At 37.6% G+C, this 72089-nt stretch overlaps 1 long non-coding RNA gene and 1 pseudogene across 1 annotated transcript; one reads left to right on the top strand and one right to left on the bottom strand.

Annotated features, from left to right (window-relative positions):
• Positions 1-39096: 39096 nt before the first annotated feature.
• Positions 39097-39449, top strand: LOC100931431 (annotated as a pseudogene).
• A 16585-nt stretch (positions 39450-56034) lies between these two features.
• Positions 56035-61518, bottom strand: LOC116419959. The gene is made up of 3 exons (XR_004230284.1): positions 61312-61518; positions 57397-57520; positions 56035-56266 (listed from the first exon to the last, which is right to left on the bottom strand). It is a non-coding gene; the product is annotated as an uncharacterized LOC116419959 (long non-coding RNA).
• Between the last annotated feature and the right edge of the window lie 10571 nt (positions 61519-72089).

Below are 72089 nucleotides of genomic sequence, written 5' to 3'. Positions count from 1 at the left end.
TGAATCCCTTAGAAGTAGTCATTGGGTGTGTTGAGGTTATATCTATCCTTCTTCTTGTTCCTGCACCCAGGCAGTTCAACAAAAGATCCAAGGCTTAAATCTCACTGATTGAGTCAGAGTAAATATAAGGAGCAATTATTTCTGCTTTGTTCAGAAAACCAGAGGATCTTCCCCCCAAGACAGATTTATTTAACTAGGTAAGAGAGACCATTCTTTGCCTCAATTTCTACCTAGTCTTAATTAATCACTGATTGGATCTTGTCTCAATCAAACTGACATCTGTTAAAGAGCTTAGCTGAAAAAGGCCAAGTTTCCCACTGCATCCAGGTTCACCTCCATTTGTCCTGATCCATAGGAAGGGAAAGTGAGATAGATACCCTTGCACAACCCTCCCTCACTTAAATCCAATTCACTTGCATGTCATGGTGTCATCTCCCTGATGATGAGAAGGGACAAATAACAACAATCTAGGCAGCTAAGTGGTGTCATGGTGCACAGTGTACTGGTCCTGGAGTCAGGAAATCCTAAGTCAAATACAGCCTAAGACATTAGCTGTGTGACCCTAGTGGAGTCACTTCATCCTGTTTGCCTCAGTTTCCTCATCTGTAAATAGGGATAATGGCAATCTCTACTTTGAAAAGTCATTATGAGGGTCAAATTAATAATGTTTGCAAAGCAATTAGCACAATGCCTAGTAGGGGCCATATAGATGCTTATTGTAGAAATGCTCAGATTCGTCACTGGGGGAAGTTGAGTCTTGAGAGTCCTTGCCGACCATCAATAACTGGGAGTGAAAGTGAGTGAGGGGCTGGATATCCCCTCTCCCCTTAGCCCCCAAGCATAAATGTATTTCCCTCCTCCCACAGTCTGGTCTTGAGCCATTCTAGATAATAAAGAACCTCTCCTCACCCCAAAACCATGTCACTGGATAAGGTCTAGGGGGTACTTGGCACCTCCTCCACCCCAGGTAATAAGGGGACTTTCTTCAGGTCTTACTGTTAATGATTTTTGCATAAATGGCTTTTTATATTTAATTTGACTTCGTTGCCTTTCTTCCTCAAGCCAGCAGGCTCAGTTTACAAACTTGTAAGCCATCTTGTGCTGCTGCCCTACTGCCCAGTCAAAGGCACACAGTAATAAGCATCAATCCTTTCACCCCTAGCCCCTTTCCCTCTGCCCAGGTGCTGCAAATCACAGATCCCACCTTCAGCCCCCCAAAGTTTGAAATTCATGGAAGCCTCATTTCAGGTTATAAACCCTTTTTTTCTAGAATAAGGGAGGGAAAGAGACCTCCCTTCTTACACCACAGTGTTCCCTTCCCCCCATCAAAAATGCTCGGAGACAGTCATGATGCTGATGCAAAGGTTTTGCAACACAGTCTTACCAGAGTGGTCTGCATACGTAGCCATCCAGAGGCTACCACATGCCTTTTCTTCTGTAAAGACTTTAGGAGTTTTAATTCTGTTTTGTACTCATCCTGTGGAACCTCCACCTCTTTTCTGTGGGAGACACTCTTAATTTAACAAATAAGAATATTTTTAAATCCTGAGAAAAAGAAAAGAAATGCTTATTATCATCAGACACTTACTAGCTGTGTGATTCTAGGCAAATCACTTCACCCTGTTTGCCTCTGTTTTTTCCATCTGTAAAAGTGATAGGATGCAGCTTCAAGGAGAAATACAGCAATAATCCTGAGGCCCCCAGACCTTAGGAGTGCTATTATTTGAACACACTGTCAATGATTCTAAAGTCTCTGGGCTTTAGGAATATTATAGTATAATCCTAGAAACTTTGATTTCTGCAAGATAACAGTCTTTTGGTCAATGATATCAGAGTTTCTGAGACAAATATTGAGATGCATATAAGATCACTCCTCAGTTCTACCTTTGGGCCATAAAATTAGCTTATCAGTGACATGAAGAATCTGATCTCTCTATCTTTTCCTATAAATTTGTCTTCTTGCTCCTGATTCTTGGCTAAATCCTTTTGGAACTTAGCCCATTTCAATTGGCATTACAGTTACAATAAACTTTGCCCCTTGACTTGGAGATGAATTCAAGCCTGGAAATTCTTTTGAGACATCTCACAACACACCAATCTGTGACTCCAACCTTTTGGGGTCTCCTTTTGAACCTCGACAAAAGGAGCAACAGAAGGAAATGGTACACCACTCCAGTGTCGTTGCCAAAAAAAACTCCAAATGGAGTCACCAAGAGTCAGATGTGACTTAAAATGACTGAATGACAACAACAAATGCTTACTCTCATCCCCCTTCTTTGCCTGAATAATTTGATAGATCTTATTTAGTGCTTTAAGAAGCTTTAAGAAATCATCTGGTTTGGTACCTTGCCTTTAGTTAAATATAAAAGCCATTGCCCACTCCCACCACTCCCTGCATTTTACAGAGGAAGGCTGCATGATGTAGTAAATAGCACACTGGATTGGGATTCAGGAGGGCTGAGTTTAGTGGCTGGCTCAGACCCTGAATAGCCATGTGATCAATCAGTAAATATTAGTTCGGGGCCTGCTGTGTTCCAGACTCTGTACTAAGTGCTGAGGATAGAAAAAGAGACAGAAAAAAATCCCTGGTCTCAAGAAGCTTACAGTTTTATGGGAGCAAGTCACCCAGTTCCTCTGAGTCTCAAGACACTCATTGTCTTCTAGCTAGAATGGACTTCAAAAATCATTTAGTTCATGACTGGCCCAAGGTCACATAACACATAACAGAAGAATTAATAGGGTCCCACGGCTGGCAATGGCAGACTCTCAGAGTCTGCCATTCTAGATCAGAGTCTGCTGTCTTCTAGATCAGGGCTTCTTAAACTTTTTCTACTCATAACCCCTTTTTGTGCAGGAAATTTTTACCCTGTCCCAGCTATATAAGTATATAAAATAGGTATACAAGCCAAACATTTACTGATAATAAATTATAAAGAAATTTATTTTAAAACAATGGGGTGTGTGTGTGTGTGTATCTATCTATCTAAATAATTTTTATTAAAGATGTAAGCAAATTTGCCTAATAATGAGATGAATGTGCTTAATTATTTTTATATAAAGAATTAAATCTTGATGGAATATTTAATACTGCTTACTGTTGCTTGATTTTTTGCAACCCCTTCCCCTCTTCATATACATTCAGTTATGTGAGATCATATGGAGTTGTGACCCACAGTTTAAGAAGTTTTGATCTAGGTCAACTCCCTCATTTCACAGGTGGGGAAAGGGAGGTCCTGGGAAGTTAAGTACTTACAAATATTCCCAGAAATAATCACTGTCTGATCTGGACTTTGGATCTAGATCCTCTGATTGTACAATCAGTACATAACATTGTTACTCATCTATACAATAAGGGATAAGAAAACTTGCATCATCAATTGCATCTTCCCGGTGTTTTTGCTCTGCAAAGCTCTTTCAACTAAAATAAAACTTCCCCCCAAAACCTACCAAAAACAAACAAAATGACAAAAACAAAACTCATGCATCCTCAGGATAATTTAATATACTACTTAATTTTTACAAATATCTTCTACTTAAATTGTTAACTTTTTTTTTTTTTAGCATGATTCCTTTGGGCCATTATCCCAAAACCTCAAATGGAAACCACTGATCTACCTACTGGGATGGTTGATAACAGTGATCCTGAGCAAGTCAATTTGAGAGAGCCTCAATTACCTCATCTGTAAAATGGGAATAAAAATACTTGTTCAGTCTGCCTGTGAGGAAATCCTAAAATTCTCTGTAAATGTGAGCAGGGATTATTACAGATGAGGTCCCAGAGGGAAAGAACAATTGAGCAGTTTGTCCTAGATCACCCAGCTAGGGATGGAATAGGGACTGGGGGAGACACAGCCAGGGGTGGGCGCTGGATTGCTTCCTGGCCAAAGGCACTATTGCTTCCTGTTGGAGAAGATTTGAGAAGCAATCACAGAAAGCAGGGGTTAAATGGAAAACACAGGTCTCTCCTGTGATGTTGGAAATTTCACAAGTTCCACTCAGGCGGGCTTCAAACAGCATTAGACACAAAGTTTAAAAAAGGCTGCCCCCAGGCTAGGATCTGCAGGAGCCGGATATACCTGCCAGGGAATACCGAACAAGGGCTTCCGCCCCAAGACAAATCATTGGCTTACTCGGACAAAGTGGATGAAGAACAAGCTTTTTCCCCAGTGCAGGGCACTGGGTTTTTCCCCTTGCTTTGCAAATTTTCATACACACACATATTTTTTTTCCACTAGTGGGACTTTTTATGCCTAATCAATACCTGGTAGGGTGGCTATTGCATTATTTAATGACTACCTTTCTGGAAATGCAAAATATCACCACCCTCATTGTCATTACATCTCCATAAACTATATGCCTTCTGACTGAGAGATCAATCTTTTTTCTTTTTTTCTCTAAGACTATGGCAGCTGAAAGAAACCCAGGCTGAGAATCAGGAGACCCAGGCTCAAAATTCTGGCCCCACCATTTCCTAGATATATGACAGATAACTCATCATTGTCTCTGAGCCTCAGTTTCCCCCTCTAGAAGATAGAATTTGCATTAAAATTAGGCTTTGCACCACTAAGCTCCCAAAGCTGAGAAGATAAGAAGAGAATCAATTTATAGGATTATAGATTTAGAGATGCTCAACATCTGATCCAACTTCCTCATTTTATAGGTGAGCAAACTCAAGATCAGAGAGATTAAGTGATTTATTCATGGGTCAAGGGAAGTAATGAGGATTGGTCTGGGCATTTCAAACTACATCTTCTTGATTCCAAGTCTAGGGTTTTATCCATTATACCACACTGCTCCTCAAATCAATTCAGGTCAATTTAGTTTAACAAACATGAAAGGCAGCCTAGTGTGATAGAAAGACCCAAGTCAAGGTAACAAGTATTTATTAATTACTTACTATGTGCCAAGCCCCTTGCTTAATGCAGGGAATTCAAAGAAAGACAAAATCATGATCTCTTTCTTTAAGGCACTTTTGGTCTAATGTGGGGCAAGGTGTACTAATATGCAAGATATATTCAAAATAAATGGAAGATAATCGCAGAGGGAAGGCAGTTGAATTTGAAATTTGAAAACCTGGATTCCAGTCCCGGTCTCTGCTGCTTATGTGCTGTTTGATATTAGGCAAATAGTTCATCTTTTTAGAATTCAGTTTCTCTGCTGTGAAAATGCAGGGGTTGGACCTGATCCTAAGTTCCCACCCAGGACTAAATCCTCTAGTGTTTAGGGAGCTACTATGCATAGATAATTGTGCTAGACTAGGGAAAAGTAGAGAGTTTAGATGTAGTGGACTCATTCTCAATGAGCCAATATTATGTGTAAAGCACTCTATAAATGGAGTTGTGACAGTGATAATGATGATGATATGATGTTGGTGGTAGTAGTTAAGCTGTGTTGTAACTCTATGTGTGAGCTGGTTCCTTAAGCCTGGATGGTCACTATTTTATTTGCTTTGTGGTGGATGTGTCCTTAAATTATAACTGGATTAATGGTAAAAATAAGACATGACATTTATGTCATTCTTTACATACTTCACCTCATTTGAACTACACAATAACCTGGTAAAAAGTAGGTCCTTCATGTATAATTATTCCTATTTTATACATGAGGAAACAGTAGTCTCCCACAGCTATGAGAGCTAGCAAATTTCATGTTCATTTTTAAATCTTGAGTCACAATGTCTTTCAACTCACTCTTCACTTAGTCTTGCTTTGGCTTCTACTTTGGATTTTCAGATGATCTAACCAATTTTTTTCTTCTGTGTGTGTGTGTGTGTGTGAGAGAGAGAGAGAGAGAGAGAGAGAGTTCATAGTGTGTACACCTATCCATGATCTCCTTACCTTCCTTCTTTTGAAAAATTTATTTAATTTATTTTTTATTATTAAAGCTTTTTATTTTCAAAATACATGCATGGATTATTTTTCAACATTGATCCTTGCATAGCCTTGTGTTCAAAATTTACCCCTCCTTTCCCCAACCCCCTCCCCTCAATAGCAAGTAATCCAATATATGATTAACCTTCCTTTTTGCTGCTTCAGGTTATGCTTCTCTCCAAACTGCAGACTCTCAGAGTTGGAAAAGATCTCAGGCCATTTTTTGGACTCATACTTGTACAAGAACCCCCTTGGCAACCTAGCTGGCAAATGGTCATCCATTCTACCTTTGCTTGGAAGCCTTCAATGAGGGGAGCTCACCACCTCCTGAAATAGCCCATTCCATTTCCCTGAAACAAAATCTAAATTTGCCCTTGCAGTCCCACTTAATAGTTCCCCATTAAAGTCAATGAGTTTCATTCTTCCTCATGACAGCCCTACAAAAATCTGAAGAAGTTTATGTTCCATCCTCCCTATTTTCAGCTTTCTCTTCCCCAAGTTAAATACCCCCAGTTCCTTTAATAAAATCTCAAGTAAATGAACTCAAGTCCCTTTGTTATCCCAGAAATCCGAATATTGTCCAATTAATCACCGCCAATGAATATGTTGGCCAGAACTATACACAGATGTGGTCTGAGCAGGTCAGAACACATATAAAGGGTTTATTGCCTCCTAATAACTGGAAGTTATAACTTTGTGAGATTTAAAAAGTTTGAGAGACTAGTTTCTGGGTAATTTAATTATTTTATTACTAAGACTTGCATTTTTATTAATAAAAGGAAATCAGTAACACTTTTGAATTTCAAAGACCAAATGGTAAGTTCATGGTTTATATGCCTTTGGGACAGTCAGTGCTCCTGAGAGAGGCAATCAGCTCTGATTGGTTAACAATTAATAAGAAAAGGAATATTCTAGTGAGGGATGGGGCCATATTTCAAGGAAGGTCTTGAGGTACCTGACTTGGATCATCACATAAGCCTTGGTCAAAGAGACTTATGCATTTCTATTTTACCTGTCTGACAAAAGGGAGAATCCACATATACTTGTCTGAGCAAATACAATGAGCAGGAGTGCCCCCATTAACTTAAACTTAGACTTTCTCTTTCTGTCTGATTAAATCTTGTTTTGGATAAGTCTATTTCTAAGATTTCCCACACTGGTTGATTTCTGGATGAGAAAGCAGCAAGTAGAAGGAGAAAAGTTGGTGAATTAGTGATTAACAAATAATCATTTCTCTAAGATCTGGGGGCCTGATATTACGCTTTTGGTTCACATTAAGTTGGCAGTCTACTAAACTCTAAGACTGTCTAGCCATGATTACCCCTTGTTTTCATGAAGATGACTTTTTGTACACCAGTGTAATACTTTACTTTTATAATTTCCTCCTTTGTAATGCAGCCCAATGCTCTAACATCTGAAGATCTTCTTGTGTCTTAACTCTATCATCTATATTCTAAACCTCCTAATATTTGTGTCATCTGTGAATAAAGCATGGAAGTAATGCAAGGGTATGCTGGAGCAACTCATACCAGTTTCAGAGAGCTGATTGTTAAATGTTGTTCAATGTGAACATTTACACTTCAGAAATCAGCAAATGCTACAAATTAGGGTTCAATTTATTGTTTTGTTGATTTCTAGAAAAGTGAGGGAGAAATTATCAATAACACAGACAAAATTTAAAAGTATATTGTGGACACAATACTCTCTCATTTACCTACTCTGGTAAATCTGGTTGTTAAATATTTATTACTATACCATAGCACCTATGTCTTTATTCAAGTCATTAATAAAAATATTAAGTAGCATAAGACCAAACAGATCTCTGGGACATTCCTCTGTTGACTTTTTGTCATATTTGACATTAAACCATTAATAACTTTTCTCTGAGTCTGGCCATCCAACCAGTTTTGAATCAGTCTAATTAAATTATCATCTCATTCACATATTTCTCTTTACCACCCCCAAATTGCTATGCTTTATCAAAAAACTTTGCTAACATCCAAGTAAACCATATCTGTAGCATTTTCCTCATTTATGAGTTTACAGATCCTATTAAAAAAAAAGAAATGAGTTTGGTCTGGCATGACCTGCTCGTGAGGAAGCCTGGATGGCTCTTTTTAATTAGTGCTTTCCTTTCTAAATGTTTGCTATCTCTTTAACAACTCATTCTAGAATTTTCCCATCTTGCCTATAATTTGCAGTTTCTGCTCTTTTCTTATTATTGTTTCTTTTTAAATGGATATTTGTTCTTTTCCAATTTTGCAGTGCCACTCCTGTTTTCTTCTGAACTTTGAGAATCATCATTGATTTTATTGTATAAGAAAGTCCTATTTTTTTTTTTTTTTTTTTTTTTACCACTACAGATCAGAACTTTCTTGACAACTCATAGTCTTACAGGGAATTAGATGGTGCACAGGCTTCAAATCCTGCCTCAGGCACTTGTTTACCTGTGTGACTTTGAGAAAAGCATTTATTCTCTTTCAGGCTTCATTGTAAATTGGGGGTAATTAGGGATAACCCAACAGGGCTCTTGTGAGGGTCTAATAAAAAAGTACACAAAACATTTTGCAAACCTGAAAGCTTTGTGTAAATTCTAGCTATACTACTATTACTATTACTTTATTATATTATTATTACTATAGAGTTGCTTTTTCCACTAGTTCCCCATGAAGGCTAATTTTCTCCCTCTAAGATTCAGTTCCCTGGAGTTGTAGAATGCACTATATAGCATATAAGGTTTTTTCCAACTTTGACCTTCTGTATTGCCACTTATCAACTGAATAACTCTTCAGGTCTCAGTTTACCCATGTATAAATGAGGGTACACTGGGTGAATTCTAAGGTTTCTTCAAGTATTTTTTGTTATGAATCCATGAACTTCAAAGTTCCATTGACACCTCCCCCAAACCATGAAGGATTCTTTCCTCATTTTCTGTAGTCTCAATCTAGTTTCCCAGACCAAAAAGGGCAGGAAGCAAATGACTTCCACTGTCCCCCATCATTATTTTCCTCCTGTGATAATACCTGAACAAAGGCCTTAGCCAGTGTCATAATATGACATATGTTTTCCTGTAGGCACTCAGCTTAATGTCCTATTCCTCAAGTCCAGAAAGACTGAGCCAGCTCCTGGCTAGAGTAACAGGGCCATTGTCCCCAGGGTTGGTCTGAGCTTTGCTAGCCGGGAGACTTAAGTCCATGTGAATGGGCCATTCATTTGTCTGTGGCAAAGAGGACAGGACATCCATAGTAGTCCCTGGGGTCCCATTCATTAAGGACTGAGGAGAAAGCAAGGTAAGCATTGTTTCACTTAATGCAAATCGACAGGACCCAGGAGGGGAATTAATATGTCCTACAGAGCTGGAAAGGTTATGTCAGGACTTTGGGAAAGATGGGAGGGCAGTGAGTCACCACTGAGATGAAAGGCCTGGGCAGGGAAAGGGGAGGGAAAATGGAGCAGAGCCAGCTTAAGCTTTTTCTAATATCCTGGCAATCAATCAGTCAGCCAATCAATCACATAGTTGTGGATCAAGAGGGACTTTCAAATTCCTGTGTCAGATCCTTGGTGATTGAGATACGAAAAGAGGGACAGGATGCTGGTCTTGAGTATAAGAATGAGGGAGTGTTTTTCTGAACCTGAGAGTTCATAGTTCACCTGTGCAAATTCTGATTTTTGAGATGATGAGAACTCTGGGCAATTGCACTTTATCATTTTCCTGTGTTTAGGAAAGGAAGATGTCTTTATTAATGGGTAGAGTAGGCGGCTTGTGGTGCAGTCCACCAGAACTCTGGATCTGGAGGCAGGAAGATCTGAATTTAAATTCTGCCTCAGATTTACTCACTTAGCTGTGAGACACCCCCGCAAGTCACATAATCTCTATCTGCTATTAAAAATAATAACACCTGGTTATCAGGATTCTTATGAAGATAAAATGAGATAATGTTTGTAAAGCCCTTTGGCAGGCCTAAAAATGATATATAACTCTTCATCCTCCTCTTCCTCCTCTCACTACTACTAATATACTACTATTACTATTACTACTACTACTATTACTACTTAACTACTACTACAACAACTACTACTATTACTATTTAACTATAACTACTATTACTATTAATGCTACTCAACTACTACATTAATTACTACTACTACCACCACCACCAGTGCTATATGACTACTACTACAACAACTACTGCTGCTCCTCTTTCTCTTCCCACCACCATCATTACCATCACCACTATGATTATTATTACTACAACTACTATTATTACTACTTAACTACTACTACAATTACTACTACTATTTAACTACTACTACAACTACAACTAGTGCTATTACTATTTAACTACAACTACTATTACTTCTAGTACTACTTAACTACTACAACAATAACTACTACTACCACCACCATCACCATCATCACCACTACTACTACTATGATTACTATACTACTACTACTATACTACTGATACTACTACTCTACTACTACTACTACTAGTACACTACTACTACTTTTTCTGCTACTACTACTACCCTTTACTATTATTAAGTCAGCTCTGAAATGAATTTGAATCCTGGTTTTACTATTTGTCATAGCTGAAATATTCCTGACATACCTGTGCCTTATTTCTTTTAAAAGTCCTTTTAACTGTCATTTTTTATGAAGACTTTTTGAAGATCTATCCTGAAATCAACCCCCTCTCTTCCAGTTACCAGTGCCTTATCTCCCTCCCCAATTTTTACTTTGAATTTATTTTGAACATATTTTCTGTGAATTTATTTATATCTTTCTCTCATAGAATGCATCTCTTTGAAGACAGGGACTGCTTCATATGTGTTTCCCAGAAGCTAGCAGAGTCCATGGCAAATAGGCACTTAAATGCTTGTTGATTCATATTGTCAGGATTTAGTTTTTCTTGAAAACATGAAGACCTTGGATTAGATGATGTGCCTTCTGGTCCTAAATTCTGTGGTTATTGAAAAGTAATGTAGATGGAGTCCCTACAACCTGTTAAAGGCTTTCTGATTGGTTGAGAACAAGTCTAGCTCAATCCAGAGGATCCAGGTGAGATCACCTAATTTAGTGGAAACAAGAATTTTGAGGACTCTTGTTCCCAGAGGAAACCCATATAGACATCTCTAGACGAGGGAGATATAGGTAGGTGGAATAATTTAGAAGGATCATCCAGTCTAGGATTGGATCACTAAGAATGTTTAAAATTACTTTACCTTTGTGAGCTATACCCTAAAACTACTGGGTTTAAAACTTATTGTTTAGGAGCAGTTTGGGTCTAGGAGAAAGTGCAGGAGCACAGCTGTTACAATTTTATAATGTACTTATTGCTCTATCTTCTTTATCGACTTTGTGCTAGAGGAAGAAACACTATATATGTCATCTATTCATACCTATCTAATCCCTTGAGTGACTACCCCATTACACTATAATATACTTCGTCCCTAAGGGGTTTCCAGTATGTGGGGACTTGAGAGCTAATTTGATTGGGTCAAATGGCACTAACCACACCTCTTAAACAACTGATTGAGTCAAGCACAGGGGAGGCAGAGCTAGGGAACAGAAGATGTCCCCTTTCTGAGAATCATTGAAGACTTGGCTCTACAGGAGCTTCCTGTAGTTCCTTCTGGAATAGGGGAGAATACCCTACAGCAGAGGGAGTTGTTTGTCTTGAAGAGAATCATTACATCAAGGAAGGTGATACTACAACATGCAAGTAAACTGAATTTTAGTGAGGGAGGGCTCCTGCTTCACTTTCTCCTCCAGAGCCATCTGGGTCCAGCCACCAGACAGAGATCAGGATGACTGGAGACGGCCTGGATGCAGTGGGAAACCATGACCTTTTTAAGCTAAGGTCTTCAACAGGTCTCAGTTTGACTGAGGCAACACCTATTCAGTGGTTAAGACTAGGTAGCAATTGAGGCTACCTCAATTTTTAATCTGTAAAAAAAATCCAAGCAAATAAATCACTTAATTTGGGAGGGGAAGGCCTTCAGAGTTTCTGGCCAACGAGAAATGATTGTTATTTATAATCAATCTGAGTCTATTAGGACCCACACAATGATCAAATGGGGCTTGGCCCTTGATGAATGGGGACAACTTCCCAGAATCTGTTCTTCTTCTTCTTCTTCTTTTTTTTTTTTGCCAAGTAGGAACAAGATATGCAGTCTACAGGTTAACAAAATTATATACTTTGATATAAAGTGATTAATTTCAAGAATAAGAGATTGTGAAAGCTGGAGACATCAGGAAGAACTCTGAGCAAGAGGCAATCTCTGAGTTGCCTTTAGAAGGAAAGCTAAACAAGTGAGTAAGCTGAGGGTAAGGACTACCTTACCAGTAGGAGAGACAGCCTGTAAAGCATGGCTTTGTGTGCACAGTGTACAGTGGGATGCTGAGGATGGAGTACAGTTATTGGGCCAATTTCTCTTCGGACAAAGAATGCATCGAGCAAAGCAATATGAAATAAGACTGGCGGAGTCCTCGTGAGCCAGATTGCTGAGTTAGGGGGATGGGGAGAGGAGGGTCTTTAAATTGCAGGCTAAGGACTTTGTATTTTATCCTTGGGGCAATAGGGAGCCAATTAAGTTTTTTGAGTAGGGGAGTAACATGAACAGGTCTATGTTTTTTGAATACCAATTGGGCAGTTATGTGGGGGATAGATTGTAGAGAAGGGTGGAAGGAAGGAAAGCAATTAGGGGGCTCTGGCAATAGTCCAGGTGAGGAGTAATGAAGGCCTTGAAATAGCGGAGAGTCCTTTTAAGTGGAACAGATACAACAGATGTTAAAGAAGTAAATCGACTAATTTTCCAAATTATTAGAAGGGGAAACAGGGCTAGGGATGAGTCAGAGTTGTCTCCCTTCATTTTACAAATGAGGAAATTGAAGCACAGGGAGACAAGTGATTTCTCCAAGGCTGTTGTTGTTCAGTCTCATTCCAGACTCTTTTTTCCTTCATTCTTCAGTCCATTTTACAGATAAGGTAAACAGGGTTAAGTGACACAGTCGGTGAGTATGTGAGGCTGCATTTGAACTCAGGAAGACTGACTCCAGGCTTAGTGCTCTAGGCACTATGGCGTCACCTAGCTGAATTGAATTACTTGGGAGTAGAGTATAGGGGAAGAGAAGAGAAGAGATCTCTGGGAGAATGTTGACCTTAAGAAGATGAAGAGCCAGAAGTGTTGGATTGAAAGATTTTCCAGGAGAGTGAGATATAACTCTGAAGCCAGGGGACAGGAGGGAAATGCCCGAGAACAAGGATAAATGTTCATAAGGGAATGTCAAAAGTTGCAGGAAATTTAAGGAAGATGAGGAATGAAAAGAACTGACCTTCTCTTGGCTCCTCCCACAACACTCTCCCAATGGCATCCCCTATCTCAGGAATACAGGAATCTCTCATAGAATCCTTTTCCCTTAAGAAGCAGTTCAGAAAAATAAGATGGGACAGCTAGATGGTATATAGGCTCTCAAGTCAGGAGGACCTGAGTTCAAATCTGAGCTCAGACAATTAATACTTACTAGCTATAGTCATTTAACCCCAAATGCCTTGGAAAGAAGGAAAGGAAAGAAGGAAGGAAGAAAGGAAGGAGGGAAGGAGGGAAGGAAGGGAAAGAAGGGAAGGAAGGGAAGGAAGAAAAAAGAGAAAAGGAAGGAAGAAAGAGAGAGAGAGGAAGGAAGAGAGAGAGGGAGGGAGGGAGAGAGGAAGGGAGGAAGAAAGAGAGGGAGGGAGGAAGAAAGAGAGAGGGAGGGAGAAGGAAAGAAGAGAGAAAGAAAAAAAGAGAAAGAGAGGAAGAGAGGAAGGGAAAGAGGGAGAGAGAGGGAAAGAAGGAAAGAAGAGAGAAAGAAGAAAGAAAGGGAAGAAAGGAAGGAAAGAAAGAAGGAAGAAAAAAGGAAAGAAGGAAGGAAAGTAGGAGGAAAGGAGGAAAGAAAGAAAGAAAAAAAAGAAAAGAAAAGAAATAATGCAGTTCAGGGATGCATGATGCCCTCCCTCCCCAGCTACATTGTATTTAACTTTGTATGTATTTATATTTATTAAATTTTTATTTGTGTTCCAAATGCTTATATATGTCCTTGTTTTTCCCAGAGAAGCAGGAATTATTTCGTTTTATGTATTTGCATCCTGGTACTTGTCAACACTTAATAAATATTGATTGATTGATTGCATAGAGTGTGGAAGGCAAAATTCAGATTGAGGATTGAAGAGACAGCAGTGATGGAGATGAGGCATCGCATTAAGAGAGACTTTTTCCAGACACTTAACAATGGCAGGAAGAGAGTGAAAGGAAAGGTTTAACTTAAGGATCTTAAAAAACTATATGGCTACTGCTGTTCCAGTTAACTTGAATATTTTTTGATATAATAAGGTCAAGGAAAGAAAGAACAAAAGGCAGAAATGGGCAAGACAAAGCAAGGTGGCGATGGACAGGGACGGCACCATCCCTGCTTGAAGAGTTGCTCCCCTCCACACACTCACTTAGCTCCTAGCAGGTCACAAGGTATATGTCAAACCCTCACTCAATAAAGCCCATAACTGACTGGACAAATATCTAGCCGTAAGTTCAAAGAAGTAAAGAATCCAAAGAAAAGACTTGAGCCATGAATCATTAATCATGGGCCTCACATGAACTGAATAAAAAAGAGGCTGAGTTTCCATAGAATCAGAAAATCTTAGCTCAGCAAGGGCCTGAGAGGGCTTTAACCTAATCCAACTTCCTCATTTTAGAATGAAGGAAAGTAAAACTCAAAAAGAAATGCCCAAAGTCACATAGCAAATTAATAACTAAGCCCACATTAGGACTCTGGTTTTAGTTCCTTATTCCACTGGCATCGAGCTGATCTGTCAGAGATGTTGGGGAAATGAGGTTTTCCAACAATCAGGTCCAATCCAATCCAATCTGGTCCAACACATTTATTAAATACTCACTGTATATTAGTGGCCATGGTAGATATTGTACATACAAAGACAAGATGAAAACCAGCCCGACTTCAAGGAGATTATATTTTACAGTGTTTGGGGGAATAGAGTTAATTAAATGACAAATTATGTACCCATTTATTAGTTACTTCATGTGTGCAAAATTGGGTAGGATACAAAATGTTGTATAAGATGTAATCCCTACATCCTTTGATGGAACTCTGTCTAATGGAGGAATGAGAAACCAACATAAAAACCTTTTAAGAGTTGGCTGACAATTCCAATAGACTTGTGATGGAAAGAGCCATCAACAGCCAGAGAGAGAACTGTGGAGACTGAATGTGAATCAAAGCATAGTGTTTTCACCTTTTGTTGTTGTTGTTATTTCCTTGTTGTTGTTGTTTTTCTCTTGTGTTTTCTCTCCCTTTTGATCTAATTTTTCTTGTGCAAAGTGATGAATATGGAAATATGTTTAAAAGAACTGCATATGTTTAACCTATATTGGATTGCTTGCTATCTAGAGGAGGGGAGGAGAAAGGAAGGGAGGAGAAAAATTTGGAATACAAGGTTTTGCAAAGGTAAATGTTGAAAACGATTTTTGCATGTATTTAGGAAAATAAAAAGCTATTTAAAAACAGTTTTGGCTGAGTGGCAAAAAATATTACAAGTACTAGGTTTTAATCCTGGCTCTATTATGTGACCTTAGAGAAGTAATTGCTTCTCTCTGGGTCAGTTCCTTTATTTGTAAGATGAGAGCAACTACATTTTTAAAGTTCTTTGTGGTTCTAAATTCTATGATCTTAAAATTCACAATATTATATAATAAGCGTCTGAAATAATGCTCTGTGATGTCCAAGTGAGAAGGTTGTCACTGCATTGTTTGTAGCAGGCTTCTGGGAGAAAGTGACTTTGGAATTAAACCAAAAATAGGAAAGATACATAAAAGTTATATAAATGACCTTTTCTGGACTGTGAACTTGACAATTACCAGCAAAGGCTGGTGGATTATCTATATTTCATCAGATCTGGAACAAATCTTGTTTGAGTTTCTTTTGGGCATTATTTCCTTTTTTGCTCAGTTAGGTCCTCTGTTGATAACAGCTTTTCTAGTCCTGTTTTCTAGGTTAGTTTTTTTTCCCTGATAAAATATCTTACATTTTCTTCTATTTTTAATTTTATTTAAAAACATTTTCCCCAGTGATGTTTAAAATCATTTTTATATTTATTTTTAACTTTGAGTTCCAGATTCTCTCCCTTATCTCCACTTCCAAGATCCATTAAGAAAACATGTGATCTAGAAAAATAGTAACAAAGTTCATCTGGAAGAACAAAAGGTCAAGAATTTCAAGGGAATTAATGAAAAAAAAAAAGTAAATGAAGATAGTATAGCTGTGCCAGACTTAAAACTATGTTCCAAATTTGTTGCTGAGGCAATTGGGGTTAAGTGACTTGCCCAGGGTCACACAACTAGGAATTATTAGGTGTCTGCGGTCACATTTGAACTCAGCTCCTCCTGACTTCAGGACCAGCACTCTATCCACTGTTCATATGTTTTGAAAATTAAAAAGTTTTAATAAAAAATAAAATAAAAAAAATAATAACTTATGAGAAATTAGTTTCTAGGATAATATATGTATTATTGGCTTCCAAATGTTTCTAATGGGAAATTCAGATTTTGAGTAATTAGACAGGGTTTAGGTAAAGAAAGCAACATCAAGTGGTGTGTAAAAACTGAAATTCTCTGAAGTTTTAGATGAATTATGGGTTCCTAATTTCATGTCCTTCTTACAGCTGTACTATTAATAGGTTCAGAACCATAAAGCTTGTGCTGGTTTTCATTATATGAACTAGTTGTTGAATACCAAATTTAAAAAACTGTACTAAATTCTATTTAATCTTGTTACTTGCAGTTTTTAGCCAAATTTTGTAGGAATTTCTACAAGTCACTTAAGAACCAAGGAAACAGAGCCCCATTCTAAGCTGAGCTGAGAATCAGGCTTATGCTAGGATGTCCAAGAGAAGGTACTTCCAGATACCAGATGATTACATGGAATACCTGGGACTCAAGACAAAATGGGCTGATTAAATGGACATTGAGAGGCGGTTACTAGAATACCAGGAACTTGATGTTATTTAATTTTGTTGATCATCGTTGTACTGATTTGGCTTTTTATTTCATAGTATTTATGTTTGCTGAGTTTTCTTGGTTATCTTTGTGACAAGGAAACCTCAAAATTAGTCTTCTGTGAGCACACTAAATAACCTGTGATCTGACAATGTATTTATGGGGTCTAACAGCATTTTTCTCCATAAGACGCATCATCATTATTATTCTTAGGCTTTGTATTGCATATTAAGCTATGATAGAGGATGCTTCCAATGGTCTTTTTTGTAGTAGTTAATATTAATAGTGAGCAAGAGCATATTAAAACACTTTATAAATCTGGCTAATTGAGAAGTGATCTATGGAGGGAATAAGTTGGCTCTTCTTCCCTAGATCAAAGTGGGGAACTGAGAGAATTGTGTGAACCAAACTGACTCTATCTTATAAAATTGACCCCATTTTGAGTTTTAAGTTTAATTTTCCTATGAATTTCACCTGCTAGATAATTGTGGGAATTGATGACATTCTGTTTTACATTTAGGAAAAGTCCTAACATCTGTTCACTTTCCTCACTTCCATTTCCCTAAATTTGTTCATTCCTCTCCCAATTTGTAAAGTCACCAATCTTTCTTCCAATTAAAAATCATATTTCCCAATCTTGTATCCTAGTTTGTATCCCCTTAATTGTTTGCTTTTAATGCATAAAAATCTGTTCCTCCCTGCATTCAGGGTCCACTGCCAAGTGAGCAGGTCTGTTCCTGATTTATTACGCAATTGGTATGCATTGCTTAGTAAATTGATATGTCTGGAAGCTTAAATCTTTGTTTCCTCAGTTATTTCAGATCACTCATTATACTACTTATTCCATTCTTTTTTTTTTTTTTTTGTATATCTTCAGTCCAGAAGAGAATCATACTCAAAAATCCTTATTTAATGAGATTCATTCTATGAGCCTTAATAATGATAATGATCTAAGAGGTTACATATGTCATCTACTCAGTTAAGAATGTAAATAATTTAACTTTGTTTAGTCCTTTATGATTTCTCACTCATGTTTACCTTTTTGTGATTCTCTTGGCTCTTGTGTTTGTATGTCACTTTTTTCTACTCAGCTTTGGTCTTTTCATCAGGAATACTTGGAAGTTCTCTATTTCTTTAAAGATTCATTCTACTCCTCTCCTTCCCTTGTAGGGGACTCTGTTTTGTTGAATAGGTTATCTTGATTGTAAGCCTAGAAGCTTTGCCTTCTGGAATATTATATTCCAAACCCTTTACTTCTTTTTCATGATTGCTGCTAATTCTTGTGTAATTCTGACTGTGACTTTATGGTATTTTAATTATTTCTTTCTGATTGTCTGCAATATTTTTCTCTTGACTTGGGAATTTTGGATTTTGTTTATAATAATCTTGGGCATTTTCATTTTAAGGTTTCCTTTCAGGAAATAATCAATGGATTTTTTCAATTCCTACTTTGTTTTCTGGTTTTAAGATAATTGGACAGTTTTTTTGTGTGATTTTTTAAAAACATAGAATGGTGAGGCTTTTTTTTTGCTCCTGCATTTCAGATGGTCCAATGATTATTACATTAACTGTCCTTGACCTTACAGGTCCATTGTTTTTTCCTAAGATAAAATTCACATTTTCCTTTTTCAGTCATTTGACTGTCTTTTATAATTCTTGATATCTGATGGGATCATTAGCTTCCATTGGCCAATTCTAATTTTCATGGAATTAATTTCTTTAGTAAAGTTTTGAAGGCTTTTCCCCTAAGATGTTAATTTTCTTTTTACATCTTTCTTCCCTATCTCTTGCCTCTTCTCCTTCTTTCCTCTACTATTCTCAATTTGTTTTTTTTTAAGTGGTTTAGCTCTACTTTAACTCCTGCTTTAACTCTTCTAGGAATTCTTGTTGAACTTGTGTTTAAGCTTCATTTTTTCTTTGAGATTTTGCCTTTTGAGCTTTTGAGTCATTCTCCATTTCTGTGTTTTGTTATGATCCTGGGTTACATTAATAACTATTTTTTTGTTTGCTTCTTCTTCCAGCTTACTTCTTGACTTAGGACTTTGCATTAGTGCTGGACTCGGCATAGAGATCTGGGGAAAGGAATGGTTGACTTGAATTTTTGTTCTTCTTTCCTTCTATTTTTTATTCTCAGCTTGGGGTTGGGATGGGTCCTTTCAGTGTCTCCAAAGTAGTGTGCTCTCAGGGAGGGAGGAAGTCTGTCAACTGCCCTCCTGATCTGAGTTCTACAAGTTTCTGATCCAGATTTGGAACTATCATATTGTTTCTGGTTTGGAGTTTCAGCAGACTGCTATTTAATTTAGCTACGATTAGTTGGATGGAATGCAGCTTATCTTTTGTCTTGAATGTGGCAATTTCCTCCTGGAATCAGAGCCACAGAGCTACCATTTATTTGCTGCCGGTTTTTGTTCCATGTTTAGTACCCAATGAGGACCAACACTTACAACTGTTCCACTTCACCCTGGATTTGGGACCTGAAACAGTGTAATGGGTGACACAGCTGTAAGATAGCTCCCATTCCTACATTTCTCAGGGATTCCCTAGGATCTCATTCTGCCCTGATTCCCTGCCTTGGCTCCCTCTTCCCCATTCTGTGGGTGATTTTGCTCAGATCCCTTCTCCAGTGTCTATAGACCTTTTATCCCTCTCCCTAAACTGACTTAGGGCTAGAAAAATGAAGCACTGTGTCTTTTTCTTGATGTCTGATTAGAATTCAGTCTGCTATTTTCCAAGGAAGTGTGTATATGGGGAAGAGAGGAAGCTGAGTTAGACTTTAATATTTCTTTCAATTCCACCATGTTGGCTCTGTCCATTTTCCCACCCTTTCAAGCCCATCCCTCATGCTATTTCCTCTAGGAAACCAAGCTGACATTCCTTGTAGGCAGTAAATTTTCCTTTCTCAAAGGTCTCATACAACTTTGTTGGTACCTACCTTATAAAAACACATTAATGTAAAAATGTGTGTTTTTGTATGTCTCCACTAGAATGTGATCTTATTGTCTCTCTGTAAAAAGGAATCATTCGATAAATGTTTAACATTGAACCCTAAGGTTGTGACCTAGAGCAAGCCCTTTTATTTCCCTGGATCTTAGCTTTCTTATCTGCATAATGTGTAGATAGAGATGATCTTGAGGTCCCTAACATCTTGTTTGAAATCCTATAAGCCCATGATCTAGATTCTAATCCTAACTTTATTAGCTATGTGACATTAGGTAAGTCATCTTAGCTAAGACCTGGTTCCCCTACGTGGAACTACTATCACTTACTACTTCTAAAACATTGGGAAAATAATTTAGCTTTTCTGGGCATCCATTTTCTTGAGTATAAAAAGAACATTTGGATTAAATTTTCCCATTGGTTGGATGGATGGCCGAATGAAAACTATTTATTAAAAGCTTCCTGTGTACTAGGTTCTGTGTTAAGCTCTGGGGATACAAATAAAGAGATAAGTTACCCCCTATCTTCAAGATAGCATATGTAGGGAAGCAATGACTAAGCAAAGAAATTTTGCTTTGGAGAATTCTAGCAATGCAAAGTTGTCCCATATAGCAGTTGATTGACCCTAAGAAAAAATGATAGTTTTGATTGAATTAATGAACTGTGGGACTGTAGGTGAAAATACACATATATTGGGTAGGAAAGATGACACTTGAGTTGATCTAAGACTGACTATAAATGGTAAGAAAGCATGTTAGTGTTCAGTCAGTCACTAATCACCCCATGGCAGGAATTCCAAAGTCAAGTGGATTAACTATGCCTGGAAGGTGTGATTCTGAGCTTCAGGTTGGAGAGTAGGTCTGGGGAAGGAGAAGCAGGGCATGTGACAAGATAGCCTAGTGGATGACTTCCCCAGATGTAAAGTCCTAATGTGGAACTGGCCTATGAGGGAATCTCTAAGATACTTCTAGTTTTCAACTTGTCGTCTCATCTGTGTCCTTCTGAGTTTACAGAGCTTTCCTGAGGATCAAATGCGATAACAGATGCAATGGTTTTGTAATTGTTAAATTGCTGTACAAATGTAAAATTATATAATCATTATTATTGAGGATCATTATTATAGTTAATAATCGAGCCTCCAATTCTCGGCGACATTAACTATCCAATTATAGAAAGCCCACAAGCTGCTGGCTATTAAAAGAATTTCTTATGGACTTCTACTTCTTTTCTGGAGGTCAAAGAACCTGACCCGTTCAGATGTGGCCTTTGGGGTGGGCTGCCTAACTTAGTGCTCTGTTTTCTCTCCCCTTCAGGTAAAGAAACTTCTAAGGTTTACTGGCAATCAGGGTCTGCCTGCCGTGCTCCCAGTTTCCCCTGGATCAGAGGATCCAGCAATAAAGCCATAACCAGGGTGAGATAAGCAGGGTGTTGCCACAGGGTACCAAAATTTAGAATGTATTTACAACATGCTTACCTTTTTAACAGGTAGAAACAAGTGAATTTATAACCTATAATGGACAAAAATAATTGAGGAAAAAAAAGGTATGGTCTCCCACTGCATCTGGGGCCATCTCCAGTCATCCCTATCTGTATCTTGCCACCGAGACCCAGATGGTTCAGAAAGTGAGGCTGGTGACTTTGCAGAGCCTTTTCTCATTTAAATCCAATTCACTTGCAAGTCATGACATCACTTTCCAGATGTCAAGTCTCTTCTTTGAGAAGGAAAAACATACAACAAGAATAATTAGTTAAAATTAGAAACTATGATATGGTATATTTCTGCCCTCTGTAATTCACTTTCCAGGTTAATTCTGCCCCAGCTTGCAATCTCTTTAACTACATCTTGAAAATGTCATGGGATCTCCATCTTTCCTTCAAGGAACAATGTTCAAGTGTCTCTCTTCGGACATTGCTGGATCTAGAGGTCTTTCTTTGAACTTTTCTCTCTACTATCTCTCCTCTTTCTTCCACTGTTCCTTGTCTAGGGGATTGAAATGCCCCAGATGCCCAATGCTTGCCCCAGATGTCACAGTGACTAGCTCTGGCTCTCTCTCACCATAGAAACCCTGTGAATAAACAGAAGACTTTTCTTAAAGTGGGGGTAAGAGGTATAAAGGGGGAGACTAGTTCTGCTCCTTTCCATGGATGGCTTTTTGTTATACATCTGATTTTATAGAGAAAATACAACTGGCGCTGCCATTATGTTTAAAAAAAATCAAGACATTCAGTTATGAAACATAGAACATATAATTAACTTTATTGAGCAGAACAAAGCATTTTATAAAAACTCACTCAGACTGAATTAATATAAGGATACTTAGCATAATGTGTATAGTTTAAATTGCCACCTACTAATCATGGAGCAGTTGAGTGGTAAAGTTGTTAGACTTTCAATTTGCAAACAAGGAGAAGGCAGAAAAGGCCTCTTTTTCCTTTTCAGTGATTAGGTGGAGTGGATGCATGTCTGCAGGCCAAATTGGATCAATCCAGCAACAGCATTGATCCCTACTAGTATGGTAGAAAGCACTCACTGAATGGAGAGGCAGTAGACTCCTATGTCAGCTTCTCCTCAGTCTTGGAGTTTCATCATCGCTAAAATGAGAACAGTGTTACTTGTGATACTTTCTCCATGGGGTTGTTGTGAGGCAAGCCCTTTGTCATCTTACAGAGCATTTTTGATGGTAGCTAGGGTTATCATCTAGCGTTTTGAAACACTGCTCCTGAGAGAAGAGAAAATCCCATGTAAAAATCCCATGAAAGTGAACATAAAGCTTTATAAACTTGCAAGAAAACTATAAGTCTGCCCATGTTTGGATTTGGTGTCCCCAGCCTCTCCTTTACCCACATTTACCTTCTTTCAGTTTCTTTTTCTTCTCCTATTTAAGTTTTGTATTTTCAGATTTGTCTCTCTAATTTTCTTTTCTTTTTCTTTTTTTTCCTTAATGATATTTTAATTTTACAAATACATTTTAAAAATAATTTTCAGCATTCATTTTGTCTGAGTTTGTGTTCCAGATTTCTTCTCTCCCCCCCTCCAAGATAGCAAGCAATCTCATATGAGTTACATATGTGTAATCCTTTTAAACTTATTTCATATTTATCGTGTTGTGCAAGAAAAATCAGGCCAAAAGGGAAAAAAACACAAAAAAGAAAAAAATAAACAAAAAGGTGAAAATACCATTTCAATTCACATTCAGTCCGTAATTCTCATGCTGGATACAGATGGCATTTTCCATCTCAAATCTATTGGAATTGCCTTGAATTGTTGAATTGTTGAAAAGAGCCAAGTCCATCACACCAGGTCATCACACAAATCTTGCTGTTACTCTGTACAATGTTCTCTTGGTTCTACTCACTTCACTCAGCATCAGTTCATGTAACTCTTTCCAGGTTTTTTCTGAAATCAGTCTGCTACTTATTTCTTATAAAACAATAATAGCCCATTACATTCATATACCATAACTTATTCAGCATTCCCCAACTGAAGGGCAGCCACTCAGTTTCCAGTTCCTTGCCACTGCAAAGAGGGCTGCTACAAATATTTTTGCACATGTAGGCCCTTTTCCTTCTTTTATGATCTCTTTGGGATACAGACCCTGTAGAAACACTGCTGGATCAATGGGTATGAACAGCTTTATAGTCCTGTGGTCACTTCACAATTTTGTTGGTGACCTTCCTCAGTTGTAGCACCAAGAATGGAACATGATGTTCTGCTCATAGAAGAAAAATGACCCTTTGTTCATATAAGAATTTTCATGAGGAGGGATCTGAGTTACTAAATACTCACTTTGATGCATAACTTAATGGGTATTTCTTGTCTACAGAATCTGACCTGATGCAGTCCAGCAAGTTTTCCTCTGGGAAGCCTGCTAGTCAGTTGCAATATAATATAAAAAGAAATTAGGTCATTCAGTGGCTAGAGTACCAGCCCTGTGGTCAGGAGGATATGAGTTCAAATTTGACCTCAAACACTTTACACTTACTAGCTGTAAGATCTAGAAAAGTCACTGAACCCTGATTGTCTTGCAAAAAAAAAGGAAGGAAGGAAGGAGGAAAGAAAGGAAAGAAGGAAGGAAGGAAGGAGGAAAGAAAGGAAAGAAGGAAGGAAGGAAAGAGGAAAGAAAAGAAAGAAGGAAAGAAGGAAGAAAGGAAGGAAGGAAGGGAGGAAGAAAGGAAGGAAGGAAGGAAAGAAAGAAAGGAAAGGGAAGGATGGAGAAAAGAAGGAAGAAAATGCAAGGTCCCTGTTGATGGTCAAATCCCATTATATAAAGCATAAACTATAGGTCTACTATGCCTAGAGGTAAGTGTTATGAGAGAGATTATCTGTTATGAAGTGATGTGAACAAATGTTAATGGTAGTTTTGGAATGTTGGAAAGATTCACCTCGTTCTAGGAATCTGGAGGTCTGCTTTCCTGTTCAAGTACTTCTTCCACCTTGACAGGTGATTGTGGACAATTCTATATGTTTCTACAGAGCTCAGTTTCTTCAGCAGGAATGCAACTTGAAGATTTCTAAAGTTTCTTTCAGTTATTTCTTTTTAACATATGAAGCCATTGTACTTTATTGACCTTCCCACCCTCAGCTTCCCTCACCATCCATTTTTTTCTCCCAACATTCTGGAAATCATTAAATGTGAGAAATGGATTTCCAGAATCATCAAGCACAACTCTTGTCAGAGAAATAAACACGGAATTGTAGAACATGGTCATAATTGACATTTATCTAACACTTTTAAGACTTACAAAGAGGCAATCATAGTATGTATGGTGGATAGATTTTTGGATTGAGACACAGAAAAATATCAATTTGAATCCTGCTTCAGACACTAGCTGAGTCATGATTCTGTTTCCTTATCTATAAAATGGAAATAATATAATAGTAATTGCCTCACAGGGTTATTGTGATGATTAAATTGTAATTAATATGCATAGATGTGTGTATATATGGGTGTATATTTATAGATAGATATAGATATTTAGATATATATGGATGAGCACATATCTAACATATACACATTTGTACACAAGTGTGTATATGAATATATATGCATATACTCATATATACATACACACATATGTATACTCATATATACACACATATATATGTATCAAGATGTATATATATAGAGAGGTGTAAACATTTGTATATACCATATATATGTGTAGATAGACAATATAGATATAGACAAGCATAAGGATTCTTTGATGTAGTATCATTAGATATTATTTTGAATATGTCCATTTAAAAAATTTTTATAAATGGGGAAATTGAGACTTAAAAACATTAAATGACTTGCCCATGACTTCACAGCTAGTTAGTAGCAAAACTAGGATTCAAACCCATTTCTCTCATCTCCAGATCAATGTTTTTCACACTGTTATACTTTATAGAGCACATTGTAGACTATACAAGCTGGTAGTAAATTAATAGATCATTGGACCCAAACTTTTTAGTTTATTGAGAAAATGGTTTCAAGTGAGAAGAAATGACTCAGTGAAAGTTACCCATTGAGTCAGTGGTAGAACCAAGAGTAGATTCCCAGATCTCTAACCAGAGCAAGACATATAAATATACATTTTTATACAAGTTTAATTGGGGGCATGGAAGAGGCCTAAGAGAGTGACTTCAGACCTTGAGATAGAAGGACTCTGAAGAGAGAACTTAGGATGTGTTGAGATCAATGCTGGGAAAGCTGCCATGAAGACAGGGATCAAACCTCATAGGGGACCTACCTTGAGGGATTTTCCCTAGTAATTTCTCATTTTAACTTCTTATTCTTCTTAAATAGTTGCTAAACTCAAATGTTTACTCACTGAAATACCTCTAAATTTCATTGTGCTGGGACAAAACTTCTGTTGCCTCATTCTTGTTATAACTTTACCATTAACTCTATAATATGTTATAGGAGTGAGAGAAGGCTGAAAATGGAGGCAGACTGGGAACTATGATCCCAAATCACAGCATGTTAGACTTAGAAGGGCCCCCAAAGAGTATCTGGTTAATCCTCTGCTTGAGAAGAATCCTCCTCACAACATATTTATTTGACTGTCGGTGTCCCAGTTATACATAAAGGCTTCCAGTGTTGGGGGATGCATTTACTCATTACAAGCAAGTCATTCCACTTTGGGTCACTTGTGACTTTTCTCTTGAGTCATGTCATCTTTTTGTAGGAGCCTCCCTTAAATAAGTAGCATGGGGAAATGGCTCATTTATAACACATCCCACTTTCAAAGGCTCTATCTCACCCTGCGCCATTTTTTTTGAACTGAGGACTTTGATACATCAGCAAAAGCTTCCCACAGTTCAGATCCATGGTTTGTGAAGAGATGTGGAGGCAGAGTTTCCATTTTGAGACTACTTTTGGGGGGATTTTAGCTGCAATAAAAAATTCTTTCAAGGCTGCTGCTTATGTTTCTCCCCAAAGAAATTTCTTTAAACTTCACAGTCCTGAGTTCCCATGGGTTGTATTTGAAGACCTTCTCATAGGTAATGAAATACAGGACAAAACACTCATTTATAGCTTCATGAAAAAGCTTCTATGGCGAACAAACCCTCACCACTGCCTCAATCTCCCTCTTACTATCAAAGATACCCCCATCTCCCCTCCCAATCACCCAATCAAGCCTTGGGATCATCCTCCACTCTTTATTACTGCCCCTGTCACATACTCAGGTTTGTCAAGTCCTGTGCTTTCTATCTTTCCAATATATGTCATCTCTCCCTTCACCCCCATGGTATGGGGCACTCACACTGCCTTCATAAAAGTCTTTATCATCTCATATCTGGACTATTTAAATAGCCTGCTGTTTGGTCTCTCTGCCTTAAGTTTCATACAAGTCAAAAATGATCTTCCCATAGAACCAAACTTACCTACCATGGCTCCCTATTGCGGATCTAATATAAAACTTTCTATTTTTTAAGTCCTTCATAACATTGTGTCTTTTTAATATTTTCAGTTCTCTTACATCCTTATCTACTTCTCATATCTTACAATCGAGTGATTCAGATTTCTTTCCTTTTCTTCACACTCAAAAATTTCCTGTGCATTTTTAGTGTTTTCCTCCTATACCTGAAATTTCCTCCTTTGAGCTTTTGACCTTCTTAGTGTTCTTCAAGCCTCAGCTAAAATTCTTCCTTCTGCAAGAAACCTTTCCTCGTCATCCTCAATGTCAAACCCTTCATTCTATTCCTTATTTCCAATTTACAGGACACATATCTTTTTTATTCATAGTTGTTTGCATGTTTAGAATGTGAGCTTCTTGAGGATAGGGACTCATCTTGCTTTTTAATGTATTCCAAGTGTTAATAAGCATATGTGGCACATAGGAGGTACTTCTAATAAGGGCTTGTATAATAAAATGTTGGAGGCAGCTAGGTGGCTCAATAGATAGAGTACTGGGCCTGGAAGCAGGAAGATCAGACATGTACTAGCTGTGTGACTCTGGGCAAGTCATTTTACCCTGTTTACCTTTGTTTTCTCACCTGGAAAATGGGGATACCCTTGAGAAAGAAGTAGCAAACCAGTCCAGTATTTTTGCCAAGAAAATCCCATGGATAATATGGCCCATGGAGTCATGAAGAGTTAGACACAACTGATAAACTCAACATCACAAATTATAAAGTGAGCTCTAAGGATTTGGTTTAGCTTCACATCTTCAGACCTTTTTCTATAGGATTTTGTGATTTACAGAACTCAGATATTGGTTGAACTTGATGACTTTAAATGTCCCATCACATCTGAGAATCACAGAAAGTCTAGCTTTGGAATCAGGAGATTTTGGTTCAAAATCCACCTTAGATATCTACTAGATGTATAAACATGGCATCTGTGGTTAAAGCACAAAATGTCTCCTATTCAGATTCGGTGGGTAGTTTGCTTTCTATATAATCCATTCCTCTTCTTCAGTGTTAGCTGTACTTTCTTTTTAGCAAAAATATCTTGAACAAATTTATTAGAATTTCTTTTTATCTTTGCAAACTTAAAAAATATAAGTGAGTTCATTGTGACCTCAGGTTAGGATCTTAATCCACAGTTTCAAGGTTATCTGAATCTCTCCCCAACCATGCCTTTCCCTTTTTAGGAAAAACTTGTCGTTGTTCAGTAGCTCTATATCACCTCTTTCATTGTATACTTGAAGAAACTTAAGCAAAGGGAGGGAAAAAGGGAAAGAAAGAGGAAAAGGAGAAGGAGAAAGATAATGGAAAGAACAAGAAGAAGAAGTAGCAATACTAAGTGGTTTGGCTTTTGTTTTTATTATTTATTCAAGGAATTCATATATAAGAGGTTCTAGGATGATGTTCTATCCTAATGTTGCTCTTTTTATTTCATATCAGCAGATGATTACAAAAGGGAATAAAAAGATTGATTTTTTGGTAACTAAAAATATTTGTTACTGCTCTTCCTCCTCCTCTTCTTCTTTCTCCTCTTCCTCCTCCTGCTTCTTATTTTTCCTTTTTCCTTTCTTCTTTCTTCTTCTTCCTTCTATGTCATCTCCATTAATCATATATTAATTTTTAACATTTTAAAAAAAGAAATGTTGAATTCTAAATTCTCTCCCTCCTTCCAGTTTGTCTTTTAAAAGTTTTATTTAAATCATCTAAAGCAGTAAGGGTGACAAGTACAGTCATGTACTTTTTGCTATGTGGCTTTATTTCTTCTTTTATATCATGGAAACCTTTAATTTTATGTAGTATACAGCTTGGGAGGATTCAGGAAAGTCATTTCCTATTAGAAATGTCATTCTTAACTTTTTGTGAGTCAGGAATTTTTTGTTGTTACTATTAATATTTGTCTCATTCTCATTTTTTTCAGTGGACTTCAGGTAAAAAGTTTGGTCAAATCATCATCTTGAGCTTCACCAGAATCCAAGCTTCTCCAGTCAACTATGAATGCCATTATAATAAGAAGCAAATCCAATGTGAACACTATACTTTGGCCAGAGAAATGCTCCAAATACTTCCCAATCTCAGTCCTTCCCAAATAATTTTTACATTTGACTTTGAGTATATGGAAGACGCTGTTTGCTTTCAAAGATGTTGAATATAGCTTACAATTAAACTCTGAAAAACCACTTTTTAATAGATATTCAAAATGATAAAATAATTGCTAAGTTATGCAAATTTTTATGGTAGGCCAAGAAATGAGTAGATTTTTCTTTAATTGGCACCTTTTGCTGATTCAAATATGTTAATCACAGGGAGCCCTAATAGTCCTATCAGGCCCTACTAATGTATGCAACTGAAATGAGCAAAATAATTAAATGTCTAAATATTGATTTAAAGTGCTCCAAGTATTAATGAAGTTTGGCTCTCTGTTAGCAATGGGCCACACAGTTTGGGTATTTCGATCTCTGGGTAACTGCTGAAGTATGCAAGTATGTATGTGTGTGTGTGTGTGTGTGTGTGTGTGTGTGTGTGTGTGTGAGAAAGAGAGAGAGAGACAGAGACAGAGAAAGGCATACAGAGACAGACAGACAGAGAGAAATAAGAATGAAGAAACATGAGAGAAGAGAGGAGAAAGTGGGAGAATAGAACAGAAAGAGAAGAAAAAATTGATGAATAGTGATGGGAGAGAGATGAGAGAGAGAGAGACAGGGAGAAAGAGAAAGAGAAAGAGAAACAAAGGGAAAGAGATAGAGACAAAGAGAAAGAGACAGAGAAGTAAGAGTGAAGATAAATGAGAGATAAGAGAGGAGAAAGTGGGAGAATAGAACAGAAAGAGAGAAGAAAAATATAGATGAATAGTGATGGGAGAAAGAGAGACAGAGCGAGACAGAGAGACAGAGCTAGAGAGAAAGACAGAGAGAGACAGAGGAGCAATGGAGAGCACACCAGCCCTGAAGTCAGAAGGACCTGAGTCTGACTTCAGATACATCCTAGCTGTGTAACCCTGGGAAAGTCACTTAACTCTGCTTGCCTCAGTTTCCCCAACTGTAAAATGAGCCGGAAAAGGAAATGGCAAACTACTCTAATATTTTTGCCAAAAAAATCCCAAATGAGGTCATGAAGAATCAGCTATGACAGAAATGGCTTTCAATAACAGCAATACTCTCCATGAGCAAGGAAATGGAAACTGAGTCGATGCCCATCAGTTGGGGAATGGCTCAATAAGTTATGGTATATGAATGTTATGGAATATTATTGTTCTGTAAGAAACGATCAGCAGGATGATTTTAGAGAAGCCTGGAGAGACTTACATGAACTGATGCTGAGGGAAGTGAGCAGAACCAGGAGATCATTGTACACGGCAAAAACAAGACTATACAACGATCAGTTCTGATGAATGTGGCTCTCTTCAATGTTGAGATGATCCAGACCAGTTCCAATGGTCTTGTGATGGAGAGAACCATATGCACTCAAAGAGAGGACTGTGGGAAATGAATATGGACCACAACATAGTATTTTCACTCTTTTTGTTTGCTTCCTTTTTGTTTTGTTTCTCTTTTTTTCCTTTTTGATCTGATTTTTCTTGTGCAGCATGATAAATGTGGAAATGTGTATAGAAAAACTGTATATGGTTAACCTATATTGGACTGCTTACTTCTAGGGGAGAGGTTAAGAGAAGGGAGGGAGAAAAATTTGGAGCACAAGGTTTTGCAAAAGTGAATGTTGAAAACTATCTTTGCATGTATTTGGAAAATAAAAACACTATTATTAAAAAAAGCAATACTCTATACACAAGAATATGGGCTCATTATCTAGCCTACAGGTTCAGAAAAATAAAATCAGCCACAGGGTAGGTCTGGGAGGAAGGTGAAAAATCTGGTAGTTTCCTTTACATGAAGTCTAACTGTCTCTTCCCCCCAGAAATGGCACTATCTCATCTCTGAAGTCAAGTGCAGGATACTTTTTTCCTACTCATTCCCTGTTCAGAGCAAAACAGAGGCAGCATATCATAATAGGTAGTGAGTTGTTCTTGGAATCAGGAAGACTTGAATTCAAATCCTGTTTCAGACACTTACTAGCTATGTGACACATGACAAATTATACAACGTAGGCCCAGGGTCTTCATCTGCAAAATAAGGAGGTTAGATTACATGACCAATACAATTCATTCCAAGTATAAATCTATAATTTTATGTTTTCCTATAGTGAAAAATGTAAAGTTTGTTCAAAATTTTAGCATATATACATATAGGATCTTTACATATTGCTTTGATCTCTTTTGGAGTTGGTTCTGGCGATGATGTAGATGGCAAAAATATTGGGAACTAATGGGAAATCCATTCATTGAGAAATGGAAGAATAAATGGTGGTATGTGAATGTGGGATAAAATACTATTGGTCTATAAGAAATGAGGAAACAGATGATTTTGAAAAGACATGAAAACACTAGATAAATGGAGACATAGTGAAGTGAACACAACTAGAAGAACAATGTATACTTATAACATTCATATTATAAAAATGAATAATTTTGAGGACTTTGGTAAACTGTCAAAGAATAGAATGAGTAGAATCATGACAACAAATTTGGGTGGGGGTATATTATTATTACATAATATATAACATTGTTATAATTACATATCATTATAATATGTTGTTACTATTAGACTATAATGATTCTGTAAAAACAAACTACTCTAAAAGCTTTTAAGAATTTTGTTCAATATAATGACCTATCAGAATTCCAGAGAACCAATTATGAAACATTATAGAAACACTATAGAACAGGATACAGAATGAGACATAGATATTTTTGTATACAGCCACTTGAAGATTTTATTTTGCTTGATTATGTATATTTGTTGAAAGCCATTTTCTTTTCTTTTTTTCTTCACCTCCCCTGCCCTGGTGGAATGGGAGTAGAAGGAAGCAAACATAGATTTTTTTTTTTAAATAGAGTAATAGGGAAGTGCTACAGATATGAAATGTTGATGTTGCATGAACTTGCAGATGAGGTCACAATACTATTAATTTTACTCAACTATTTTATTTTGTTACAAAATATCTCTCATGAATTGGGAATAATCTTTAAGTTATGTTATATAAAAACAAAACATATCGATATCACTTTTTTAAAAGCAAAATTTTTAGCCAGAAAGGAGTTAAGATGTCTACTAGCTCTCAACTGTGATGGGGATTTATAGTTCCTGTTTGCCAATTCCCTCTTTAACATTTTTTTCAGAACTTTCTAAGGCTTTATTGACTGTTCATACTATCATTAATCTTAAATATTTCCTTACCTACTGGCTCCTTCCATGTTGCCTACAAACACATTGAAGTCCCATCCTCAAAAACCCCAAACCCAAACCCAAACTCCATATTGAATTTTACATTCCTATTAACCATTGTCCCTTATTTCTTTTCATTTTCTTGGGGAGATTCCTTTAAAATAGTGTTTTTACTCAGTGCCCTCACTTCTCATTTCACTCTTTAAATCTTCTGGAATTTAGCTTCTAATCTGAACTTTCAACTGAAACTGCTCCTAAAATTACTAATGATCTTGTAATTATTACATCAAGGCATTTCTCATTGCTTATCCTTTCCTAATTCTAAATTATTTACATTGCTATACACTTTTTCCTCCTGGATAGTCAATCCTCTTCTCCTCATATTGCTTTTTTGTGACTCTCCTACGTGTCTGACAACTCTCATTCTCCTTTGTTAACTTCATTCATGTGATTCTCGTGAACTGTGGGCATTCTCCAAGATTCCATCCTGATCCTATTCTATTTCTCTCCCTATTCTTTTGTCTAGAGAACCCTTCAGCTCCAGTGAGCATAATTATGATATTTTAAGATGATTCCCAGATCTCTAAGTTCAGCCTTAGACTCTCTCTAAAATTCTAGTACAATAGCTACTCTTATTGGACATTTTGAATTATACATCCCATAAATTTAAACTCGCTCTTTTAGAAGAGATCTTCCCATTGTCTTCTGACTTGGTTATATGAAAAGGGATGAAGATGTCCTTTACATTCCTGCAGAAGAGAGACAGTTGCAAAAGCTAGTAAGAATCTTTTATCTCCCAGGGAGTTCTTAGGTTTCAAGAACATCCAGATCTAGTGATGTCAAATGGTAGCTTGGGGAAACTATAAGAAGATGGAAGGAATTGTGATCAGATTCAATTCAATATAGTGAATCTGAATTATGGGCTTCTTGGGGTTGCTCAAAGAATGTCCAAGATTTTTCCAAACACAACACTGAGCAATGTGACGTGTAAAATATTATCTGAGAAAGATTTGGTTCCATTCTACCTTTCCAGCCTTAATGAAAATTATTCTCTTTCATTCAATCTATGTTTATGCCAAATGAACCAGCTTGGGGTTCCTTACATATGAAGTCTACCTCCCATCTCTTTTTTTTCTGGATTGTTTCCCTATTTCCCTATTATACTCTTTCCTCACCTCTTCCTCAGAAAATTCCTGTGTAGTACTTTCTCTGGTTCACTCATCCAACTTCCATTCCTATCAGTAAATTGAAGCAGTAAAATGAATGAACATAAGGATAGGCTTTCATTAGGAGGTGACACAAGCTGGTTCTTCACTGGATTCTGCCCCTAAAGTTATTGGCAGATGCTGTTATTATCTCTAGTTGCTCAGCCTCTAATGGACCTGCCAAACTTTTTTTTTTTAACTTACAAGATCAAGCTATGTGCTTTTGGGAAATTTCATGACAACTCCAAGAAAAAAAAGAATTTCCATTCAATTAGGAGGTGTGAGGTATGCCTTTGCCATATGTTCTGTCTACGATTTACTCTATTTTCCCTGGAACCGGTATTTACATGTAGAAGGGTGTATAACAGACTTTTGGGAGGAATGACTTATACTAACAATTCTTAGTTACTTTAGTAAATACCTCTAGTTGAAAGTCACTTAACTATGTAGTTGGGGAACCCACCAGTTGGAGCTTGTGAAGTGACAGTAATATCCCTCAGGGTCCTAAGGGCAGCCTTAGAAATATGGAAACTTTTAGTTGTTTCAAACCTTTGACAAGGTGGGGTTCCAATCTGCCAAAGCAAATTGGAATTGGAAATTAAACTGGGACTGCTATTCAACTTAGTTTTCTTCAAAGCTTGTTTAATGTCACCTTTTATTGTAGACCTTTTCTGATATTCCTAATGAAATTATTCAAGTAATAAACATTTATTTAGCACATGCTATTTGGCAAGCTAAGCACTGGGAACACAAGTTCAAATAAACATAAAAAGAATAAATACAAATGTATACAAGGTACTTAAATAACAAGGAGGGTAAGGAAAGTTTTCATGCAAAAGATGATGCTTGAACTCTGTCTTAAATGAGGAGAGGAATTCTGAGGTGGAGGTAAAGGGGAGTACCTTTGCAAGCTTGTGGAATAGTCTATACAAGAGTATGCATTTGGGAGATGTGTTGTGAGAACTGGAGAGATAGCTAGATGGACTGTATTGGAAATTGTGGGAGAGAGAGAGTGTGTGGAGAGTTAGAGACCAGACTGTGAAGGCTTTAGAAGCTAAATAGATGAATTTCTATTTTACCCTAGAGATAATAGGGGGTTACTGGAGTTGAATGAATTAGGTGTGATCTAAAAGGAGTGAAATGATAAGATTTTGCAATGGATTGAATATATGGAGGGAGTGAGAGTGAGAAGTGAAGGTGCATGGAAGAACTAAGACAATATCTTCAATTAGTGGATTAGTGAAAAAGAAAAGGAAGAATTGCTTTGGTGAAAATTCAGGTTTTCAGGCCCAGAAGCACTTTATCCCAGGATACTGAAAAAGGGGATTTTATAATAATATATCACAATAATCTTGGGTAAAAAAAGTGGAAAAGGTAACTCCATAATTAAGGAAGAAGAATGTTGTTCAAAATATCAATAATTCATTGCACATAGCAGAAAGAAAAATATAAGAGCAAGGAAAGCAATGGTTTTCATTTTTTAAAAAATGACTTAGATGTGAATCCCATCTTTAAAATCGGTGACTATGGGAAAGTTATTAAGTTCTTCAAGTTTTAGTTTTCTTATCTGTAAAATGAAGAAGATGATGATACATTTTGTACCTACAGCATAAGTTTTTAGTGAGAAACAAACTGAGATAATTTATGTAATACATGTTGTTAACCTTATGGCAAAAAAAGAACTTTCAAATTCCATGGATCTGTGATTTCACCAATGGGGATATTTCTGCTACTACTGTAAATGTAGGTTCTCAACCAGAACAATTCTTCATGTTCTCTCATGGATATCCCATGGGCATTCTATCTAATTTTCTGGAAGCCTTCTCTAGGTCCTTTTACATATAATGGGTGTCAGTAAGACAATTTGACAACTTATGCCATTGTATAGCTATTCCATCTTTTTTTTGTGCATGCATTTCTTCAGTGAGAGTCCTATGCAATTTAGATTATCATTGGAAATGTGTTGTAGGTTGCCTGAAACCAAAATATTTTTCTCTAGTTCTCTTCATATCACTCAAAATATGCAAGATTCACAATCATATAGCATCACTGCAGTAACATTTATGTAAATAATATGGGGTTTTCCACTGAGAAAGACTTGAGATTTGAAGTATTGAAATTTCCCAATACAATCCCTCCTCCTTTTGCTACTTCCTGCTCTCTTTGTTTTTTGTTTTTTTTTGTTTTTTTATTCCGAATCAAACTGGATCAAAAAAGTCTATGTATAAAACTACTCTACATGTTTGTACGCTGTCTGTTACAAACAGACATGTTCAATATGTACTACATTTCCTAGGAAGTCTTAGTTCAGAGTTCAATTATTTATCAACAGAGAAAAAGAAAAAGGTTTTTAGAAAATTATGTGACCACAATGAAGTTATAAATTGGAGGGGAAAGACAGGATTCTGGGAAAGAGTAGATGAGTAACGAATGATATCCTGGGAAGAAGGACAGTGGTATGAAGGAACATGTCACAAGCTCTGGAATGTTCTAAGGTCCTATGGGACAAAGAAAGACAATAACTTCATTTTGTAAAGTGCTAAGACTGACGAGGCTCTGAGAAAAGATATGTAAGATATCCTTAATGAAGTTTCAATTTTTTCTTGTGGCTTCAGAGAAATGTTATCCAAACCATACCTTTTGGAGCTATGAATTTTTGGATAGCTTTCAGACCTAGCTCACTCTAGTGTGAAAGCAACTGAGCTGATTCTTTTTAGAAATGGTGAAGAAAAATTACTCTCTTTTTATTTGCTGTTTATTTCAGTCTTGAATAAATTTCTTATTATTTGAATACTGTTCCTAGTTTGGATCCTGGTGATCCACTAAATGTCTAGACTTGAAAGTCTAAAAATTTTGAGAGCTATACGTAAGGGGCAAAAATAAGCCAGAAAGATGAGTTATTAAAGAAAATTGTCCCGTCCAGCAGGAAAAGATAGAAAGAGAAATTACAGTTGAAATAGCTGCAGACCAGCCTAAAATATTTGGAAGTCTAATTGTTAACACAAACCCTGGAAGTGTATGAATAAGATAGAAACATGATTTTTTTTTTAAATTTGAGATATTTTAGAATTTGGACTATATATTGATATCTTAACATAATAGATTGATCATCTAGTTGGATGTCATAGTTGGTAAAATAAGCCGTTTCCATCCACTTTAGTTTTTCATCTATGCTCTCTTGGGCTAATCTCTTTTGATTAATCAGATATCTCATTATGGAGACTACAATGTTCAGCACAATGCTATGCACTAATAAGAGCATCCGAAGGACCTTATCCTCTATAAGGAATTCTTCTTCTATTTGGACTTTGTGTAAAATATCCTTCATGACTTTGGCAAATGCCTTTGATAAGCATATGCCTCCCTGTTTTACATTTCAATTGACATTAATAATCAAAGGGTCATTGAACAGGATTATTCCTGTGGTTGTATTTATCAAGAAATCTTGTAAAGTCTAAATATATGCATGAGACTATTGGAGGAGAGTCCTTAAACTGTCTTTTGCTTTACCAGATGAAGTTCTTTTTATTTTGATTTACTTAAAAATGCATTGTGATCTTGTATTCTTTGCACATTTTAGTGAGCTATGCTATTTTAAAGTTGTATGATTTAGAAAATTATTTACAAAACTTTCCAAAATTCCACATAAATCATTAGCTTTTCTATATGTTACCAACAAAGTCCAGCAGGAAAAGATAGAAAGAAATAACTGCAGACAAAATAAAATATTTGGGAATCTAACTGCTAACACAAACCCAGAAACTATATAAGCACAATTACAAAATACTTTTCACACAAATAAAAGTCAATCTAAATGTAGAACATTTAGGACAAACCAATGGAACAAAAATATCATTTCTATTGAAATTAAATTACTTATTCAATGCCATACCAATCAAATTACCAAAAATTATTTTATAGAGCTAGAAAAGTAATGAAAAAATTTATCTAGAAAAAAATGGTCAAAAATATCAAGGGAATCAATGAAAAAGGATGTAAAGGAAGATGTTTAATCTTACCAGATCTCAAACTGTATTTCAAAGTGATAATCATCAAAACAATCTGGTACTGGCTAAGAAAGAGTGGTCACTCAGTGGAATAGATTAGATACAATACATAATAGTAAGTGACCATAGTAATCTAGTGTTTTACAAATCCAGAGATCGAAGATGTTGGGACAAGAAATTACTATTTGACAGAAACTACTAGGAAACTGGAAAACAGTTTGGTAGAAACATGGTATAGACCAACATCTCACATCATATTTTGAGATAAAATCAAAATGGATACATGATTTAGCCACAAAAGGTTGGTTGTTGTACTTTGTTCTTGAAGAGGACCAAAATGGCAACACTATGTTAGAGTCAAGTTACAAGGTATCCAGCTGTGGCTGATAAGATCCTTGTGAGCTCAGAATGCGCTGCTACAGGTTGGACACAAATGGTCCAGATGATCACCGGGATAGCTTCTCTAGCTCTGTATATCTTGCAATTCTGCTTTGCTCATAGAGCACAGCACCTTCTCTGATGAGGGCATGCTAGACTGGGCAGTTCTGTGCCAGTGTCTCCCATGTCAATTGATTCTAAAGCTCTAAAGAGACACCATGAGAGTGTCTTTGTATTGCTTTTTCTGACCACTTTGTGAGCACTTGCTCTGTGTGAGTTCTTGATTGCAAATTAGGAGAATATGGAGTAGTTTACTTGTCTTATGTATGGATAGGTGAACTATAATTTGTGACTGAATAAGAAATAGAGAATATTACAGAATGTAAAATGGATAATTTTGATTACATTAAATTAAAAAGCTTTTGCACAAACAGCAAGATTAGAAGAAAATCAAGAAACTGGGAAAATTTGCAGCAAGCTTCTCTGATTAAGGCCATGTTTTTCAAATACATAGAGAACTGAGTCAAATTTATAAAAATACAAGACATTCCCTAAATGATAAATGGTCAAGGAGATGAACAGAAAATTTTCAGGAGAAGAAATCAAGGCTATCTATAATATATGAAAAATGTTCTAAATCATTCTTGATTAGAGGAATTCAAATTAAAACAACTTTGAGGTGTCACCTTATATCCATCGGGTTGGCTAATATAACAGAAAAGGAAAAAGACAAATATTGGAAAGAATGTGGAAAAACTGGAATACTAATACATTGTTGGTGGAGTTGGGAACTGATCCACCGATTTTGGAGAACAATTTGGAATCATGCCCAAAGAAGATGTGGATAGCCTTTGACCCAGAACCACCACTATTAGGTATTAATTTATGAGATCAAGAAAAAGAGGAAAAGACCTATATGCCAAAATATTTATAGCAGCTCTTTTTATTGTGGCAATGAATTAGAAATTGAGAGGATACCTATTAACTGAGGAGTGTGTGAACAAGTTGTGCTATATGAATGTGTCGGAATATTATTGTGCTATAAGAAAACCTGGGAACTTTCATGAACTGATGCAAAGTGAAATGAGCAGAACAAGGACTTATGATAAAATAAACATAAATAAAAAAAGTTGTCTACCTTCAGAAAAAGAATTGATGTAGTCTGAATGCAGATCAAAAGACACTTTTAAATTTTTATTGTTCCTTGTTTTTTATTAATCTGCATTTTATATTACAACATGACTAATATAGAAATATTTTGCATAACTGCACATGTATAATCTATATAAAATTTCTTGCCTTCTCAAAGAGGAGGGGAGGTAGTAAAAGAATATGGAATTCAATATTTCAAAATGTTATAAATTTTTATTTACATGTAATTGAAAAAATTGAGAAAAAATAAAAATAAATAAAATAAATAAAAATCAAGCCCTTTTCCAGTGTTAGAAATTAAATATGGGAAAAAAGAAATTAAAAATGGTTCAGTGTCTGATAGAATGCTGTAGGTTGTCCTATAATACAGCTTCCAACAAAATTTGGCTGTCATAAACTCCAGGTAACAGAATTATTTACTTTTAGAGCAAGAAAGTTGGAAAAACATCAAAATTAGCGTGTGGTATGTACCCAGGAAGACTTCAAGGTGTTGTGCAGTGAAATCTAAAATTTTTTTAAGGCTATTAAAGACAAAAAAGCATGTTATCAGGGCTAATGGTAGCTCCACATCAGCTAAATATGTGTATGACAGCATCAAACATGCTTTTCTGATTGAAGAACAGAAAATTGTCATGAAGGCGTTGAAGGCACAAACACAAAGTCAAAAGAGTAAATAAAAAGGATATAGTTTTTTAATGATAAAAATCAAAATCAAATGAAAAATAAGTTGTCTGATTTCTTATATTTTCATACAGAATATTCTTAGCACGTGTGTAGATCATTATCATAAAGGTTTTATAAGATGAAAAAGTAGGCAGGTAAATTCACTATTAGTTTTTGAGTTTCTCTTTTGATCACATCATTTTTGAGTATTACTACTGTCTAGGATTTTCCCTCTATTCTTTTGGTATAGTCTCTTTCTTGAGCTGTATTGCAAATGGTACCCTTAACTTTTGGAAGCTGTATTGCCTCCCTCATGTTTTTCTTTATTTGCTATGTACTTGTTCTGGCCAAGATGTTCTTTCTAAATTTCTCTTTGTAAGCCTAATTCTATTTCTTCATTATCCATCATGAGTAAAAATTTAGTTCACTCTAATATCACCAATGATGAAAATATACCATTTCGGAACAGACAAACTTGTTCTGCTTTCCTTCTATTTGTTGTTCTCCTTTCAGTTTCACCTACTTTTAGGATGGTATGGGGATCTTACACTAGGTAGATTTATTTTTATTTCCACTGCATTTTGACATTTCATGTGGTAATACCGGTCATAATATTCTGTCATCTTTCTCCACATTGTTTAGTGAATGAGCTTATGCTATAAAGCAGTTTTGTCCTTGGCTTGTACTTTTCTGTTCTGGGAGAAGAAATGAGGTATTTGCTGTTTCAGACTAGATTTGTTCTCTTTTTGCCTCTTCAAGGTGGTGACTGATTTTTATTCCTTAAACTTTTTCAGGAAATGGTGGTAATCATAGTCAATTAAAAAAACTCCAACTCCTACTTTCTAGTATTAATAGCTCTTTCGAATAGGTCAAATTGAAACTACTGAAATTGTTTTAAGTGTCTTCTTATTTTTAGTGTCTTCTCATCTTTATCTCTTCTAATTTGATGATGATTTTGACATTTGTTTTTAACTAGAAAATGGCTTAACTGTATATGGACAGTTCATTCTGAACTGACTATCACATCAAGGAATAGGCAGACAGATAGCATTTATTAAACATTCACTATATATTGGGTATTGTGCTAAGGACTGGAGAATACAAAAAGAAGCAAAAATAAAGATAGCCCATGTCTCCAAAGAGCATTCATTCAATGGGCGGGGGGAGGTAAAACACAAAAAGGGAGCTGAAACTGGGAGATGGGGGCCAACGGTACCAAAATATGGAGTTTAGTATAAATGGTGTAAAAGTCAGGAGCAGAGTTGGAAGGAAAATGAAGGTTAGCTTATCTGGATCCTTCCCCCAAAATGAAACCTTCAAGAGGAGTATACAAATGGGAGAATGGCATCAACATGGGAAGTTCTAGAGACTGAGGGAAATTTCAGTGTGAGATGGCAGATAAAACATGGTGACAAAGGTTGGAAAGTCAAAAACAGAACCAGGAATGGAATTAAGATTGGCTGGCCTGAGCCCTTCTTAAAAATGGAGGATCCATGATGAGCTCACTAATGGAAGAACCAGTTATTTTCTGTGAATTTAAATATATTCAATTTTATCTGTGTGTGTGATTTTTTATACTAACTATGTACCTACATATCCATACTGGATTCTATTCTGGAAGAAAGAATTCATTATATATAGACTTTTGAGTATCCTATAAACTTTTCCATCCTCTTGTTTATCAAACCTGAGCTGTATTTTTTCTCTATTTCCTCCACATCCAGTTTTACAATGAAATCACATAGTAGCAAAGTAAATATTGAATTAATTTGGAGGATCTCTCAATTTCTTCACAGAATATTTCTGCCTTCTTATTTTCTGTAACAGAAGTTAGTGCTTAAGCCAAATTGATTTCCATGATGCTTGGTTTTTTTTTTTTTTGTGAATACTTTCATGAACACTGCAATACAATGTGACTAAATCTCCCATGATATAATATTTCTTGGTAATTTTGGGAACATACCAACAACTTCTTTGTTGTTTACCTTCCCAAGAAGAATCTATGAGGCATCTGACCTCTGATCTTCAACTTACTTTCATTTTGTTCCATTTGTTATGAGAACATCAATGTAGATTTAATTTAGTTATTCCAAAGGTTTGCCAAATCCCTGATTACTGGACAGTAACTTCCTATTCAGAATTCCTAGAGTTAAGTTAATGTTTGTAGAAGGTTGAAGAACTCAGTACCCTCTTGTCCCTTTGGTCCTTTTCCTCTTCCAACTCCATCATCTTCACTATGAAAATGAAAGGGGGCTACAAAGGACTCAGGACCATTTTATATTATTCCTTGTTTAATGGGTTGACATGACTAAAATAAATTTATTATCTTCTTGTCAGCTTCCTGGGGATAGTTCTTAAATAGGGTTGTTCTCAGGCAGAAAACACAGTTGGTGCCCGTGGTCATACTCTCAAGTTCTTCCCAGTGTGTTAGAACTACTAGAGGTTGTGTTCTATTAACATAGCTTTGATGATCATGAGTTATCTTCATTCCCATATAAAGCTGTGAAGTCGGGCATTGTAGAGACTTACTGTAAATGATAGATATTATTTGGAAGTCTGTCAGTGAGAACAGGATTTAACTTGCTCTGACTTGCCTCTGAAGGGAGATTTGGGAACAAGGGATAGAAATTGCAGCCACGGATTTTCCTTAATTAAGGTGAGGAAGTACATACTAAATGAGAGTTGTCCAAAAGTGAAATATACTGTCTCACTTTATGGTGGATAAAGTGCTGGTCCTGGAGTCAGGAAGACTCATCTTCATGAATTCAAATCGGGCTCCACTTGCTATTTGTGTGACCCTTAGCCAGTCACTATATCATTTTACCTCAGTTTTCTCATTTGTAAATGAGCTGGAGAAGAAAATGGCAAACTGCTCAAGTATCTTGGCCAAGAAAATCACAAATCATGAAAAGTTGGAAGTGACTGAAAATGACCGAATAACAACAGCTCATGAGATAGTGAATTCTCTGTCACTGGGCATGAGAATGTCTTTAAATTGAAACTAGATGACCACTTGTTAGAGATAATATAGAGGAGAAACCTGTTTGTGTTTGTATTTTAGTAAATGACCTTTAAGAATGACTTCCAACTTTGGTAATGTATGATTATATTGACATTACTCCAAGCTATTATATCAATTTGCCACTGGGGGTGGAATGGGAAGTGGGAGAAAGTGAGTTATAGCTGAATGAATACTAAAATTATAGTCAGAAAACCAGGGTTCAAGTTATACAGAATTCCCTCTATGATGCTTGGAAAATCACTGCTCCTCGTTCCTGCATAGAGTTTCATTTCCCTCCTTCCAGTTTTAACATTTTTAGATTCTCTCTCTCTCTTTCTTTCTCTCTCTCTCCTTCTTTTTCTCTCTGTCTGTCTCTGTCTCTCTCTCTACTCTTCTCTCTCTGTCTCTCTTTTTCTCTCTCCCTCTCTGTCTCCCTCTCCTCCTCTCTCTCTCTCTCTCTCTCTCTCTCTCTCTCTCTCTCTCTCTCTCTCTCTCTCTCTCTTTCGCTGTGATGCACATCTGTTTCATTTGCTGTTTTTCATTGATACATAATCTCTGTGTCTCTTTCTCTCCCTTTTCTCTCTCTCTGACTGCCCCGTCTTTGTTTGTCTCCTTCCCTTCTCCCTCTCTCCATCCCCCTTCCCTCTCTGTCTCTGTTTCTGTCGGAGTATCTCTCTCATTCATTGTTTTTCTTTGTCTCTCTGTTCCTGTTCCTGTGTCTGCCTCTGTCTCTGAGCATGTCTTTCTCTCTCCTTTCTCTTTTTCTATCTTTGTATGTCTCTCTTCCTCCTCTCCTCCCTCCCCTCTCTGTCTTTGTTTCTGTCCATCTTTCTCATTGACTATTTTTCTCTATCTCTGTCTCTTTCTCTCTCACTGTCCAGCACTAACAGAGAAGCCAGCCAGAACTGATCAACACAGACTTCACCCACTTGCAGTTGCAGTGAGTTCCAACCCATTCTATGGTACATGGGATGATCAGAGATCCTTTCCTTCATTTCTCATTTCTAGATCTATACCTGAAGATCAGTCTAGGTAAATTCTATGGATCTCCTTTCAGATGAATATTTTTAAAAGCACAAGAGAAACTGCATAGAATTACAAAGGAAATCATATTGATTATAAATATTTAAAAAGGACTTTACATGATATTTAGTTCACAAACTTAATTTATTATAGATAAGGCAATTGAATCCCAGAGAGGGTCAGTGACTCAATTAGAGCTCTACAGATAAGTAGTGAGTCAGAGGTAGTCTAGGAGCCCAGGTCCTTTTTCTACTATGTCACAAATGTCTGGAAATAGGTCAGATCTTGATTGTTTTCTTGCTTGAGGTCTCTTTTCCCAGTGGCCCTCCTCCATGAAGCCTTGTATTCAGAACGAGCTGGGCCACAAGCAGCTTCCCATTCTTCTGGTAGCTCATTTGTCCTGTTAAGTGTTTCCCCTATTCCTGGGAACCCCTCTCGTATGTTCATTGACATATTGAAATATGCCATATAACTGATTAAAAGCAAGTGCAAACCGGGTATTTAGCCTCCTGTACCAGGACCACAGAACTGTTCATCAGAGCATCTTCCTTCCACTCCCTCCCCCATCCTCTGAGCTGCCCCCCTTTTTATTTTGTGCTAATTTCAAATCCTTTCCCTGCATCAGTGAGCAGATGAGATCTTCAGCCAGCTTTCATCTTTCAGAAAAATGAATAGTACAGAAAGAGCATTATCAAATGAGCTGTTGAGGAAGTCAGTGAATATGTCATTGAGTGTGACTGCTCCCTGAATGAATTTAGATTTATCTCTGTTATCTCTCCTCTCCTGACTCCCCTCACCACCCTGGGCCCGCATGGCGGCCTGCCTGGCTCATCATGAATCCTGAGGGACACTTGCCTCTCACAGGCTGACAGGTGCAATTGGGATCCAACTTGTTCTGGAATTAAGTTTGTTAACATTATAAATTGTCCTGCTGGGCTGGGGCTGGGGGGGTGGAGGTGGAGAGAAGGAAGGGTAGGGGGAAGGTTAGACACCTAGCAGTTTTGAAGTGTGCAATTTCTTAGACCGTTTATTTCCATTAGGAAGCTTTGGTGGTACAGCATTCTCTTGATAAAACTGCTCCATCACACCAGGAACCACACAAAACAACTCTGACAATGGCAGAGCTGGGAACATTGTCCCCTTCCTTCCTCTATTCTTTTGGTTATTCTTCATAAAATTAGGAAGCCTTGACTATGTACCCACACAGAGAATGTGTAGAAGAGGAGATTGGGATCAGCCTGAAACCTGAGAGCCTCTATTAAGCTTTGCTCCCGAGTCATTCCATGATCTTGGATGGATTCCTTCCCTCCTGAAGAGAACTTTTTTCTCCTCTCCCAGCTCTGTTATTAGGGTCTCCTTTTTACCCCCATTAACATCACTTACCACATGTTTTGTTTTGACTTATCTTATCTATATGCCTATTTATGTCTATAAAGGTTTTGGACCCTTATTTCTAGCACTTAGGATAATGCTGCTTAATGATTGTTGAGCTGAGTTGAATGCCTTCCTTTAAGCTTTTCTTTTCTCTGAAAAATAAAGAAAGGAATAAAATTGGACTCTAGAAAATCTCTAAGTTTGGGGAGGATGACAGTTATTTGGAAATCATCAGTTGATAATAATAACAATAGGTAGAATTTTTATAACTCTTTAATGTTTACAAAGCACCTTATAAATATCTCATTGCAACCTTGGGAGATGGATGCTTTTCTTAGCCCCATTATATATAGGAGGAAATGGAGGCTAAGAGCAATTAAATGACTTTTCCAATATCACACAGCTAGAAAGTGTTTGAGGTAGGATTTGAAATCCCCTGAGTCACCTACATGTTTGAAAATTTAATTCATTTAAATTCATTTAAACATGACCAGAGGCTCCTCGTTGGTTCCTTATTCCAATGATAATTTTATTATTCTTTCTATAAAACAATGAAGTAAATGAATGTTCAGAAAACTTAAAAATATATACATACTTATATATAAGTATTGTGTACACATTTATATACACATGTATATATATATGTATATGGAAAATATTTATGCATTTATACATTTGTTTTGTATTCAATAAATACCCATGTCATTGTTTTACAGAAATAATAATGATTTTGTCAGGAATAAGCAACCATATAGGAGAACTTTAGCAAGGAGCCTTGTGCAAAATGCACAAACCCAGCTCCAATTTACCTCCATATGCCCAGCTCCCCCCCTTAATGTAGCACCCCTTAGTTTCTTGGCTATTTCTTAAGGGTCAAGCATAAGAAAGTGTTAGGATTACAGAACAATGGTGTGAATGTGTGTGTCTGTGTGACTAAGAGAATGGGAATACAGGGTGGCAAAAGTTAGGTGCTACAGATTTTTCAATGGTAAAGGGAGAAGAAAAAGACTCAGGATGATCATCTGGAGAGCTTGACTTGGCCCTGGAGTCATTTTCAGGTGATGAGATAGTCATGTGCCATCAGGCTTTGGGGCTCAGCAGGATCATGAATTGAATGGTGAGGCAGAAGAAACTGGAAGATCTCAAAGACCAGGGAAGAACATCTGGCAATGAGAAAATGGCCAGAGAAGAACATCTGGGTTCAGATGAGTAGTGACTGTCCATCAAGAGGAGGAGAGAGCTTAACCACCCCAATTACAATTGTATTCAACCAATTAACTTTCTCCTAATGGCCATGAATAGAACTGAAGCTGGAGAGAATTGAGGATTCCCAATGAGAGTTGGTTTAGGCATCTTGAATTATTCTTTAAGTCCTGGTTTAAAGGCAACCCATATATTGGTTAAGGATTGCCTGGGTCAGAAAGAAATAACACAGCTTCACAGTAATATACATGAATACATACAAATATATATGGACACAATGCATGAATGTATACATACATGTGTATATGTATATATACATATTTATATATGTGGATATTTATTAATAATTTTATATATACACATATACATATATACATTCTATATTGTATATATTTTTTTAATATTATATATATAATTTTATATCTGGCTCCCAGATATGAAAAGCATAGTTAATTCCAAGTCAGCACCAAAGTATTCTGGTTCCCAAAAGTTTTGACTGATAATGTGGAACTGATGGTGGGCTTAACTTCATTCATCCCAGTTCTGTCTCGACCCACACCACGAAACTTGTGTAGCTGGTTCCATTTTTATTATATACATAGTGATTAAAAAGCTCATTGAAATACTGTTGACCAATCAGGCAGGTGGATTTTTCTGGGTAAGAAGATGCTAGGAAGTTAAGCTTTTGTCCTGATAAGTCTACATTGACCATACCCCACAGACTAATGATGGCTCCCAATTTACAAAGCGATGGGTCTCATGGTAAGAGGCAGCAGCTCTATGAAAACCATAGAGAGCTTGGCTGTCCCCAGCACTTACTGGTATTGGGTAGAATATACAACAACCAGTGACGTGACCATTTTGGGGAAGAGAATCAGATTGGTAGCCAACACTGCCCCTTGGTGGGTTAAACCATATATGCTATTCATTTTGTGCTTTAAAATCTGTAAAGTATTTTAGGGATGTTACCTCATTTGAATTTCCCATTGGTGATTGGGTTCCCAAGTCAGGCTGCAAAAACTTGGTTAAAGTTTAATGTAAGAAGAGTATCACATTAATATACAATGACCTCCTTTTACTTACCTGGCTCACCCTGACTTCCTGAGGCTTCACAGTGCTTATCCTATACATAATGAAGGATTGTGATCAGGTGCAAGCTTCTTCAGAGTCCTCATGATGCCCTTTGAAACAGTACAGAGAAGAAAGCCTGATGGACTAGAAAGTGTGGAGTGATGAGCCCTCATTTGGGACCAGGGAAGCTGGAATTGAGGTCCTTGCACTACCTAAGCCAGCCATTCTATCCTGTATTCTATCCTGTTTTTACCTCGAAGGAACAGAGGTAGACAATTTGGGGTGGGGCTTTCCTAGTCATGATAATAGTCTTTCCTTTAGGTCCATGGTCTGCTTTCCTTGCTGCTGGATCTCTTCAAAGGGTTTAACTAGATTGATTGATTCATCTGAATTCTCTTCTGAGCTAAGGAAGGAGCACTGGTAGGGTGAAAGCCTTCCTCACTTGGTTGGAAATGAGGGGGATGATTTCAGGGGTGTTAAGGCCCTGAGCTTCTTCACTGTTGCTGGAGCCTGAATGCTCACAATTTGGATTTCAGCACCACTCATCGGAAGCACTATTCATTATTAAAATCTCCAGTCCTCTGGGGGCAAGGTCTTGTATTAATACATCACTGTCAGCAAGAATCAGAGAAGGCCAGGGTTCTAACAGTCTGACTGAATGATCTGGGAGGTTCTTTCTAGCTCTGAGATTCTCTGATTCTCTTCTGAGATTAGGGGGAACTTGTAGGAAGAAAAGAGAACACATGAAAATACTGGATGCCTCGTCAGAGAGAAAGGAATGAAATAAGGGCAATGGAGATAAATTGTGCTCCTTTTCAACAAGCATTTACCTAGTGTCCATTATGTCTCAGGTCATGTTCTCATGAGATTCAAATATGAAAGCGAAGTAACCCATGCCCTCAAAGAGCTTACATATTATTTGAAAAAAGCAACAAATACATAAAAATGAAATCAGAATATAGGCAGAGAATGAGCAATGAGCAGATTCTGGAGATGACTTTAAAACGAGGGATTCTAATGTGTAAGGAGCAAGACTCAGCTCGTACAAAGGCTAAAGAAAGAACCTATGAAACAGAGTGATATTCATTAAGTCTAGCAAAATAGCCTGGAGCCCTGTTTTGGAAGGGGCTTTGTTATTCTTCCCTTTGTCTAAAAGGAATGAGAGTTATAATTAGAATTGGGTGACTGGATTATCATGCCAGGGTTTATTCGATTTATGGGGGCACTCACCTGGCCATATTCTACATCTTCTCAGTCATTTTCCAGAGCCACCAGGGCCACTTTCCTTAGGGTCGCTTCCTCCTCACTTTCACCTCTTAGAGTCCTTGACTTCCTTTATAGCTTAACTCAATTACCACTTGAAACCCAGAGCACCTATTTGGATTTACTGGTGCTGGGGTTCTTGACCTGGAAATTACTTAGCATCTATGTTATGGATAATTTTCTGTGAATATGATGTTTCCTCTTAAAGCAATATGAAGAACTTAACTCTTCTGTTTCAGGAATACTCTTCCTTCTCATTGGTATCTTTAGGATTTAGGGGGTGGGCTCCAGAATTTCTGGTCATACTTGGGGTCTTTCTGGTTATTTCAAACTTTGAAACCTTTCCATTCTGACTAATCTAGCTTATCCCAGAATGTCTTTCAGGGATAATTTAGTCCCACATTGCCCCTTTCCTCTAATTTAGACCCCCAGCCCTGATCTGGGCTTTGCTCTGGAGGTTTTGAAGAGAAGTAATTATTTATCCAAGAGGAAGAGTCACTATGAGAAAACCCCATGCTATCAAACAACATCTTAGCAAAACTATGTAGTGCTAATGGGGGTTTATTAGGCTGGGGGAAGAGAGAGAAAAAGGGAGAAAGAGATCAGCACCGACAGAAAGAGAAAACAAGGATTTCTTTAGCAACGCATTCTGCAGCAGGAGATAAAAAGGAATATCCAATTAACACCCCACTATAATTGCTTGCAGACATTCTTTCTTATTTAAAGATGAAATAGCTAAGAGTTCTCATCAAAACTGGGGTCACAGCCTACATATTAAATGAAAGAAATTGATTGGGCTCTTTTCCACCCTGGCTCCTGCAGATTTGCCTCAACCGCAGATTGCCATAAATTTATTCTTATAAACTACTAATTGCCCAAGTCATAATGGCAACAATGGGATAATGAAATTATCCTGATCAAGCTGATATACTGATCCGGCTTGACAACAGGAGAGGGGAGAGGACCCGAGTCCACAGACTCGCAATGCCCTGGTCAAAACCCATGAGGATTCAGACAATTGCCATCTAAAAAACGCCGAGCTGGGAGGGGCTGCCTTGGGAGGGGGGAAAAAATCATTTACTGGTACTGGGCATTTACATTTATAATAAAATGTTCCTGCATCTTTTATTTGTCTTGAAAATTAATGACTTACTTAATCACACTGGATCAAAGGAGATAAGTTGATGTAGTCATGTGTTTCTGATTGCATTAGGCTTGATTGAAAGTGGCAAGATGGATATTTAATAGTCTTACTGTCCCTCTGTATCTTGTCATCAGGCCTTGATATGCTCTGGATGCTGACATCCTCCTGGGGGACCAGCCGGGCGACCGTACCTTAAGTGGCACTCAGAGGACGTCATCTCTCAACTCCAAAAATAGTCCCTCCAAAAAAAGAGCTTCAAGAAGCATTACTGATGGATGATTTTAAATCAATCTTGTGATCAATGTTCTCCCTTTTAAAGATAAAGCAACACCCAGATATTCTTACTGGAAAACCTATCTCTGGTGCTGAGGCTGGGGGACTAAGATGAGCTTTTCTAGGTCTGTTTCCCACCCTCTAACCAGAATTCTCCCAGGGCTCTGGACCCTGATGCCCAGATGAGGATGGGCCCAAGGCCCAGGTTTTTCCTCCATGTCCAGCAGATACCTTTACTCAGTTATAACCTCTTCTCTGAAGCAATTGATAAAGTGTTTACATTTATATAAGTTGTTTTGTAACAAGGAAAGGCCAGCTAAGGACTCTCTCTCTCTCTCTCTCTCTCTCTCTCTCTCTCTCTCTCTCTCTCTCTCTCTTTCTTTTTATTTTTTTAGGAATTCAAGTGCTCAGATGAAAGAATTAGCCAGGGAGCCACAGAAATCATTCTCAGACCCCAGGATGTGAAGTATCCTGTGGAGGACGCTGTTAACTGATGAAGAAGGAAAGGAGATCAGTTCTGTTTCATACAGCTTGTGACCTCAGTCCTGCATGTGGCCATGGGGATGGGAGGTGAGGAAGGAGGTAAAACTCACCAGATCTTGGTCTTTCTCAAAGCTGGTATCCAAGCATCAGCTGCCAACCCCTCAGTGTCATCCTGGACCGAGTGGGATACCCCCGGGGAGCTCAGTAGAAATCCTATGCTTGATTTAGACCTGTGTTCAAATCCCATCCCTTTCATTGCAGCCAGCTGGAGCAGGGAGTTCCTCATTTGTAAAATGAGATGGAGTTGGAATAGATCCTGAGATCACTTCCAACTATCCTATCATCTCAGGGTCATGACAAAAGGAATAAGAGAAAGCAAAGGTTACAGTAGAATGGAAGCTCCTTGAGGGCAGGAATGATTTTGCTTTTATATTCCTGGCATGTTACTGTTTATTCAGTTATTTTTTTTTTCATTCATATCTGACTCTTTGTAACCCCATTTTGGGATTTTCTTGGTAAAGATATTGGAATGATTTGCCATTTCCTTCTCCAATTCATTTTAAAGATGAGGAAACTGAGGCAAAAAAACTGACTTTTTAAATAAACATTTATTAATCAGACCATTGAGTTATAATGAGCTGTCTCTACTCTCTAAATCAGTCAAGCAGGTGCCCACCCTCAAATAGGTAAGAATTGCTGGATGAAGAGAGGGTTCCCAAATCAAGTAAATATTTAACAACCAGCTCTCTAGGGGAATAGGAGGTGGAGGAAGAAATATATCAATGGTATGCTATGTTTTTTTAATTTAAATACGTTTAATTTAAATAATTAACATGGAAATGATTAACATAATTTTCTTAAGTCAAGATAATTAATAAAGAAATAAAACACTTTTCAGATGTAAATATACTAAAAAATTCAAAAGTCCAAACACACATCTCATCACATCACAGTAGAAACTAGACAGACATTCAGGCCAATTCGTCTTTCAAAATGAAGAATTAAGGTACAATAGTCAAAGAATTGATAGATTTAGCACAGAATTGAGACAGGAGGGCAACTAGGTGGTTCAGTGGATAGAACATTCAGGTCTGTAATCAGAGTTCAAATCCCATCTAAGACATTTACTAGCTGTGGGTAATCCTAAGTAAGTCACTTAACTCTGCCTCAATTTTTGCATTTATAAAATGAGCTGGAAAAGGAAATGTCAAATGACTTCAGTGTCTTTGCCAAGAAGACCTCAAAATGGGATCATAAAGAATCAGAAATGATTGAAAAACAATAACTGAACAGTAAGAAAAGAGCATGCTAACATTTATTTTGAGGATATTTACTCAAAACATGCTGTGCTTGGTTTGTGTAGTTCCTCCATTAGTGAAAATTGCAATATCCGAGCACTGATTTAGGGATGAAGAGAACAAATTCTAGTCTCAGTTTAGAATAAATTTACTATATCATTCTGGTTTCTAGGTCAAATAAGGATTAAAATCTCTTGTTATGACTACTTCATGGAGTGATGATGAGAATGGAATGGGGGAATGGACATGAACAGATTGTGTACATTACAAACCACTGTAGATATATAAAAATGGTGGTGAATATGTTTTCTTCTCTTTTTGTCCTTTTCCTGCTCTCCTTCCTTTTGAAAATTTCCTCTCTCTCGACTCTTCTGAGGTTGTATTGGTCTAATCAGCCACAGACAGGTAGTACCTTGACTCCAACATAGTGATATCCTTTTGTTCCTCCTCAAGAACAAATCACAACACCCAATCCTTTCTTCTCTGTTTCTATTCTGTTTGTTTCAAGAGAGTTCAGAAACTATCTACTCCATACACCCGTACCCAACATCTTCATTTCACAGATTGAATAAAACAGAGAAAATTATGATTGCTTTACCATTTCTAGAGCCACATTTTACATTTGAAAGAAAATGAGGATCAACAATGAAATTAAATGATGTGTTAAAGATCACATAAACAATGAGCATCAGAGGTATGATTTAAGCTCAGGTCTTTGGGGTATCTGGGCACTGGATCCAGATGCCTCTGGAGGGGAAAATGAGGCAGGTACCCTTGCACACCTCTATCACATAAATCTAATTCACTTGCATGTCATGGTATCCCTTCCCTTTCTTAGTCATCTCCAAGACTGAAGGACAAACAGCAACTTCTGGAGTCAGTGCTTTTTTTTTTTTTTTTTGCACCATTCCTGGTCTCATAGGCACTAAAGAGCAGATCCAGGTGTTCCAACTCTAGCTGGCAAGACCAACCTCCACATCCCTCCCTTTTCCACTCTATATTCCTGTCCCTTCTCTGCAATCAGAACTTACCTCCTTGATTGACTCACCTTCACTTCTTCCAACCCCACTCCACTACAAAGTGCCCAATCAATGTAATGGGATTTTTGTAGTTGTGATTATTAGGAATAGGTGCTTGAGACAATGGAACTATTTCAAGACTGGGAATCTGAACACATGGGTCTTATTCTGACTCTGTGATAATTTGGACCATTGTTATGGCAGAGAGAAAACTCAGTACAGATATTTGGAAGATCTAGCTTAGATCACAGCTCTTTCCCTTTTTTTTTTTTTTTTTCTTTTTTTAGAAAATAAAAACATTTGAAATAGAAGACTTCTGGCACCTTTTCCAGGTCTTCCTAGAATAATGTTTGGTGGGTAGTAGGTGTTTAGCAAATATTGGTGATTGATCAAAGTCCTTTACCATCACAAGGTTGAAAAACCCTTATTCTGACTTTGTGAGCCCATGGTTCCAAAAAAGGGGGGGGACACTGAACTGAAAGGGAAGTAGGGAAGATATAAGCCAAGGAAAAAAGACAAAGATCATAGTGTAACTCAAGTGCAACTCTTTTCTCGTCAGAGAGTGGAGACTGAGGCTAATGGGTCCAAAGGGAAGCCAGGCTCTGTTTTAGTGGGTGTTATTTTGTGCCTTGTTGTACAATGAAGGCAAAGCCTGAGCTAGCCGGCATCTTTAGTGGCTCCAAGCTAATTTAAACTTCATCGCTCTGTTTGACTAGCATTAAAATATCATATAGATTTTTCTTCAACCGGTTTGTACATCAGCACATAATTGGCACCCTCGATACCTGTTATTACATTTCAGTCTACAATAGGGCTGGTCAGAAGGTTCACAGGAAAAAAAAAAAGAAAGAACCCCTTTCCATAGCTACTTGATTTCACAACTGAAAATGAATGCGAGACGTGGATATAGTTTTAAATAAATTATTAGCACCATATAATTTCTTGTCATATAATCTTGGATACATTTCATGTGGAAAAATGTGAGAAAATAATTTGCTAATATGTTTCATCAAAGAGGCGAAAGAATACTTGCAACAGAGCTCTCATGTTGGGAGAGAAAAAAAAACATGTTTTATAAAAATACCTGTTCACTTCCATTTGTCCCACTAGCTTTATTTAAAAAAAAAGACAACAAACAAAATGCATTTGTGAGTTATTATGTGTCATAGACTATTGTAGCTTCAAGAGACAGACCTTTGAGAGTATCTGATCCAATACCCTCATTTTAAAAGGAAGCTGGAGCTAGAGGGTATAAGCACCTTCTTTGTTCAAAGTGGTGAGGAGAGTGAGAGGATGGTCTTCAAAACCCATGAGTCCTGACCCCCGTTTTGTTCATTTGCTTATAAATGGTGCTTCTTTCATGCATTAGCCTGTGTTCTTTTTTCTTCCCATACTGTCTCATCAGAAAGATGAAGTAGCAAAATGAGAGAGTTATATTTGGAGTCAGAAGGTTTGGGGCCAAATTCTGTTTCTGTTACTATTATCTCACTGGATTGTGGCTGTTTTGACAAGTCACTTAACTCATGTGAACATGACTGTGTTTGTAAAATTGAAGACTAGATCACTTCTGAGATCCCTTCTGACCCCCAAATCTATAGGACTGCAGGTACTAGAGTATGAAGGCTCTCTTCTGGTATTATAGGACCCGTCAGCCTTGAATTTTAGAAGCCTTAGAATCTTAGATCCAGAAGGAAACCCCCAAGAGCACTGAGTCCAACCTTCTATTTTGTACAGGCTCCCTGACAAGTGATTATCCAACCTCTGCTTGCATCCTTTGATGATGGGGAACTCACCACCTGAGGAATTCACTACTAATAAAGCAGCGATGACTGGATAGTAATGACTATTAGAGAGCTTGTTTTTTATATTGTACTCCATGTAATTCCTGTCCTCCTCCCTTCACCCCTATTACTCCTAGCTCTAGACCATCTTTGCCATTGTGTATCATGGTCCCCTTTAAATTTAATGATACTTGTAGATCCCTCAGCATCATTTTTTGAAAAAAAAAAAAAGGAATGGAATGAAATACACAGAATTCAAGAGAAAACCTTTTATTTTGAAATACAATTAGTAAAATATTATGATTACAAGTTCATGGATTCCAGGTTAAGAACTCCATTATATTGAAATACAGTTATCAAAATGTTATGATTAGAAGGTCATGGACTCCAGGTTGAGAACCCCAATGAGACAAGACCCTCTGAAGCAAGTCAGAATTTTTTACTTTTTTACCAGTTTGACAGCCCTTCACATATTTGTAAGCTGTTCTTACCCCTACCTACCAACTCTCAATGTCTTTTCTTGTGACTACTGAACCATGGAATAATGATCCTTTTGTCTACATCCACACTGGCTGGATGTTATTTCTATATTCTTCTCCATTAGACAGACTTACATAGATGGTGAACTATAGAGATAGAAATTAAAGCCATGCATTAGCCTGTCTACTTAGGAAAAAAAGCTGCAGTTCCTGCGTCTAGAAGAAGTGGCCCATGTTAATACCACAGGCTCTCAGGGATGCTGCATTTTTCCCCCTAGAGATAACAACAGCACCCTCCTTTTTAGCAGCACTTGCTGCTAATGAATTATGCAACACAGATAATAATAAGTTAGGGAGAGATATACAGGCTTCTCTAAATGATTTGATAAATATTAACAAAGTGTTGATAAATAAAATGCTATTTTGAGTTATCTCAAGCCATATTAGATCATTTGCTGTGAGTAGTATGAAGCTCAGTAGTGGTCTGGGAGTCAGGAGACTTGGGTTAGATCCCCACACTTGTACTTATTAGCTGGTTACTGCAGATAACATGTAAAGCAAACCAATAGGAAGTTGGACTTATTATTTTCTGAGGTCCCTTCTCTTCTGAAAATTTGAGAAAAGAAGAACGAACAAAGGAAGAAAGGAAGGAAGGAAGGAAGGGAAAAAGGAAGAGAGGAAAGAAGGAAGAAAGGATAGAAGGAAGGAAGAAAAGAAGGAAGGAAGGAAAGGGAGGAAGGAATGGAGAAAGAAAGGAAGAAAAGAAAAATGAGAGAAAGGAAGAGAAAGAGAGAAGAAGAGAAGAAGGGAGAGAGACAAAGTGGGAAGGAGGGGTGAAAGGAGCTATAAGGAAATTGATTCATTAGTATGTCTTTCCTAGGGTTGGTAGTATTAATTTCCAGAGAAAGATGTGGAAAGCAAGGGGCAGAGTGAAATACAGCAACATGACACGAAGATGAACAGAGTACAGTGTGATAAATCTTGGGAGGGCCAGAGATGGTGAACTCTCATTAAGCAGGATCACAGAGCTCTGGAGGGGGGAGAGAACTGAAGTTCTGGATTCAAAATAGAAAGAAGATGAAGAGCCCCAAGCAGGAAGATGACATTAGTATGATTCTAATGATTGCAAGACTCATGTTCTTATGACTTGAAGACTGGAGACTTAAGATTTTAAGATCCTACAATTATTTTATTTCTTGCATTTTGTAATATAACTACAAAATGATTGCAATCATAATTCTCAATTAGTTGTGGAGTGGAGGGAAGAAGAGTATTTGGGGAAAAATTAAATTTAAACAAAAAATGCTGTAATCCTTGAAGTTTCCATTTCAGATCTGGAAGGAATCTCAGTGTCCTCATCTTAAAGAATAAAGGAGGTGAAACTAAATCAGGAATGCTTATTCTGAGGTCCAAGGATTCCTAGTGGATTCATTGGGAGAGGGGAAAAATGACATTTTTATTTTCACTAACCTTTAATGGAAATATACCATATTTAGCATTTCCTTCAGTTACACACTTTAAAAAGAAAAACACTGTTCTAAGAAGGGATACATAGGTTTTCCAAGACTGCCCAAGGGATCCATTGGTTTCTCCAGACTTCCCAAGAAGTCTATGTGCTTCCCTGAATCTCCCTAGGTTTATGAAACCAAAAAGAATAAGAACTCCAGAAGGTGATACTTTTTGATCTTCCTTCTAGCTCTAACATTTCGTGTTTTATGTTCTTTGGTTCATCTCAACTCTGAATTCGTGGTTCTATCAGCGTCTCTTCCAACTCGAACATTTTGTGTTCTGTGTCCTAAGGTCCCTTTCAGCTCTGATAATTTTATGTCCTTTGCTTTGGGGTTCTTCTCAGCTAGCTCTTTGTTTTCTGCTCTGTTATATGCTGCCTTTGAAATCTGATGTTCTTCAATGTAACTCAATATTGATTATCTATATTTACATCAACATCAACATCTATTTCTATACTAGAGTTTGTTAGCACATAGTTGTTTGTATTCTGTTTTTTCCCATTAGACTGGGATTTCCTTGAGAACAGAGACTGTTTTCACCTTTATATCTCCAGTACTTAGCACAGTGTTCTGAAACACAGTTGGTACTTGTTGACTTGGCTTGACTTACAAGCTTTAAGACACCTTCTACCCTTGACATTCTGTGTTCTATTTCCTCAGGGTCTTTCCTTTCTTTGCTGTGTTCTTATGCTGTTTACAAGGAGAATGGAGATTCTGACAGAACTTTAATAAACCCAGTGATTGCACATTTCCCCAAGAAATTCATTGATCCTTTGTCCCCATAATTTCTTTTGGTAAAGGAATCAACTCCTTTGGGCATGGGAATCCTTGGATCTATTGGGAATTGGAAGGGAATCTAAGTATCTCAGGAAATATGAGTGCAAGACCTCAGAACCACTAGAAGCTGGCAATCAATTTAAGGGGTTCTTAGAAACCCTTTAGATAATTAGAAATTAGATAGTGCCCCCTTTTATAAAAATGGGGACACTGAGTCCCAGCGAACTGGAAATAGTAACTCACAATTCTATAGAATGCACTTACCTGTAGATATAACAAAAGCCAGTGAGTAGTCCTGTTTGGAAAACATTATGGGAAGAATCCCCTTATCTCAGAATTAAGAGGCTGTGAGCTGTGGTGGAAAGAGTGCTCATCTCAGTTTCTTCATCTGTCAAAAGAAGGAATGGGATTAGAGAGAGTCTGAGGTGCTTTGGAGTTCCAAAACTATGACCTTTGATATTATGGCTTCCAAAGGGCTTTTGACCCAACAACCCTTTGAGGTTGGTAGGATCAGGAAACAAATACTCAGGGAGACTTCCTGACACAAGTGAGATGAAGGCAGAAGGTGGGAAAAATTCAGGCATCCTGACTCTTAGTCTTAGTATAAATACACAGCTATCTCTACATTTGTGTCTATTGTCTTCTGGGGGTATTTGTACTTTAATGATATACAGTGTTTCTCCCTAAGTAATGAATTTCTAATGGTTGAAATTCAAACCTTAATAACAGGCATCCAGGGAAAGGTATTTCGGGGCTAGGAAGGGGCATTTTCTTGTACTCCTCAAGTTGCACAGAGAAGGAAACTTTCCTTAAAGACTGGTCTTACTAATGGAATTCAAGGTATGTTTTGTGAGTTTGAAGTTCTGACTTATTCCAATAAAAAAGTCACACATCTATAACTCATCTTCCTATAAAAAACAACTGAACAACAACAAAAGTTGCATGGTAAATAGTAACGATTGTTCCTAGAAGTAGGAGATTTCTTTTAGCAGGTAGCATTTCAGTTGACTTTAAAGATCAAGAAATCATTCCAAGCAGAGGAGTAAAGAAATATCCAAAGTCTGGGGACAGAGAGGAGTATGGTATGTTTGGATTGCAATATGCTTGGAAGACATTAATGTGGGATCAAGCTAGAGAGTTAGGGTGGTGTCCAATAATAGAGATTTTAATGCCAGGATTGGAAATTTGAATTTTTAATAAATAATATTTGTGTGATCTTGAGTAAATCATTTTTAACATCCCTAAACCTGTTTTCTTTTCCATAAAAAAGCTTGAAAATGCTACCCAGCTTTAATACTATGCTCTGAGGCAAAGTAAAGCTGCTAGCTTTTTCCAAAGTATGGGTTAATTAGAGTCATCCTAGCAAAGCATCCAGGTATCACATATCACAGTATAAACTTGGGGTTTAATTCAACAAATAATTTAATAAACATTCATTAAGAACCAGGTATTGTGTCGAGCATTGAAGATAGAAAAAGGGACACAAGACAGTCCCTGTCCTCAAGGAGTTTACAATCTAAGGAGAGAGATAATATGTAAATAAATATATACAAAGCAACTATAGTCAGGATAAATAGGAAATATTTAAAAGACAGAAGGCATTGGAATTAAGAGGTGTTAGGGAAATCTTCCTGTAAAAGGTGGGATTTAAGCTGGATCTTAAGGGAAGCCAGGGAAGTCAGGGATGAATTTCTGTCAGATGTTTCCACAACCTTCAAAAAAAAATCAAATTTTCAAGATGGAAAATCATGGCTGTATTCAGGGCCGAAGTCCTCATAAAATGCTTTTTATTGGAACAGGACAAAGTCAAATTCTCATAAAATGTCTGTTTAATAACTAAGTTAACTGATACTTAAAGCTGGTTTATTCCTGTCCGGGAAATGGACCCTTCTGAGTATCATAAACACATTGAGGGGGGTGGTTGATTATTTGATTGCAAACAATTTTTGTACATTTAACTCTCCATTAACATAAAAAGATGGAAAATTTTTGAACATATTTTTGCATAGATTATAAATTTAGAGAATTTAATCAAAGGTAAACACAACTTAGGAAAATTAGGCCTGAATTAAATGGTTGTGAGCCATATGCCAGACAAGACTGTCTCAACTTCTCTTCTCTCTCCTCCTCCCTTTCCCCCAGTCCTTTTTCCTGGGGAAGTCAGCTTAATGGTACCTTTAGACATAATTTCAATTTGATTTATTGATTCTTAATTCTAATTTTGCTCTTTGATACGACTTACTCTTTTCTCTTATATCCCTGTTTCCTCATCTACAAAATGAGAGAACTGAGATGAATGACTACCAAGGTCATTTTTTTTGTGCATCTGTGCTTGGAGTGAAGACCCTTAACTTTTTAATGTTTATGATTTCATTTAACTATAGTAAATGTAAACTCTGAACTTAGGGCTTCCACCTCTCAGTCCCTGGAGCAAGGTTTCTGTTTATTCTCTCAGAATTTAGGCAAAATCCTGATGTTTTGGGAGAGGTCTTTTTATTGCAATGGCTCATGAGCCCCCATCAGTGTGCTCCTTCCTCACTGGTCATCAGTTGATACTAATTAATCAGTCAGATTTAGTTAGCTTTTAGGGATATTTATAATGTAGTAAGAAGAGCTGGCACAAAACATCACCCCCAAAAGTCTGTAACACACTTTTCTATAAGAGTCCAGGAAACAAAAGTCCTCTCTAAAGATGTAGCCGATTTCCTGGAAATCCTTTATGAGATTCATATTATGAGGTTCACAAATGAGGTGTAATTTTTTCTGCAAGAGTCCTGAAGCTGCCTTTCCTTAGTTTTAAGTAGGTTGGCTTCAGCTTCTTAAAAGATACTTGGTTTTTAGCAGTACTGAATTTCTCCTGTATTGTGACATTATAAGCAACTGAAAAATTATTTATGGAATTCTTGAGATTGTTATTTATAGAAAACAAATATACACTACTGTAGATGAGTCGTATTATGAATCTGATTTAAAAAAATCCAAATGTACCATCTATTAAATTATAAAATATCATCTATGCCACTGGAATGTTAAATGAGAAGGCACAGGTATATATGTCCAGTTTGTTTCAAACTGCCAGCCAAAATGAAAAGTCCAGAATCCACTTGACCTTTAAAAATTTAAAAAGAACTCCTCTAGCCAAAATAGTGGGGGAGGAAAGAGAGAAGACCATCCTCACTGAAAGATTCTTTTCCTCTTCCTTAAATGATTCCTTCTTAGAGACTTTACTGGAAAGCCTTCATCATAAAGCTGCCAGATGTTCTAGCTCCCATGTTCTGAATTGGCTTGGTGTTTCATATATGACCCACAGGGCATGACCACATTTCCCCAGCCAATACCAATGCATTTCTTTTACGTGATTACTTCCTTTTATCCAATGATTTTCAAAGCTATCTAAAATGATCAAATTATTTTTCTTGCATTTTCTTTAAGACCTTTGACTGATTGATGTCTAGACTTTGTTCATCTAGACCTTGTTCATACCTCGGGCACACTTCTGATTGCTCATGGATTGACTGATTGGTTGTTCTCATTTGACAAAGGTATCAGGGAATAGCATTTTATCATTTATTCTAAGTGGAATGGGGTGATTTGATTAATTAACTCAATCAGTCTCCAACCTTACATAGATATTAACAGAATGTTAGACCTTATATTTGCATTATTGCAATAGAAAGATTGCTGTCTCAAGCTGGGCAGATCCTCAAAATCTGGGGTCTTTGGCAAGATAGAACTTTGGTTCTTTGGTTTCTCTTATTTCTGGGTAGAAGAAAGGTTCTGGGGAAACAGAGTCAAAGTCAGAAAAACAGTAAGGGAGACAGTATTTGGGGGTAAATAAAATCAATGACCTTAAAAGCATAGGGATTTGAATTTAAGTCTTGGCCATAATTGCTTTATAATCCTTTATGATGTTTTTTCAGCTATCTAGTTCTCAGTGTCCTAATTTATAATGCTGCTTTTTTCCATCCCCAATGTCCTTATTTACTGATGCTGCTCTTATTCCATTCTCCAGAGTGGACAACCAGAACCTATGCCTGGGAAGGGCTAAGCTACTTGGACCTATATCCAGGGGATCATGTGTCAGTCTGCCAAAGTCTTACCTTTGTTTTCTCTTTTTCTGTGAATTGTAAGGATATAAGCTCATTTCAATTAGGAATTACTTCAAATCTTTCTACTTACATCCCCTAGCTCAGCCTGGATCTTCTCCTAGATGGCTTCTAGGTAAAGAATCATAGAATACTGATATGAAAGAAGTGAATCATAGCTGTAGAGTGGGGAAGGACATCAGAAGCCATCGAGACAACCTCTTTGAGGTTGAAACATTAGGTGATTTGCTTCGGCATAGGAGGTATCAGAAGTTGTATTTGAACCCAGGTTCTCCCAGAACACTTCCTATTGGACCTCATTAGAACATCTAGTTTAGCTCTTTCATTTCATTTATTTGCAAAGAATTATTTGCATGATGTCACACAGCCAGAAAGAATAAAGCCAATTTAAGTGCTCTAAATTCTGAGCTCGGTGCTTCTTCCTCAGAATTCTACTTTCCAGTTTATCAGGCAATTAAGGCAGAGTCCAGATGAATCCAGGGAACCACTGAGATAATAATCATGCCCATTCAGGAGATTGACACAAACTTCTGTCTCCCCAGCATGTTATAGGTGGCTGAATTCATAGGAGCCTGAATCTCTGTTTTCCTGTTCAATAGAAAGTTTCGTGAAAGGGTTAACAGAGTGTGGCAGGAAATGCTGATGATGATCAGTTCTTGCCAGGCTGCTCTTTTTTCCCCAGCTCTGTAATCTTTTTCCTGAGATGGCTAATGAACACCGGAGATAAACATACCACAGTTCAGCTCAAAATTGGGCTTTCTAGTTCCTCGGGTTCATTTTCCTCCCAAATTCATGAATTTGAGAAGAGCTTGTCAACTCTGCCCGAGCTGGCTGTGGAAAACAAATTTATGAATCCAATAAGAAATAAGCAGGAACAATTCCACTAGTGTGATGGATGTGCCCCAACAAGGACCCAACTCTGAAGCAGGAGGTGAGAAGGAGTTTTGAGGAATGAAATGAGATCTCGGTTTCAGATTTGAATCTGATCACTAAAGGCTGAGCTGATGTTGCAGTTGTTTCCCTTCATTATCAGTAGACCTAGAACCTGGAGCCCTATTCTGGCCAATACCTGACACAGTGCTGTGCCACGGCACCTCCATCACTCAAAAATTTTCACAGACACCCCCCCCCCAACCATTGCCTCTAAAATAGAGGTGAAACTCTAGCGATTAGCATTCAGAATCTTCCTCAATCTGGCACAAGCATTCCTTTCCAGTTTCTTCTCATTCCATAATCAGGAACATAGATATTAACAGAATTTTGCATTATTGGAATAAAAAGATTGCTGTCTCAAGTTGGAGAGAGCCTCAAAATTTGGGGTCTTTGGCAAGCTAGAACTCTTTGATTTCTCTAATTTCTGGATAGAAGAAAGGATGTGAGGAAACAGTCAAAGTCAGAAAAACTGACGTTTAAAAAAAAGTCTGCTATAAAGGAAAAAAAAAAATCATAGGAACAATTTCCAGAACTGGAAAGAACCTTGGAAGCCATTTTATATAGTTCTTTCTTTTTACATACGAGAGCACTGAGGCAGTCTAACTAGGCAGTAAAGAACTTGTATACACAAATACACTAACATCAGAAGTGGAATCCGAATCCTGGTTCTTTAACTACCAAAGGCAGCTTTTTTTCCCCCATTTGACCACAGTGCCTTCCTGATCCTTTTCAAATCTGAGTCTTTAATCCTCACCTTTCTGGATTACTCTTCATCCCCCTTTCTCATGCTTTCCCTTCACTATTTCTGTGTTTTGCTAACATCATTCTCCATTCCTGAAATAAGTTCCCCTACCCCCCCACAAAGATGGAAAAACATCTATTCAAATTCCTCTCTTGCTTCAACTTGATTGCCATTTTCATCGTCCCACCAATGAATAAATGAACCAGCATCAAACACACTCCTGATTGCAGTTTGAACCAGATTGAAATAAAATGGGGGAAATATTTAACAAAAACACAATAAAATAGATAGTTTTTAAACAGTTATATTTTAAAACTAAGTTAATTTGCAGCCTTCAGGTATACTTATGTATGGTTTTATGGCCACTATTCCTATTTGAATCTGACTTTACTGCTCTGTAAGTCTGTCCTTTGTCCTTAATTCACTCTTTTGAATAGCATGGCTATTTATATTCCTGTTTTCCCTATCTCCTCTCTCTTTGCCTAATCCCCCCTAGCGTTAGATTGAAAGAATCTCTGTTTGAATGTAGCACTCAGAACTGGAAAGGATCTTGGGATGTAGAGATGGAAGGGTCCTCATGACATAAAATGTGGTATATTAGAGCAAAAGAACATTAATGTAGAGGACACAGAGTGTGATGGTAGGTGGTGAGAAGGATTTCAGAGAGAGCCTAGAATGTCAGAACAGGGAAGGACCTTAGAGATGGAATAGCCAATTGTTTGTTGGCCCCTGGACACCTGGTTTCCCAAAGCTGGAGCATGGGGAAGGTCACCTGGTAATTAACTTTCTGACACAATTCACTGGAATGAGAAGGGTATTCTTCAATTGTTTTGTGGTGCAGAACAAATGGTTCATTAATCAGAAATACATCATCTCCAGTTCCAACACTAATAAAATCAGAGGAAGTAATGAGCTGGGATCATCAGGGACACAGAAAATTCACACACTCATTCTTCAAATGGGCCCTCCAAGCTTGAACATGAAGGATGAGCAGGAACCAGGGAGACATGGAGCAAGAAAGGCTGACAGATGGAGGACAAGAGGTGTGAGAGTGGGCGGCTGTGGGTCCTGGCATCCAGCAGTCATTTCCTTTCAGGGTTTGCATGGTCTTGGAGATATTTGGGGGAGAAAAATGGAGGAATAGAATTAGAAAGGTGTTGATCTAAGGGCTAAGAAGAGAGAAAATAAGGACATGGGGCTGCTTCTCAAGGGGCATTAGGGACTCGCTCAATGTTAGATCAGGAAGGCATCTCTAAGATTATCAGGTCCAATACTTCCATTTTACTGATGAGGGGACTGAGATCTAGAGAGATGAGATTGCTCCCTTCTGTCTCTTCAGCAAGGAGAAGTCCTTAACCTGGGGATCACAGCTCTCCAAGGAGTCCATTGGTAGACTTTGGGGAACCATGAATTGTATGGAAAAAATACATCTTTACTTTAATTAACCACTAACTGAAATTTAGCATTTCCTTCTATTATTTTCACGTTTTTGAGAAGGAATCCACAGGCTTCACCTTGACTAACAGTGGGACCATGATGCAAAAAGGGTTGAGAACCCTAGTATAGAGTCAAACCTTAATGTCCTTCAGAGATTAGGAACTTACTATCCCCCAAATCAGTCTAACAAGTGACACTGTCTCTGACAGTTTTCAGAAGAGCAGGAGTAAAGCCCCAGAGCCTAGATATCATAAAACATAAGCAGGGAGGCTGTGCAGTAGATAAGGGTTGCTGAACTAGCAGTCAGGAAGACCTGAGTTCAAATTCTCCTATAGCACTTACTAGTTGTGTGATCCTGGGTAAGTCACTAGATTTCTCTCAATTTTAGTTTCCCCGACTGTTAAATGAGGATAATAATAGCAACTACTTGTGTGACCCTTGGCAAGTTACTTACCTCCGATTGCTTCAACAACAACAAAAAAAAATAATTAAAAAAAAATAAAGCATTTACTTCCCAGGGTTATTATGGGCATCAAATGAGACAACACACATAAAGGGCTTGGCAAAGTTTAAAGAGCTCTATAAATGCTAGCTGTATTCAGGATGAAGACGATGATAAAGATGATGTGGTGGTGGAAAATGGTCTGAACTTTGAGTTTTCCTCCTCCTTTAAGATATAGCTCAAACACCTTCTTCTACATAAGGCTTTTCCTAATGCTCTACCTGCTTGTATTCTTCCCTTTCCCAAACTACTTTGGAGTCAGTAATTCTTTGTATATGGTTGTATCCACTTTATATTTGGGATATTTACAGATATGCATATGGATCTGTATGTAGGTTATTGGTTCTTTGTTCTTGGAGATGAAGAAGATATCAGGAGGTGAAACCATGAAATAAACGTGAATTGGATTTAAGTGAGGGAGGTAGTGCAAGGTCACCAGCTTCACTTCATTCTCCCCTCCAGAGCCATCTGGGTAGTTTGATTGCTGTTCTTAGAGGAACAAGAAGAAAGAACTTAGAGGAAGAAGAAAAGGATGAGTGTATATAAGAGTGTAAAAGGAAGATTGTCAAAGTGTACATAGTCTACCCAGAGAGAGTGAAAACTGGAATCCAGAGAGAGAGACAGAGACAGAGAGACTGAGAGAGAGAGAGAGACAGAGACAGAGACAGAGAGAGAGAGAGAGAGAGAGAGAGAGAGAGAAGAAGAAGAAGGAGGAGGAGAAGGAACAGAGAGAGAAAGAGAGAGAAAAAGAGACAGAGAAGAGATAGACAGAGAGAGATAGAGGCAGAGACAGAGAGAGAGAGAAAAGAGAGAAAGAGGGAAGGAGAGAGAGAAAGAAGAGAGACAGAGACAGAGACAGAGACAGAGAGAGAGACAAAGAGACAGAGACAGACACACAGAATTCTTACTACTGATTTTTAAATTTGGATCTTGTGCTTTACTTAGCCCCTGAGCAACCCCAATTCCCAATTAGCCTATTAAGTTGCCTGAAATGTTGAAATTGAATGTCCCCCATTATTGTATCCTGGGGGACTAATATATGGGGAAGATGTTTGCACATGATCCATCTATGCTAATTAAGAAACTAGAGACAATAAACCTTTCTGGCTCAGTGAGGAGCCCGAAGTCCTGGACGTGGCCCGGCTGTTTGACCTCAGGCACACAGCTTATAAGGAAAACCCAGCCAGGGAGGGAAGGCCAAGAGCAGCCCTGGGAGACCATCACGGCTGGGCTAGATTTGTCAGAGGCAGCAGAGAGCCAGCCCAGGGATGCAGCACAGACCACCTGATATTCTGCTATTTCTTCTTGTAAACTCTGCCCAAGGCCCCAATCTCTGCCTCCCAGAGTCTCCAGGATAAGTGTCCTGTTTCTCTAATAGGTTTACGATAATCCGGTCCAGAAAGCAGAACACTGATAACTCTCCTCTGCCAGAAGAGAAAATTGAAACTTTGAGGCCAGTGCTTGTGGCCTGCTCACAGCCAGTTAGAGTCGGTCAGAATTTGAACTTGGGTGGGAGCTTTTTCTCCCACTGGCAGCGAGTTTGCACTATGGGGCAGACACGGGATCTGGTCTCAGACACTTCCTCTGGGCATTTAACCTCTATCTGCCTCAGTTTCCTCAACTGTAAAATGGGAATAATAATAGCACTTCTAAATCAGAAGATAAAGGTTTAATTAACAGTTGCCAGTGGATGGCAACTTCCTAACCAAAGGAAGACACACACATATAGGGGCATATGAGGTTTTAGCCAGCTTTAGGGTGACACTGATAACAACAAAAGGAGCATGTCAGATAAGTATGCTTAGCCACTTTCCTTATCTCAGGGGTTTGATAAAAGGGACAGGATGTCAAGTGAGTGGGGTGGGGAAGGGTGGAGAAGTGTGTTAAATTTGGGGTCTCAAGAGCTACCCAGATCAGATTCATTCCAATGTGATAATACTTTGGTCTGATGTTAATCTTTTTTTTTTTTTTTTTTTTTTTTTTGGTAAATTCAATATAAAAATATGTATTTATACAATTATCTTGTTGCACAAGAAGAATCAGATCCAAAAGGGAAAAAAATGAGAAAGAAAATAAAAAGCAACAACAAAAATAGTGAAAATGCTATATTGTGGTTCACACTCAGTCCCCACAGTCCTCTCTCTTTGGGTGAAGAAAACTTTCTTCATCACAAGACCATTGGAACTGGTCTGAATCACCTTGTTATTGAAAAGAGTCACATCCATCAGAGATGATCATTGTATAGTCTTGTTGTTGCCATGTACAATGATCTCCTGGTCCTTCTCATTTCACTCAGCATCAGTTCGTGTAAGTCTCTCCAGGTCTCTCTGAAATCATCCTGCTGGTCATTTCTTACAGAATAATAATATTCCATAACATTCATTTACCACTATTTATTCAGCCATTCTCCAATTGGTGGGCATCCATTCATTTTACAGTTTCTAGCCACTACAAACAGGGCTGCCACGCGCGCACATATAGGCCCCTTTCTCTTCTTTATAATCTCTTTGGGGTATAAGCCCAGTAGTAACACTGCTGGGACAAAGGGTATGCACAGTTTGATAACTTTTTGAGCATAGTTCCAAATCACTCTCCAGAATGGCTGGATTCGTTCATAATTCCACCAACAATGTATCAGTGTCCCCATTCAACATTCGTCATTATCTTTTTCCATCATCCTAGCCAATCTAATGTTAATCTTAATGGAATAGCCTAGTGGGGCAGGAAATCTCTATAATATTGGAGACCTCTATTTACAGAACCCTGTAAAATTTCTAAGGTTACTTTTTCTGGGGAGATGTTTTTTCCAAACTCACAAACTTACCTCCCTCACTTATTCTTGAGAAAATGCCATTTGAATAAATGCCTTTGATAATAGTTATTGAGTTTCTTGGACTCATGGTGGGAGCATGCTGATAGGAGAAGATATTAACCTAGTTCCCAGAACACAGTAAGTGCTTAATAATATTATGCCCTCCCACCTCCTACCACACCTTCCACCCCCCTTCCAATTATAATTAGATTTAGCCCTAGGACACCAGTGCTGATCAATGCTTGCACATATTAAGCAGTAGAATGAGTCAATCATGAGTCAGTACTTAGCATGGTTCAGGTAAGTGCCCCAAATGCTGGATCTCACATTGTTCATGCTTCGTTCACCATTTCATCAGGGATCCATGCAAGTGAGTTGGATTGACATGAGGGAGTCTGGGCAAGGTCACCTGCCTCACTTTCCCCTCCAGAGCCCTCTGGGTCCAGTGGTCAGATATAAATCAGGATGACCCCGATGGCCCTGGATGAGATGAAATAGCCTTTTTAAGCAAAGGTTTTCAACAGGTCTCAGTTTGATTGAGGCTGCACTCATTCAGTGATTAAAATTAAGTAGCAATTGAGGAAAAGAATCTTCTCTTTCACTTAGTCCAAAAAAGGGAAAGTCTATCTAGATAAATAAATAAATAACAAAGACAGGCAAAAGCATCCTTCTGCCTTCAATGAGTAGAAACAATCTAATGAGTAGAAACAACTGAGTTTAGTAGCTAATTTGCAAGAATAATGAGTACAAATCAAAAGCTATTAAATGTCATTTCTTTCTTTTGGTTGTTTTATTCCCTCAGCAGTCAGTCACCTTCAGTGCCAGGGACTTTCCTGGTTCTAAATCTAGTTATAAATAAAAATAACTAAATCTAGTTATAACTGAGGTAGTAGGAGATGGGAAGGAATAAACATTTATTAAGCACCTACTGTGTGCCAGGAGCTAGGCGAATATCATCTGATTTGATCCTTATGATAACCTTGGGAGACAGGTGCTATTATTATTCCCATTTTATAGTTGAGAAAACTGAAACAAATAGAGGTTAAATACCCAGTGTTGGAGGGGAAATCCCATGCCTAGTGCTGAACCCACCATGCAAACTTACTGCATGGATGGAATCCTGAAATTCTGTCCCCTAAGTCTATTTGTCTTAAAGAGTTGCTTGGGTGTTTTATTTTGTGAAGGTCACCTTGGATACCCAAAGGGTTGGTTTTGAGTCTCCTTAATGCATTTCATACCCTATCCCTGCTGGGGAACTCTCATGGGCCTGTGGCTGCGGATGTCCTGGGGAGGAGTGGAAATCACAGTATACAAGGGGGATAGCTCCATTTGGGGGTGGGAAGGTGAGACAGGAACTTCTGCAGATGGGAATCGATCTGTAGGATGCAGGAGGTCACTGTTCCTGGCAGAATTTTGTGATTTTTCTGAATCTTCCTCTCCCCACCCGCCACAAAGGGCAGAGTTTCTGTGCCCTTCGGGACTGAGAAAACCAGCTGCGGCTAGTCAAGCACTGTGGCAAGATCATGACCACTTTTCCCCTTTAGAAGGCAAGGAAAGGGCTAGGAAGGAGGTGGAACACAGCCAGCAAGTGTGCGCCTGTATTAGAAAGAGATTCCGGGACCAGGGCTAAGGGATGATCACAGCTGGAAGACCATAAAATCAATTCCTGAACAAGAACCCTTGAATGTCATTATCAGAAACCTTTTTTTGTCATCCAGTGACAAAGAACTTATTACTAAATGAGGTAATCCATTCATCCTAATTTTAGATAGCTCTAACATAAAAATATTATAATAATATTTATAGAGCATTTTAAGATCTGCAGAGCACTTTACAGATGTTATCCTATTGATCCTCACTATAACCCTGCAAGGTAGATGCTATTACTCTCCCCATTTTATTGATGAGGAAACTGAGGCTGAAAGAAATTGTGTCTAATAATAAGTCTCTCAGGTAATATTTGAACTCAGATCTTTACAACATTTTACCATGTAGATATTATTCCTTGTAACTTTTACTCACTGATCTTAGCTATACACTCCAGGGTCAAGTACAATAGATAGAATCCATCTTCCCTATGACAAATCTTTAAATACTTGACCCCAAATTCTGCTTTCATTGGCTTTCAGTGGGTCTATCTCTACAGCGGCTGAAAGGATAAGGTCTGTTCCACGGCTGTTTTGTCCTACAAAGGCAGAACATTTTGTCTGTGTGGGAGACTTTGGCGTGTTCTGGAGGTAACAGTTGCCCCCAAAGTAAATTTGATTTTAGTGGAAATGAAAATCAGGTCCTGGAATTCTAATGAATATTAAGAAAACAAGACAGAAACTCCATCTCTTGTCAAGCTTTTCACCTCATCCCATGTCACACCTATCTCCCCCTGGGAAGCAGGAGAAGGGCATTTCGAGGTTAATTTGGAGAGGGGGTGATGGGAGGATCCTAACAGGAAGAGGCATCAGATATAAAATTATTTAAACATGCAAAGCTCAACTTGTTCTTCTAGCAGAGAAATGAACTGGAATTAATAGAAAAAAATGCAGCAGAATAAATAAGGCAGACGGAGCAGTATAGTGTGTATGTGATTGTGCGTCTGTGTGTTTTACTTGTGTATCTGTTTCTGTGTGGCTGTGCTTGTCTATGAGAGGAAGGCAATGTTCCTGTTCGGTGTGTGAATAGATACACACAGATGTGCTTGTGAGTGGAGCTCTCTGGGCCTTTGCTGTTCATGTGTCAATGGGTAGTGGGAGGAGAGTGGCTGTTAATTTTGTGGGTTCTATGGTCTGAGGGGGGGATAGAGACATGACAGAGATGGAGACAGAGAGAGAGAGACAGAGACAGAATACACAGAGAGACACAGAGAGAGACAGGTACAGAAAGAGACACAGAGGGATAGAAAAAAGAGATGGGTATAAAGATAGAAACAGACAGCAGAGATAGAGAAACAGACCCAGAAAGACCCAGAAAGAGACAGAGACAGAAACATACACACACATACAGAGACAGAGATAGAGACAGAGACAGACAGACAGACATACACACAGAGACAGAGAGAAAGAGACAAAGACAGAGACAGAGACAGAAAAAGACAGAGACACTGACACAGAGAGAGGCAGAGAAAGTCAGAGTCATATAGTGAATGGAACTGACTTTGGAACCAGAGATACCTGGCTTCAAATTGTCCATCTGACATAGTTAGTTGAGTCATTGGCTATGAACCCCTGGACAAATCACTGTGACCAAGTGCTCTAGACAGTTATTGTAATTTGCAGAGAAAGCCCTGACCAGCATTGGTAAAAGTGATTTTATTATTGGGAGTTCCCTAATTTTATCAATCATAGCTATAGCTTCCTATCCCCTATGTTATTTTTTTTAAAAAATTATTTATCTGTTTGTTAATTTGTTAATTTTTACACATATTGCTTTATGAATCATGTTGGGAAAGAAAAATCAAAGCAAAAGGAAAAACTATGGGAGAGATTAAAAAAAAAAAAAAACAGAAAAAAGACGTGAACATAGCATGTGTTGATTTACCTTCAGTCTCCATAGTTCTTTTTCTGGATGCAGATGGCATTTTTTGTCCAAAGTCTATTGGGATTGCTTTGAATCACCAAACCACTGAGAAGAACCAAATCTTTCATAGTTGATCATGGCACATTTTGCTGTATTGTGTACAATATTCTCCTGGTTCTGCTTGTTTTGTTCAGCATCAGTTCATATAAATCTTTCTAGGACTTTCTAAAATCAGCTTGTTCATTCTTTTTTATAGAACAATAATATTCCATTACCTTTATATGCCACAACTTGTTCAGCCATACCCCAATTGATGGGCTCCCCTTGTTCTTTAAAATTAAAATAGAGAATGTAGAATGTAGCTTTTTGAGGACAGGAATTATTTTAGTTTTGTATTCCCAATTCAAATATAACACCTTGAACAGAGGTTAAAAAAAATACCAAATTGAATTGGCCTGAACTATAGCTAGCAGTAACTTTAGGAAATAGGTTATAGGAATAAGCAGTGGTGGATGTGACAGATCATCATGGAATAGGAAAAAGAGTGTTGTGTTTGAAGTCAGAAGACTTGGATTCAAGTCCCATTTTGTGAAGACCAAAACATTTCTCAGACAAAAACATCCCTCTCTGGCCAGCACTTGCCATATGTATCTTACAATTTAAGCTGTTTAAAAGCCGGGCCTGTGTTCATATTCTTATTTGCATGCTTGGCATTTAGCACAATGCCCTGTTTGTATTAAGTGCTTACTAAATGCTTTTTCATTCATTCACATGTAATACATAATATGTCATATATTCTTCTTTCTTTTTTTTTTAACAGTCATTTCTCTTCTTTTTTTTTTTTTGAGCCAATAGTGCTTTATTAAAGTAGCCATAGTCTCCTTTGACAAAATAGACCCCCAAATCTCCTCATGA

Source organism: Sarcophilus harrisii, chromosome 6, assembly GCF_902635505.1.
Source record: "Sarcophilus harrisii chromosome 6, mSarHar1.11, whole genome shotgun sequence".
Lineage (NCBI taxonomy): Eukaryota > Metazoa > Chordata > Mammalia > Dasyuromorphia > Dasyuridae > Sarcophilus > Sarcophilus harrisii.
This window is presented reverse-complemented; position numbering and strand designations above follow the sequence as displayed.